The 72,089-nt window shown below is 35.9% G+C and overlaps 1 protein-coding gene and 1 pseudogene across 3 annotated transcripts; both read right to left on the bottom strand.

The window, feature by feature from the left end:
* Positions 1-12,224: 12,224 nt before the first annotated feature.
* Positions 12,225-40,108, bottom strand: PWWP3B (PWWP domain containing 3B). 3 transcript variants are annotated; one of them, XM_010346388.3, is made up of 4 exons: positions 40,023-40,108; positions 37,279-37,411; positions 16,964-17,149; positions 12,225-15,915 (listed from the first exon to the last, which is right to left on the bottom strand). In XM_010346388.3, exon 4 carries the CDS (start codon positions 15,704-15,706, stop codon positions 13,643-13,645), a length of 2,064 nt encoding a protein of 687 aa, XP_010344690.1. In that variant the 5' UTR covers positions 15,707-15,915; positions 16,964-17,149; positions 37,279-37,411; positions 40,023-40,108; the 3' UTR covers positions 12,225-13,642. The 3 variants fall into 3 exon arrangements, with proteins under 3 accessions (XP_010344690.1, XP_074247797.1, XP_010344692.1); XM_074391696.1 differs by having other exon boundaries at positions 39,964-40,069; XM_010346390.3 differs by lacking the exons at positions 37,279-37,411; positions 40,023-40,108 and adding an exon at positions 31,284-31,328.
* An 18,446-nt stretch (positions 40,109-58,554) lies between these two features.
* Positions 58,555-60,731, bottom strand: LOC101043890 (protein DBF4 homolog A-like; annotated as a pseudogene).
* Between the last annotated feature and the right edge of the window lie 11,358 nt (positions 60,732-72,089).

Raw genomic sequence — 72,089 nt, forward strand, 5'->3', positions numbered from 1 at the left:
CTGGAACTTTAAGATAGATTGCATTTTTAAAAATTGAAGGAAATCCAAAATCCAAATGATGGTGACAAAAGTTAAAAAGCAGAGCTTGACATGACTTGCTTTGGAGTAAATAGAAGATGGCTTGAGGAATAATAACCTTGATAATAACATCTTCAAGTTTCACAACATTTGCAAATGCCAGTTATAGTTCAGTTTTTCTCCTGTAAAATACAATGAAATATAAATACTGAAAATATCTTTAGATAGTTCATTATTTTAAAAATAAAAAAACAGCATTTTAGCTAGAAATGATCACTTCTCTGACCTCTTTACTTTTTGAAAATATCACTAGCAACAATTGCAGTTATTTGTCTTTTGTCTTGCCTGAGCCAGTCTACACAAAGTGAAAAAACAATTTATCAGGTCTTGGGAACTCCTATATAATTAACAAGAAACAGACTCTCTCTCTCTCTCTCTCTCTCTCTCTCTCTCTCTCTCTATATATATATATATATATATATATATATATATATTTAATAATTTATATTCTTCTGGGTATACACCCAGTAATAGAATTTCTTGGTCAAAAGGTAGTTCTGTGTTTAGCTCTTTAAAGAATTGCCATACTGCTTTGCATAATGGTTGAACAAATTTACACTCTCACCAACAATGTATATGTGTTCCCTTTCCTCCACAATCTCAACAGCATACTTTAATTTTTGGCTTTTTTATTTTTTATTTTTCCATAGATTATTGGGGTACAAGTGGTGTTTGGTTACATGAATAAGTTCCTTAGTGGTGACTTGTGAGATTTTGGTGTACCCATCAACTGTTAAGTATAGAATCCACCCTATTTGTAGTCTTTTATCCCTCACCCCCCTTCCACCCTTCCCACCAAGCCCCCAAAGTCCACTGTATCATTCTTATGCCTTTGCAATCTCATAGCTTAGCTCCCACATATCAGGAAGAAGATACGATGTTTGATTTTTTATTCCTGACTTGCTTTGCTTAGAGTAATAGTCTTCAACTTCATCCAGGTCACCACAAATGCCATTAATTCATTCCTTTTTATGGCTGAATAGCATTCCATCATATATATATATATATATATATATACACCACAGTTCCTTTATCCACTCATTCATCAGTGGGTATTTGTGTTGGTTCCACAATTTTGCAATTGTGAATTGTGCTGCTATAAACATGCATGTGCAAGTAATTTTTTTGTGTATAATCACTTCGTTTCCTCTGAGTAGATACCCAGTAGTGGAATTGCTGGATCAAATGGTAGTTCTACTTTTAGTTCTTTAAGCAATCTCCACAGTGTTTTCCATGGTAGTTGTACTAGTTTACATTCCCATCAGCAGTGCAGGAGGGTTCCCTGATTACCGCATCCATGACAACATCTATTGTTTTTGATTTACTGGTTATGGCCATTCTTGCAGGAGTAAGGTGGTATCACATTGTGGTTTTGACTTGCATTTCCCTGATCATTAGGAATGTTGAGCATTTTTTCCTAAGTTTGTTGGCCATTGGTATATCTTCTTTACAGAATTGTCTACCTATGTCCTTAGTACAGTTTTTGATAAGATTGTTTGTTTTGTTTTGCTGATTTGTTTGAGTTCACTGTAGATTCTGAATTTTAGTCCTGTCATACGTATAAATTGGAAAGATTTTGTTCCATTCTGTGGGTTGTCTGCTGACTGTTCCTTTTGCCATGCAAAAGCCCTTTAGTTTAATTAAGTCCCAGCTATTTACCTTTGTTTTTATTGTATTTGCTTTTGAGTTATTGATTATTAAATACTCGCCTAAGCCAATGTCTCGAAGGATTTTTCCAATGTTGTTGAGTTTTTAGATATTATTTTACACTAAATTTTTAATCTTCCTATTGAGTTCTGAGGTTTTTAAAATGTATTCTGGATACATGTCCTTTATCTGATATATGATTTGAAAGTATTTTCTCCCTGTACCTTACCATTACATATTCCTAACAATGTCTCTTGAGGAGGATAGCTTCAATTTTTATAATGTCCAGTTTATTTATTTGTTCTATTATGAATCTTGCTTTTGGTGTTACATCTAAGAAAACTTTGGCCTATCTTTTCTTCTATATGTTGTACAGTCTTAGGTTTTACATTTAATTTGATGATGCACTTTGACAAAATGTTTCATATATATGATGTGAGGTAAATATCAAAGAAGAAAAAGGGGGATTATCTGTGCTCTCTCAGAATGTTAGTCATTTGCAATTCCTCGAGCCAGAACTAGATGGCTTTCTCCGGAGTTCTCATTTTCTGTACCACAATACTCACTTCTGGGTTTTGGAGTACATTACATTTGAGTTGGAGGATGCCAAAACAAGAAAATATTAAACTTTCTGCCAGTTCAGGATACTTTGAATGTGGGTGTTCTTTCTAAAATTGCCTTCTCCTATTTACATTTCAGTGTCCTTACATAACTGCTCCATGCATTCTATTCAAGTTTTATAGTTGTATTCAGTAGCATAGTTGAATGAAGTGTCTTTATTTTATATTAACTGGAACCAGGACTGACATTCCAATTTCCAAACATTTCTACCACTACTTTTATCTCACAAACACACATACAACCAACAAACAAATACCTTCTTTCCAAAGAGAATGAAATATCAGTGGTGAGCATACCCAGAAGCCAATAACCAAGGCTGGCATTAGATGACAGAAACCCTGGCAAGTAAAGATATGTAAAATATTCTCCGCTGTTCAAGGAACAGTCCCAGTAATGCAATGGAAGAATTCTGTTTCTCACAAATGTGCCACATAAAACTCTCCCTTGCTTTAAAAACAAAACGCTCACATTTTATTATACTAAGTAGTTCAACCACATATTTATCAGCTGGACTGTCAATCCAGAAGCAAAATGTTTTATTTTATATCAGCCCATGCCAACAACTTATTACAAACTTTCCAGATTTAGAGAAAGGATTTTTAAACTTCTCATTTAATACTTCCTTGCATCTTAAAATCCCAAATAAAATCGAATGTTTCCTTTCAATGCAAAGGCAGATTTATATTAAATGATAAAATACATTTGAAGTTAATTGCTTTTGAAGTGCACTTTGGGATTAGAAGTATCTCAGACTACTTGTTTCATCTTGCTCATTAAAGAACAGAACTGACAAAAGCCTTTCAAGGGAAATCCCACAGAAAGAGGAATATCCTCACATATCCAGTAGAGTGATTTGTTTTTCCCTTAATTTGTTTTTATTTAAAATAACATTAAATAAAAAATAAAGCTACCATGAAAATCAAAGGAGAGAGCACAGGAAAAAAATAATGAATTTTATATGTACTATTGGCAGCACTTTTACTTGACATTAAAACTAAAAGCCCTGCATTTTCATTTTACAATGGACCCCAGAAATTATGTACCTGGTCTTGCTTGATGTCTCCTATTTTCTGACACTCTGGGACACAGACCACCAGCTAAAGGCCCACTGTTCCTCATTTTGCCCCAGCATTTCATTTTTCTACTCCAATGTGGTTTGCCCCTTTTAAAATTATTTTGTTTTTTATTGTACTTTAAGTTCTGGGGTACATGTGCAGATCATAGGTATACACATGCCATGGTGGTTTGTTACATAGGTATACACATGCCATGGTGGTTTGTTACATAGGTATACACATGCCATGGTGGTTTACTGCATCCATCACCCTGTCATCTACATTAGGTATTTCTTTTATATTTCAAACTTTGTCTGAAATATCCTCAAAAGTTTCCAAAACAGAATAATCCACAAAAATTATATTTATCACATTTATTTTCATGTTTATTATTTACATTCATATTAAGCCCTCCTGGAAAACTCATGAGATTTAAACTAGTTTTTTTTCTTTCTTTCTGAGATTAATACAACAGAGATATGTTAAGTACTTCTTTATGTTCCCTGGGTCAGTATCAACAAAAAAATAAGACATGAGTGACAGAGAGATAGACATCAGAATGTTAGCCTTATTGCTAATAATCTGTACTCAAAATGCTTGCAAATACTTGCTCTCTGAACTAAACAGATTTACTTATCCACTCTTGGGCATCGCTAGAAAATCACTGCTTTCACCACCTTTCAGCAGCATAGGACAGGTCTCTTTTAAATTACGGCACAGAGTAAACCGGTATGAACCCTCCATGCAGAGAGCCCCAAAAACAAAAGAAGGAACTGATCCAGTCATAGTTAATTTCTTCTTCCAAAGCTCACCAAGCTCTTCAATTATCCTACCTAAAGAAGGAAAGTTGAGAGAGAGATCAGGAGTGTTACTCTGAAATCAGTTTCTTTCAACAGTGAGGCAAGCAGTAAGGAAAACGGAGGATCTCCAACCCAGTCTCATTCCAATGTTTCACCAGGGTTTTGTTATTGTAACACACATCTTTTTTTTTTTTTTTTTTTTTTTTTTTTTTTTTTTTTTGAGACGGAGTTCCGCTCTTGTTACCCAGGCTGGAGTACAATGGCGCGATCTCGGCTCACCGCAGCCTCCGCCTCCTGGGTTCAGGCAATTCTCCTGCCTCAGCCTCCTGAGTAGCTGGGATTACAGGCACGAGCCACCATGCCCAGCTAATTTTTTGTATTTTTAGTAGAGACGGGGTTTCACCATGTTGACCAGGATGGTCTGGATCTCTTGACCTCGTGATCCACCCGCCTCGGCCTCCCAAAGTGCTGGGATTACAGGCGTGAGCCACTGCGCCCGGCTGTAACACACATCTTAACCGTTAATTAAGATTTTGGTAAACCAAGTATGTAGCTCCACCCTCCCATCACCAGATCTTATTAGAAGTACCTTTTCTTCCTATCCAGCATATTTAAACTTGCCTACTTGTCTATTAAGCCTTGTGTTTCTGGCACTACAATCCTGAATTGACTGTGAATTTCATCTACCCAATTGACCTCCACACTCTCAGAAGCAAGATTTCCCACATCTCTAGCAGCAGACTATCCATTTACAAGCATAGTCTTGCTGTCCCTGTAGTCTCAGTCTCTTACTGTAAGTTTACTCCCTGTTCTACTTCCTATTCTATGTCCAGCTATGCTTCTTAATGTGGTATATTATAGGTTCTAAGATTATAAGATCACATTTATATATACCAGTAATAAAATGGCAATAATATAGAGAGGCTCCAAATTTGAAAAGAAATACTCTTTTTCCTTATGAATTTCCAATAAATAAATTCCAAAAATTAATAATATTGTTCTGCTTTTGCATGAAAATAAATTAAAACTCAAAAATCTTCAAGTCTTGTACTGTCTTTTCTTCTATTTACTTTTGCCCAAAAGTGTTCCTGATACTTGGATGGTAGTGAGCTTGCTTCAGCAGCTACATTCTGAGATATGTTCTATTGGAATTGGATAGTACTTTTAATGTCTCAGAAATCACAGGAGTTTTACTTTTTTTCCACATATACAAGAAAGAGCAGGACTCAGGAGATTTAATTTCTATACTACACATTCATTCAATTTATTTAACAAATACTTACTGGGTACCTCTTATGCCAGGCAGTGTTCAAGGTACTATTGATGGAACAGAACAATAGTAAAAATCCCTATGGTCCTGAAGCTAGTATTCTAGGAAGTTCTTCATAAGTATGAGTAAAAAACAGAAGCAACTTCCAGAGTTTAAGATGATTATCCTACACCAAATTATGTTCCGAGAACATGGTACATGGTTGTTGCCAAAGACCATAGCAGCAATTGAATGATATTTAATTAAAGGAGAATATATGGACAAAATACTGGCTTCACTATTGCCAAGTTGTTTTGATGAAACCTAATCAATTCAGTGTGAGATTCAATTCTAGAGTTCCAAAAAAGGTTGATTCTGACAGTTTTTGATAGTATTTTTATTGCTCCCATGGGTTGACAGATCCTTAGAGTTATCTACTCCAAAATTTCAGTGACTCCTATATATATACTTTTTTTTTTTTTTTGAGATAGTTTTGCTCTGTTGCCCAGGCTGGAGTGCAGTGGCGTGATCTCGACTCACTGCAACCTCCCTGTCCTGGGTTCAAGTGATTCTCCTGCCTCAGTCTCCCAAGTAGCTGGGACTGCAGGCACGTACCACCACACCTGACTAATTTTTGTATTTTTAGTCAAGACAGGGTTTCACTGTATTTGTCAGGCTGGTCTTGAACTCCTGGTCTCCCGATCTGCCTGCCTTGGCCTCCTAAAGTGCTGGGATTACAAGGGTGAGCCACCGCAGTTGGCATCCAATAAACAAATTTTAAAGTTCTACATCACATTGAAATTAACATTGTAAATGTGTATAATGTACTATAATTTTTATTTGCAAATATCTTGAATGACTGTCTTTCTACTAAAACATTAACTTACAAAGTGAAAGGAAAGTGGGCAATCTCCCATCCAACAGGAAACGCAATATAGTTTTTATTAAGGGAGCTTCTGCAAAGTGCAAAGGAAGTTAGAAAAGAGATCTTATTCTCCCCATAAATTCAGGAGAATATGCCTTCAACTATCATAGTCATTACTGTGAAAAAAAAAATGTGTAAATGTCATCACAAATAAGGTGCAGCTGACTTATTTTACAAAGTAAAAATACAGGTAGGTCTGGGTTAAGACCTTAGCATTTGTTTTTGCATTCAGTTTTTAAAATAAATTAGACTTTCTGACATTTATTCTAGCAAAAATCATATTCCAAGTTAGAAAAAAATCATTGGCTTCACATTTTAACTTTTTAATTGTGTATATTTAACTACATTAAGGTAATTGTCATATTTCAACAAATGAAGGCTTTTTCTGTGAGCTGTTTTCAAAATTCTAGATTCTGGTCCATATACTCCTTTTAACAATTTGGAATGACTTGCTAGTCAGCATTTGTATTATTGGAACCAAATGAAACTATTCTACGAATAAGCAAGATTATAAACCTTGCTTGGTTTGTGACAAATGACTATTTGGAGCTAAAAGACTCAAAACAAAGTGCATGCTTTTTCTACAGAAAAAAAAATTATGTTAGACTATAGGAACTCTTAGGTCAGCCTGAAGTCATAGGTCAGGAGCAGCCAGTTCATGAAATACAATGATGCTAACTGCCTTCCACATGTGAGTAGATGACTATATTAAGGGAATTTCCCTCAGTGTCAGTGAGGAAGACAGCAAAAAAGGGCTCTCTGTTTTAACAAACAATTCAATTGTTAAAGAATGGACACTCCCCAAAATGGAATTTCAGGAAAATGTGGATGAACAATCTTGCTGAAAGCTGCCTAAATGATTTATGGCATCCTGAGATTTATTCACACATTTATAGACTGCATACAGATAATGTATCAACTTTATCTTTTAATTGCAGGCTGTTTTGTTGTGAAAACCATTGAAATTAGTGATAATATATAACAAAGTATCTATGCCACTGTTTTAATATTTTATCTTAAAAAGAAATCTAATAGCTTATATCGATGAGGCAAAAAATCCAATTAATATTTCTGAAAAATATGCATTGAATTTTAGAAATTATTGTTGCTTACTATCTGACACCAGTGCCTTCTCATGTAAAAAAAAAATGTGAATTCCATATTAAAATATCAAGAGTAGTTCAATTAAATGTCATAAAATAATATTTTCTTTAAAAATATTTGAGTACTTGGTCCATTTTATTTAAATTATTAAATTTGTGTGCATAATGGTGTTCGTAATATTTTATTATCCATAACATCCACAGGACTAGTAGTGATGTCTCCTTTTTTATTTCTGTTATTGGTAATTTGTGACTTTTCTTTCCCTTTATTTCTTAGTTACCCTGGCTAAGGTCTTATTAAATTTATTAATCTTTTCAAAGAAACACTTTTAGGTTTTACTGATTTATTCCATTTTTTCCTGTTTTCAGCTTTCTGGATTTCTTCTCTTATGTTTTTCTTTCTTCTGCTTATTTTAGATTTAATCTGCACTACTTTCTCTAGATTCCTAAAATTAAAAGTTAGGTTACTGATTTCAGTAGCAGGAATGGGGTGAAAATGTACACTTTGTCTTATCCAGAAACAGAAAACTTACTAATTTTCAATAGTTTTCATTTATGAATGTTAAAAATGTTTAATGCATTACTATACAGTGGTACTTAGTTATATTTTCTAAAATATATGCATCATTATTTTTGTTTTGTCTTTGCCTGAGTGTCCACAAAACAGAGCCTGATACAAGAGTTTGCATGTGAATAGTTTATTTGGCAAGTGGTTTTAGTGAGTCAGAGTGAGAAAAATAGTGGTGAAATAAGGAAAGAAGAAAATTCAAACAAGGTTGCGTTATTAAATTGGACATCACTACAGGCAGGTAATTCTCAATCTTATAGGAGAGAAGTTATTTTCCACTTTTGTTAGCATGAATAACTACTATGGGTGCAGTGCATTCAACATGGAACCAAGTAACTAGATGGTGTCTTTGATGGAAGGTATAGAATTGAGGGCAGAGCATCAGATGTTGCTCTTGCAAAGATATATATTCAGCTGCGACAGTAGTTTGATCACCTTTGACAAGAGCAAACCAATGCTGTTGAGCTCATGCTTAGGCTTAATCCCTGCCACCAAGATAATTCATGGATCTATGTGTCAGAAATAAGATAACTTAGGAAAGAAGTTGTTTCACATTCATGGCATGTGTCATTAGATCCACCTGGTTGTTGAATGCCTTCTCTACAGTCAGTTCTCTTGCATGGTCATTAATAATGAGGCACAGAGATACATATGATTTGTTTCCATTTCCAAAATTCCATCTATGTGTCTCTTATCTAGATTTATTTATTTTCTTCAATTTCTAAACCTTCTCATTCCAAGACTCAGACACACCAGCCAAGTTGTTCTCCACAGTTGAGGAAACAACTTCAGGCCACTACTCCCTTTGTAAAGGGAAGTAGCAGATGTACTGTTCACAGCTTTGCCAACTAAGAGTTTCTCCTTCAACACTAATCTTTAGGGCTACTCCAGCTGAGGCTAAAGTGTAGAAGCAGGACATTTACAGCTATCTGCAAGCTGACATCTGTGCATTCAGCTTAATATTTTTCTCTTCCATTAGTTGGTCATAGATAACCTCCTGCCCCATGGTCATAGAAGTGTTTTGAGAGGGGTCATTATTGCAACAATGGTCAATGTCATGACGGTTTTATGTAATCTGCTGATTTATAGGTGCCTTCTCACACTGGATCTCATATATGGCATTTCTATCATGGAGTGGATTGCTGTGTACACTGTCAGACCTTATCACTTTGTCAGTCTTAAAGTACAGCTTATTTATGACGGGCAGCTTATGTCATATTGTCACTTGCTATCTCTTGATTAGGCACTCCATTTCTTTTATGCCTTAATAGCATAGGAGGATATGTTTTTAAATGGCAAGTAGTTTACAGGAGATATGGGTTTTCTTCTGAACCTCAGAATTCTGTGTTATAGCACCCATATGATGCTTAGATACTCCATTCTTAAAATGAAATAGATAACTTAAGCATTATCAGTTATGTTGAGTCATATGGCTTGAGTAGCAGGGCAACTTGCACTGCAGATCTGCAAACTTGGTGGGGAACCATAATTTTCCACTACAGCTGCTAACATCAGACTTTGGTTTGCCAGGGCACATCTTTTATTTTTGTATAAAATAAATAATACATCAGCCAGCTGTCTGTACATTTAGCCCTAGAATACTACTATTTATAAGGCATTGTCACAGCTTCTGACATTTCTGTCAGCCAAGTTAGCCAGACTCCACTCTGACCTTGTTTTCCATTATAGTAATGATACCTACAATGCCCCTGATGTTTTATAGTGTCACCTGGGCCCTACCATTTTGGAATCTTATTATCTCTATTGCAACATAGTTTACATCCAACCATAGTTGGCAGAGGAGAGCCAAAATCAAGCTTCTAAAAAAGGTTAGCATTTCTTCTCATCAACACATTCCTTTTCGAAATGTCTTCTCTACCCTTTTGGGAAAATAGTTCAGAGATAGGTCGTCTTGTCTTACTCAATAATTCACTTCTAATACTGACACTTCATTTGACCTTCTCATCAATTCATCAGTACTCTGGCAAGAAAGTTCGAGTGGGCTGTCATGGTCCAAGCTTAAAGATGACACCCCAGCAGTATATTAGGCCAGCTCCAAGTCAGCAAAATCTGAATCACAGGTGTGTGATCCCATGCCAATAAGTTCTCCCCTATGATTGCATATTCTGCTCCCTTTCCTTGCTAGTTTTACAACCTCAAAATCCATTCCAACATATAATTATCCTAGTTGATACTAATGTATATTAGCCAGTTCCTGTATTTCCTTCCAAATATAAGATATTTTCCACCTGTTTAGAGATTGTACCTTGTTCCTTGTGCTGTGATAACATCTTACCTTTGGCATGGGTTGGAAGCAATTAAAAATGTCAATGCTGGATATTAAAACAAGCTATTTCTTTGGAGGTAGGTGTCTTAGATGAAGTTATTGTCCTGTCTCCAGGAACAGGGAGGCTGCTCTCCCACAGCATGGGGGCTGCTTCTGCTAGGCTGAGGGTGGAGGGTATTGATTCTTAACTCAGCTATTACCAGATTCATGGTTTTATTCTTTCCTTATCAAGATATCTCTATCTGTATGTATATATGTATGTATGTATGTATGTATGTATGTATGTATCTAAATCTGTAAACATTACGTTTGTGGTGTTGCAGCTTTATAGACCTGGGCCAGATTAGAATCTGGGCCTGATATTCAGCAGTCTGCCTTATCACTAGAAAAGATAAGGGTTTCCTTAATCCAGTGGGTTAGGGTGGATAACAAGTCAGGCTCTCCAATCAGACACACAAACCTACATTAGAGATCCAGGTTAGGGCAATCTTAGAGTTGCCTTAACAACTGCTCAGGCTGAAAGGGATCTGAGTCGACAGTGAGTTGGAAGGCAAATTCATCCACTTTCACATCTCAAATGTCATTCAATGATTCATTCAAAGAGGAGAAAAGATGCATGTTTGAGGGATTCCTCCCTCACTTCAATATGCCCCAAGATAAATGACATCTCAAGAGGTATCAGGTGTCCAGTCTTTACCACAAACCTAACGGACACTCAGAAACTCATAAAATGAGAAAACTTGGGCTCTGGTTTTCAAGTACAGGCAGTCAGTGCACATGTTTAATCAATATTTCTCACTATGATGATGTAGTACATCCTAGTCATCTTAGAAATTACATTCTCATCTGGATCACAGAAGTAACATCTCCTTTCTATGGCACCTGAAATCTACCCTCAGAGGAGAGCTTTAGCCACAGATGACTTGCTCTCCTGACTCAAAACACTGTGAATGAATCAATGAGGTAATAAAGAAAATCTTTGAACCAGGAGACAGCTCCACTGAGAGACCTAAAGGTGGGTATTATATTGGAATAAGAGACGCAATATTATTGATATGGTTTCCTGTGTCCTCATTCAAATCTCATTTTTAATTCCCATGTGTTGTGGGAGGGACCCAGTAGGAGATAATTAAATCATGGAGGGAAGTCCTTCTCATGATAGTGAATAAATCTAATGAGATCTGATCTTTTTATAAAGAGGAGCTCCCCTGCAGGAGTTCTCTCATGGCCTGCTGATATCCATATAGGAAAAAGTGGTTTCCTGTCCTCATGCTGTGGTGCAGTGCTGGTGCCCTGTGTCCCAGCCACTCCTCCTTGCTCCTCCTTGCCTTCTGCCATGATTATGAGGTTCCCCACAGCCATGTGGAACTGTAAGTCCATTAAACCTTTCTTTTGTAAATTGCCCAGTCCCTGGTATATCTTTATCAGCAGTGTGAAAATGGACTAATACAATTATAGAACAAATAAAGTGTGTTTTATCCAGGGTATAAAATCCACAAATAGTGTGATGATGGTTTGTTGTAAATTACATCTTAGGGCAATGTGGATTGATAGAGGCTGTATGTCCAAGAATTCTTGTTTTTGTTTTTGTTTTTGTTTTTTTGCCAGGGTCCCGAGGTTTTGTGGGACATGCAGCTTATAAAATTTGGTAGGCTCTCTATTAAAGTAATACAAAATCATCATGAAAGGGAATAATTATTTAGAATAATAACTTAGAGCAAGTGTTAAAACGATGGTAACTACAACAATAAAAATTCCAAACAAATCATATATATGCAGACATTGTGTGTGTGTGTGTGTGTGTGTGTGTGTGTGTGTGTGTGTAATAAATCTGGAGAAACACCACTTATGTAGCTGCACAATTTGAAGTAGGATGAACTAAAAATCCAAGGTGAGTAATATAATGCTTTTATTGAAAACCAAAACACCAAACTTCTGCAAACTTTACATAAACATGTAACCATGTGAATGTATAACAAATCCAAGAGTGACTATTGTCTAACAGGTAAAAATGCAGACAGCTTTACATTAAGCTCTTAGAATTTCATTTCACAGCAAGTTTCTAAAATAAACTAACATTTCTAATGTTTATTCTCACAAAAATATATTTCAAGTTAGAATAAACAACTGGCTTCAGACTTTTAATTTTGTATATTTAACCATACTAAGAAAATTATCATATTTAGCCAAACGGAGGCTTTTTCTGTGATCCATTTCCAAATTCTCAGATTCTGGTCCATCTATTCCTTCAAGCAGTTTGGAATGACTTGTCAGTTGGCATTTATATTGAAACTAATCCACAAATAAACCATTCTGATAAAGCTTGCTTGGTTTGAGACGACTATGTATTTGGAGATTAAAAACTCAGAACAAAGTGCTTGCTTTTTCTACAGTTTATATCAAATGAGATGGGCACTTAGGCAGTCAGCCTGGGTTCATAGGTCTAGAGTGTCCAGGCTGTAAATACAATAAGTCTAGCTGCCTTCCATATGTGGTCAGACAGCTATATTAAGAAGATCCACTCACTGTTAGTTATGAAGATAGCCAGGAGCCTGATTTAAGGAACTATTCAGCCATTGAAGGACAGACACTCCCAAAAATGGAATTTCAGGGAAGTGTAGACTGAACGATCTTGTTCAAGGCTGCCAAAATTATTGTCTGCATGCCAAGATGTTATTCACACACATTAAAACTATATGCAGATAATCTTCATTTTTGAATTTCAAGTTGTTTTATTGCAAAAGCAAGTATAATTATAATATATAACAAAGCAAATCTATCTTTGGTTCTATATATCAGTAACTTTTTGCAAAAATAAATAGGCCTGGCAAGAAAAATAATTCAACTATCTTAAGGGAAAACCCAGTATTTTATACAAAATAAGCAAAGAATATAGAAATGATGTTTTTTTTTAGAATTTTTCTAAGTATCTTGCTTAATATCTAACACTAGTGCAATTTTAACATTAAAATATTTCTGCACAATATATTTAACAATACAGCATAGATTCAAAAGTGTCATAAAACAAAGTAGTACTTTCCCTTCAAAATCATTTAGGAATTATGCTTTCTAAAAATGTACGAGAAAGTAGAACTGCTGAAATGTGTTGACAAAATTAACTTTGAAGAAGCGCAAGAAAAGGAAATAAAGATGTAGTTATAATCATGGATTCTAGAAATCTCAAAAAAAGTGAACACATTATCCATTCTCCCATTTGCAGAAAATATGTATTAGAGAGAACCGTTCAGAGATTTTTTTAAAACTAGTATCTATGAGAGCTTCCTGTCATGGTTTCAATTTTCAGCACATTTACTGAGCTTGATTTGCTGGTGGTTTTCGTCTCTTCCCATATATGATTTTTGCATCAAATAATTCTCTTTCCCTGTAGCCTAGACATGGTCCTTTTAGATACTTTGCTTCTGCTGCCTCGTAATCTAACCCATCAACAACAGAAATTGAACAAATAATTGCTTCTGGCAGAAGAACTTCTAGAATAAATTTAATTTTATCATCTTTTATCCAAGTCGGCATTTTTTGCTCTATCTGACTGTAGACTTCTTGTAAATATTTCACCACTGCATCCAACTGATCTTCATCCTCAAAGTATGTTTCAATACAGGGTGTGAACCTGTTTGCATTCAAAAATGATTTCAGCCATCTGGATCCTTTTGTGCCATTTACAATAGCCAGAAGATGGTCCTCTGTTCCCTTTTCAATCACAATGAAGTCCACTAGATTCTTATTGGCTCGGACCCGAGCAGCCTTCATCCGGTCAGGAAGAATTTTCCGGAAGGACATTTTCTTGGTCTGGGAAGTCACAGCCAACCGTTCCCTGGCATCTTCATTATGCAGCATAGGAAATTTGTTTCTGAAAGTATCTTGTTTGATTTCTTTCCTAACTGGGTAACTAATATCAGCAGCAAAATACTCAAGCAAAGAGCCTGTGAAAGAACCACAACCTATTCTAACTCTGTAGTCACAAATCAGTGAGATGCACCAGTTAATACTTTCACTATAATCCTCCCTGGCTTTATCCACTAGTGCTTGTTTCTCTTTACAATCAAATTTCTTCAATCTTCTAAAATTTACTCTAATGCCTTTCTTTTCAGAATTCATGTTTGCCTCAACAAAAAGCACACTTGCTTTCCTCTCTTTTCGTCTGATACTTTTTATCACTGCTGGCCAAAATGGATATTTCTGATATTTAAACCAGACTATCATTCCTGTTTCAAATGGACGTGTCTCATAATGTAAAATGAAGCGTGGAAGTTCTTCTTCTTCCTCATCATCATCTAATAGAGAAAGATTAATGCGACTTGAGGCTTGACCTTCTTCCTCAAGTTCTTCAAAATCCAGTCTCTGAAAATTTCTTTCATTATTCCTAAGAAGTGAATAATCCAAGACAGGGTTAGAGGCACTAAGTGAAACCTGGGATTCCCATGAAGAACTCTCAGGGCATGCTGCAGCCCCCATCTCTGATTCCACAGAAGGTTCATTCTGGCTGGTATCTAAGCATGGATTTGAGGGACCCTCTCCAGGATCCTCAATATTTTCTGAGAAGGTAGAGCATTCAGAGGGAACAGCCAGGGTCTCTGGGCAGATATCCTGTCTCTCTTCTTTCAAAGCTTTGGGCATAGTAAGGATATCTGATGGCAAAAGTGGTACGCACTTTTCATCTTTAACACACTCACTTTCCTCTTTGACTTCAGAATGCACAGACATAACTGCTGAAATATCAATCTTATCCTTGTCTTCTTTTTCATCATTATCTTCTGAAAGTGAAGAGAAAGTCTCACAGCAGCTAGAGTTTTCTAATGACTTTGTTTCCACTTCACTTGGAATAGTACTGACCATTGTGTGCTCTTGCGATTTAACATCATCCAGGGAATCATCACTTTCTGAAGATGCCAACAAGCATGCTGAGTTTTCACTTTCCTCAAGACACTCTTGTAAGTTGCCTTCATCCTTCCGATATTTTTTATGAGGGGGTGAATCGGACACTTTTTGTGATATATTTTGAGACAGCATAGTGGTCTCCTCTTCATCTGAAGTGCTTGCTTGACTCAAATTTGTTCCCTCATTTAGAATATCCAGGGCCACTTTTAGTGATCTTCCATAGGCAGTTTCCTCTGTAGGTGGAGCACTGGCCTCTGACTGTAGTGCTAATGAGGCAGCAATGGCTTCAATTTGAGATTTATTTAGGACTCTTGTTTCCATGCTGTCTACATTAATTTTTTCATTTAGTGAGAGTATTTGAACTTCTAGAGAAAGTGTCTTTTTTCTCTTACTGTTTGATGAAATTTCAGAACTGGACAAAACTTTTGCTGGCCATAATTGGTCTTTCCACATGCACAGGACATATTCAGACTCCATTATGATTTATATTTATGTGCCAAGGGTTATTACCAAAAGTTGAGGTGGCTATCTTTGTCACTGCTAACGCAAGTCCTACCCAAAACAATACTCTTAACAAAGTCTCTTTTGTCTTATGACTACAAAAGGTTTACTGATGGCCTTTTCTCCACCTCAATTTTCCAAGGATGCTTGAATACGTTGTTTGAATAGGACGATACTGGAAGATACTGAAATAGGGAAAAGGAAAAGAAAAAAAGTGTAAGCAAATACAATTATCTTGCCAAAACAGGAGGTGAGCAATTACAAATGGAGAAGAAATAAAAGAAGGAACATTGCCCAGTGAGGCATGAGACAGAAGAGGAAAATGCAGCATAATATAAGGTTTGGGGGATAAAAACTGGAAAAGTTGTTTTATAATACATCAAATTCAAGAACTTTCCCTCATTATTGAACATGCTTACTAAGGAGTGAATGTACACACATGGCAGCAGAGGTGAGAGAGTTTGTGATGGGATGTCAGAAACTCTATTATGTAATTACATACTTTGGTACTTTTGTGTCCCTAATGTGATACCTATAGCAATGGGTCTCCACACTTAACCTGTGTCAGAATCATCCAGAGGACTTACATTTCTAGGCGCCATACTAAGAGTTTTATTCAGAAGGTTTGATGTGAGCTCCAAAATTTGTATTTCTAAAATATTCTCAAGTGCATCTAAGGATACATGTTTATGAAGAACACTTTGAGGAGCAGTGTTCTAGTTGAAAACACACCATTATCATTTTTAAGCTGCAAGTGCTGCACTGTTCACCTGAAGCAGGCAGACAAAGACAATAGGGTCTATATCTCCTAGACCCAGACAAAAATACAATGACCCTTCTAAAACCATAAGCTTAGAAGGCAGAGATTCAGAATGGCTGCTATGACAACTTCTTGAATAGGATAGATAAAAAGGATTAACAGTTGCCATTGGCCTGAACCTCAGGGAGATACCTGAACAGCCTCTTTGGTGATTTCTTCATAATGGCTTAAAAAGGGAGATTCTTTCTGAAAACTAGAAGTTATGACTTTTAATTATAAAGTGTCATGGCTGCACAACAGGGAGCAAAATAAATTGTACCCCAAATTCTCAACTTAACATGATTCCAACATGAAATATGGCTTTTAATTTAAAATCCTATGATGGCTGTAGAGGAGGAGCCAAAATACATTATTGTCCAGGTTCTCAAGATGTTTTTACTGTGAAATGATTTGTGAAATAGGAAGAGTCTTACCCACTGTCACGTGGATCCTGATGGGTCTGGTCCTGTGGTCCAGCTGTCTTGATTCTCACTCCAATTTCTTGTCCAGCAGGGCCTTTACCCAGCTAGGCACTTCTGTGGTTGCACCGTCTTTCTGGGGCTCAGCTGGCATCACATGCAGATTGCCCAGGTCATGTGCATCTCTGATATTAACCCAGGCTGTCCAAAAGGAAGGCAGAGAATAAAACCAATGAAATGGGAAAGGTGTAAAGAATTTTCTCTACCTAAACTCTAACAAGTATGTCATTCTAAAACAGTAATGAGGCAAAAATCTCATTCTTGATGTAGATGCCATGTTTTTTTCCTTCTTCTTTTTATGATTTGAAATGCTCTCTGGCATAAATTTATGCTTTTTAGTTTATTTTAAAATCATCTTTCAAGAAAAGTATGGTGGAGTGGAAATAGACAAAAAAGAAGTAACTATTGTCTTATGTCTACTGCGAGTCAGACTGTAGATTTTGTTTGAATGCTCACATCAGTTACCATGTGGAAATCTTCTTCTTTATAGATAAAATCTTTTTCAATGGAATTGCAATTACATGCTGTCTCAAAGTTTACTAATACAAAATAGTTTTGTTGCTTTGTTTGTCTACTTCATAACAATGGTTAGCTGGAGAAAATTTAGAAAATCTGTCAGGTGCCCTCTTACGATGACAACCAGAACTGCTCATGAGTTGAAGGCAACTTCACTCACTATTAGATCTTCTTTCCATCCTAATGGGATAAGGATGGAAACTACATCCAGCCAGCCAGGAACCTTCTCAGGCATCTAGAATTTTCTGTGTTTAAATTTAAAGGTTTTGTTGTGTGGGATTCTAACCAGATCATAATGTCTTTAACTACAGTGTTAATGATTATAAAACATCCAGAAGCTTATTAAAAATTGTGAAGATGCAGAAAGACATATGCAAAAGAAAGTACAACTCTAGACAAATAATCACTATGAATATTTTCTCTCTCTCTCTATATATATATATCGCACATTTTTTACATATAAAGATAAATGTATCACATTTGAAACTAGCTTCAGTTCCCACTCAAGAGTGTAGCTTGATCATTCACATATTTTCCACGATTTGCTATAAATTAATTAAAATGAGGTTTTCTCCCAGATTTGTTGCATTTTATCTCAATATTTCCCTGAAGATGTAACAAAATCCAAATAAATATATATTAATAATTTCCAAAAGGAGAAAATGGTAAAGCCATCCCTGTATCTACAACTACGCAAGTCATCCTGTTAACACTTTCACAGTTACGTTTTTTTCTGATTCGGTTGTAGTAACACACACAGGTATACTAACATACATATTTCTTCTTAAGTGAGAACATAGAGCATGTGCTATTCTGTAATTCTTTTTCACCTTATACTGTTTCTCAGACATTTGCCAAATGCATAGTATTTCATTGTATAGATGTACCATGCCATGGAATATTTTGAAAACTGCATATAGAAATAAACCAAATCCTCTGTTTCTGACTCTTAAACTTAAATAATACAGAAAAATGGTTCTTCCTGCCCACACTGGTATCTGTGATGTGAATGAATAAACTGCAGGGAGGACACATGCAGGCCTGTAGTTGAGACAGCAACTATGTCACCCACTTGATCAGGTCCAGGAAAATTTCTATTATTGGCAAAAGACAAGGGGTATATGGGAATGTGTCTGTGTGTATCTATGTGTGTTTATATGTTTGAAACAAAATGAGTGTGCTGTTTCAGCTTCATTTTTCTTTCATGATTATAAAAATAATCACTGAGAAATCTATTCTAAAGATGCTGAAAAAGGTTAAAAATAATATTAAAATGGTGACCTGATCACACAGAAATGCTGTTAACTTGAGATATTATATTCTTCCAGATTTTAAAAATCACATATATACCTGCATATATTATGTGAAAGTATCTTCACTCAACTACATATTTGATCCCTTTTCCATGCTTATGTACATGTGACACATATAGTCTTTTAATGTATCAATCAACTTATAGGTGTATTCCCCCCATGCTGTTAAATACTTCTAAGTTATTTTTCTGTGCAAATTAATACATGTCTAAACATCCAAACTATAACAGACTGTCTAGCAATATAAACAGGGAATGCCAAGTCAATAAATTAGCATGAACGGCCATGCTGCACTGAAGCCTTAATTTAGAGGCAGTAATCTGATCACCTCTTCTCCCACCGTGGACTTGTAAAGCATTGGAAGACACAAAAATTCCAGAGGATTAACTCCTTCAAAATGCCAGCAATTCTCAAAACCACACACCTTTCCCACCACTCTAAGACTGCCATCTCTAGTTTTCTAAACTTTAGGATCCCAAAAAGTCACTAGAAAATAACTAGCTTTAAGACAGCCATTACCTTGAAGCTTCTTGTCAGCTGCAGCCTGGTGAAATGCAGCTCCTCCCCTAAGACTGGCCAGGCATAGCTCCCTTCCTAGCAGCCTAGAGGAGGGTCCGCCCCCGGGGTGCATGAAGACCTAAAAGCCCCTCCCTGGATCAGAGGGGGAAAAATTGCCAAGAGAAACTGCTGAAGTGCTGAACTGCAGGTATGTTCCTTTTTTAAAAAAACTTTTAAGTGAAATGCCAACAAGTGTGCTTAATTTCTATTCAAACCCTTAGGGTGTGTGATTTCTTGAAGAAAAGAGGTAGCGAATCACTTTATCATGTAATAAAAACCCAGTTACTAATATTCCTTACGTTATTTTTTTTCTTGCCATCTCTGGCATCTTACCCTTGCAGGCGAATTTTTAAACCCAGCTGGTCAAGCTCCATTAAAATAGACCACTAAGGATATCAATTTGGATTACACAAAAACTGTACATTATTTGAGGGAGACTTTAATTCTTTATAATTCTTTTTTTTTCTGTTTTCAGGACATGATATGTCTCTACTTGTATTCATTCTTCTCTTATAACTTTCAGGAAAGTTGCAGAGATTTCTTCACATACATGATTATTTCTGGCTAGATGTTAAAATCATTGGCTTAACAGGAAAGCACCCATTTCACATGCCCTCATCATTAATTGATAATTCTGTTTCTTATGTTTTGTTGTTTTTACTTGCGTGATTCAATGAGGGGAATTAATTTCTGAAAATTTATGTCTTTATTTACGTGTCTGAAATAGATTTTGCATATTCTATTCAACAAAATTCTATGTTAAATTTAAATATAGCTTTCTGATTTAACTCGGAAAGTAAATTTTAATTATCACTAGTGATAACTGGGGAATAAAGTATTTTTTTAGCATCTGTATCATATATTACTCATATATAATAATTACAATTTTAACATTCACCTTTATGTAAGCATTAATATTAAAATAAAATACCAATAAATCACTGAGAGTCATCTTTAAGCTGCTGTATTGCTGGGGACTCTAATAATTAGAGTATATAATGCTTTGTGCTACAAACTACCCCTAAATCTCAGAGACTCAATACCCTAAAAGTTTATTTTGTTGATGTCAAGGTTCAATATAAGGCATCAGTGGCCAAAAAGGGGCAAGGTTCTCTGTTTCAAACAGTCAGTAAGAGACCCAACGTTCTTCTATCCTGTGGCTCTACCATGTCCTTCGGTCTTGCATTCCTTCATTAAATTATTTGCATCTAGCTAACAGCCTAAACAAGAGGGAAGATAGAGAGTTATATGGAAGGTTTTAGTGGTCATGTCTGGCAAACATCACTTCTAGTTAACAGTCCAGTAGCCAGAACTTAGGCATGGAGCCCCAACTACCATACTGGCTGGGGAATGTAATCTCCCTGTGACCCCAGGAGAAAAATGAGACAGAGGTTGACAAACATGTAGCGTTCTCTCTGCCACAAGAAATTTTGCCTTCCAATCTTTTGTAGATTTCTGTTACTGGTTTAATGGGTTTTTTTAGTTGTATATCACATTTATAATGAATGAGACAGAAACTTCTAGTTGCTCACCCAAGATCCACTCTTTGCATTCTTCCTCATTAGCAGAACCCCAGTTGAATTGAAGGTGGCAGTTTAATCTCCTAAAATATTGCCTTTCCCAGACTCCCTCCCTGCAAGCCATGGTCATGTGATGAAATTTCTTGCCAAAGAATGCAAGTAGAAATTGCTGTGAAGATTCTAGAGATGGCATCTCTAGAGGGGGATAAGCAGCCAGGTTAGGCATTTTTTTTTTTTTTTTTTTTTTTTTTACACTTTCCCCCTTTCTCTTGCTTCCCAGAATTTGATCATGATAGATAGAGTTCAGGAAGGCTTTCTGGACCACAAAGTGACTTAGGAAAAGGATGCAACTCACTAGGAATGTGTGACCCTAAACCACTCAATAATGGGATCACCTTATTCCAATCTCTTTAAGGTAATGGAACATTAGAGTTCTATTTTACCAAAGGCTCTGTGTTTTCCAGTCTTTCTTTCTAGTTGTAGAACAAAATAATTGATCCTATAAAAATTACAGTGAAAATAACATAATTATTATTATAGAATTAATCCTTTCAATGCCTTCAAAATATTACTATATAATCTAAACAGGATTATCGGGCCAGTGTATATATGGCTTTTTTAAATGATGAGATTTATTTCATTATATATTTTATAATGTAATATTTTTTATTCTGTCTTCATCTCACAAGTTTGGAAAAAACAAATGTACACAGTATGATAATTATGTTAAAATGATTTTTTTGCTTTATTTTGGATGTTTTTCATATTGCATATAAATCAGGAAATGCTGTACTATGGCATCATTTTCAAACTGAAATGCAAAAGAAAAGATTAATTCCATGTATAATTTTTTCTATTTCACCAATTTGTAGAAGGAGGTGGAGAAGCATGATAACCAATAATAGTAAATGCTAATACTGCACTATTAATATTTTTATGATAAAGATAGATAACATTACAGATATAATAATATCTAATACCTATAAAAGTTTCCTATATGGCAGGCAATGTTCTCAGCACTTGATATATGGTCTTATTTAATAATTAGATGGTTATTTCCTGGAAGAGAGGGCTATAACCAACTCACTTTGCATAACAGCATTGATATTATTATTAATAATGACAATAATGACAGAAGCCGAAAGTGCTTTCTTACCATGGGGATTACATAAGGGAGTGGGTTACCTGGGATGTGTTTATCACAATACTTAGGATTTCTTCTATATGACATTTTCAAAAGGACAAAAGTATAGCTATGGTGAAAAGATAAGTGTTGCCAGTGTTACGAGTTGGGAAGAGTGTGGCTATAAAGGGACAGCTCAAAGATGTTGTGAGGGTGATGAAACTTTTCTAATAGTGGTGGTAGTTATATGAATCTATTTATATGTTAAAATCCAGAGAACTGTATACAAAAAAATGGTCAAGTATAGTGTATGATGCTTTAAAGTATGATTTTAATGTATAGCAATTTAAATAAAAATTTAAATGAAAACTGTTATAATAGCCATTATATAAAAAGCAAGTCTTTGCAAGTATGCTTAGAAAGCATCTGCTTCTTCCTAAAGCATACTTAGTAACAAACCACCCCCAAATAACACCCATACATATATTTTTTCAAAAGCACTAGTTTTATTCCACCTAGGTTATAAAAAGCCATAAGAGAATGTGACTCACAACTTCATAATGCTAAATCTCGAGATAACGTACAAAATCATAACGTTCCTTGAGCTTAGCAGGGAACCGAGTTAAAGTGAATTCCAAAGGGTGACCAGCTCCTTTAAAGACAGACAAAACATATGAACCTTTGTCCAAGCATGGAGACAGGAGTGGCTGTCATACAAGCTGAAGTTTTAATGAACTTTTAAAAGAAAAGTATGAGTTAGCTATGTCAGTTTGGAATATCTGGAACCCCAAAGACTTATACACTCACTATCAAGTTCTTTTTCACAGTCTTTAACCAGAAGCTCAGAAAGATGTCTCAGGACAAATCAGGAGACCTAAAAGAGGCTACGTCACTGGTTCTGGTATGCAGAAGGTAATGAGCAGTTGCTGGGGGACAGACATACAACCCACAAAACCCTTCTGTCATGAGAAGCAAAAGCTTTCAAATGCTAGAGGAGAAGCAGCAAACCCTCTCCTGAACCCAGGTAAATATCCCTTGCTTTTGGTGGAGGGGTAGAAGCAAACCTTACTTGCCTAGGGAAGGAGCGATAGGAAACCCCCTGATTTCCAGGACAAAGGCAGAGATCCATTGCTGCTCAGGGAGAAGTAGAAGGAAAAAAAACCTGTTGCTGAGGAAACCTTCTCTGGCCTAGGTCCTACATGAAAGAAAAGTAGTGTTTGCCTATTGTTGAGAACGAGGCAAGAAAATATCTCTCACCAAAGACCAACCACATATACAAATCTGAGCTTAGCTGCCATGGGAGAGGAAAGAATGCTGAGAAAGCCTTACCCTAAGGTCCGGGGAGATTCATAGAGCCCCACTAAGGCTGTGGCTACACAGGACAACAGACAATACTACCTGCCTCACTATGAGCCTAGCACTTGATAATAACAACAGCCAACTGCTGTCAAGTGAACAAGAGTAGGAAGAGAGATCCTCTGCTTGTGGTACAAGTATGCAGGGACTACTAAAAATTTGGAGTAGGCAATCATTGAAAAAAATCCTGTAGGACTGACTCCCGGCTCCAATTGAAGCCAGCCAGACGACAATTAAGTGAGGAAAGGAGGAAAAAGTATCCAACATATTTTATAATACCAGTTTTAACCTGATACCCAAACTACAAAATAAAGTAACAAATGAATACTTCAGATCAATATCTCTAATAAACATAGACACAGAAATCCTTAACAAAATGCTGTTAATCAAAGCTGATGATAAAGAAAAAGAATAATAAATTATGACCAAATGGAGTTTATCCTGGGAATGTATAGATGGTTCAACATTTGCAAATCAATCAATCGATCAATGTTATTCACCATATCAACAAACCAAAAAGGAGAAAAAAAAATCATCTCAATTTTTACCGAGAAAGAACTGATAACATTCTACAAATAATGATAAAAGACATTCAGCATAGTAAGAGTTTAATGGATCTTCCTCTACCTAAACAAAGGCATCTACAAAAACACCAAAAACCAAAAAACCTACGATTAACATCACGTGGTAAAACACAGAGTGCTTTTCCCCTAAAATCCGAAACAAGGCAAAGATGTTTGCTTTCACCACTTCTATTTAACATTACATTAGAGATTCTAGCCAATACAATAAGGACTAAAAAATAAATTGCTTATGAGTTGGAAGGAAAGAAGTAAAATTCCATTTACAGACAACAAGATGATCTATGTAGAAAATCCCAGTGGATCTACCAAAAAACAACTATGAAGCTTTGAGACCTAATAAGTAAGTTTAATAGTAATGCCAGACATAAGGTCAATATAAAATAATTGATTTTATTTCTATACAATAAATTCTGGAATTTTAAGTTCTTAAAAGTATCATTTGTAATAGCATCAAAAGCTGGGAAATAATAAGTAACGGAGGATAACTATGTGTAAGATTTGTATGCTGAAGACTTCAACACACTGATGTGATAAATTAAGTAAGACATAAATAAATAAATAAATACACCATGTTCTTTGACTGAATAACTGAAATACCAATTTTAGGATGTATCTCCCCAACATTTATGTAGAATTATTGTAATCTCAATCAAAATCCCAGTAGGTTTTTCATAGAAATTGAGAAGCTAACTCCAAAATGAATATGGCAAAAGCAAAGAAACCAGAACAGCTAGATAAATTTTGAGAAGAAAATACAAAAGTTAGAAGACTCATACTACCTGATTTCAAGACTATGGTAATTAAGACAGTTTTTTATTGACATAGGATTGGCCTATAGATCAACAGAATGTAAGCAGACCAGCAAATATGGCCAACAGATTTTGAACAAAGGTAATTAAATAACAAAATGGTGGAATGGTGGTCTTTTCAACAAATGATACTGGAAAAACTAGACATCATATGCCAAAATATTCTTCTTGACCCATCAGCTAAGAGCATATACAAAATTAACTCAAAATGGATTACTGACCTAAATATAAAACCAAAAATTATAACTTGTAGAAAAAAAGTACAAAATCTTTGAGATTGTGGTCTAGGCAAAGATTTATTAGGATTTAAAAAGCATGAACTATAAAAAATCAATAAATTTGACTTGAAAACTTCTGCTTTTCAAAAAATAAAATGAAAAGAAAACCCAAAGTGAGAGCCAATACTTACAAAACACCTATGTGTTGAAGGACTTTTATCTAAAATATATAAAGAACTCTCAAAATTCAATAAGATTATTATTGAATAACCCAATAAAAATAGGCAAAAAAGTAAATAGACACTTTATCAGAGAAGACGTATGAAAGGCAAGTGAACACAAGAAAAGGTACACAACACCATTAGTAACTGAGGATATGCAAGCAAAACCACAATAAGATACCACTAACACCTTTATAAGAATAACTAGTATTAAAAAGAAAATGAAATTCTGACAGTATTGACTTCTAGCAATGATGTAGAGCAACTGGAACTCTCATACATTGCTGGTGGAAATGCAAAACATCACAGCTACTTTAGAAAACAGTTTGGCAATTTCTAATGTAATTAAACACATACCTACCATAAAACCAAGAAATTCCACTCCAATGTACTTTCTCAAGAGAAATCAAAAGTTAGGTACATACAAAGACCTATTCTAGAATATTTAACAAGTTTAATCATAATTGCCAAAAACTACAAATTTACTGGTGAGTGGATACTCAAATTGCAGAACATTCATATGACAGAATACCTCTCGACTATATTAAGGAATAAACTACTGGTATATGCAACAACATTGGTGAATATTTTTAAAATATGCTAAGTGAAAGAAGCCAGATGTAAAGGCTATATACTTTATGATTACATTTGTATGACATCCTGGAAAATGAAAAACTATAGGGACAGAAATCAGATCAGTGGTTGTCAGGAACTGACATAGAGATACAGACTGACTATAATGGGGCAGGAAGGAACATTTTGGAGTTATGGAAAGGTTTGACAGCTTGCCTGTACTGGTAGTTACATGATGGTTTATGTTTCTCAAAGCTCATTGAAGTGTACAGCTAAAAGAGTGAATTTAACTCTATGTAAATTATACCTCTTTAAACCTGAGTCTTAAAAAGGGATCCCATCAGAATATGACCAATATAAGACATTTGTATTTTACTGTGAGAGTAATGGAGATACATATAGGGATTTTGGTTTGTATTTTGAATCAATGATTGCGAAAGAGGCTGTGGGTTTCACAAGATATGTGTAAAAATATCCTCTGTAGTGCAGAAATAATATGTTAAAATGTAAATTACTTTGATTTCTTTTATTAATTTTTATTAACTTCTCCTTCTGAATTTGCTTTAAAGCGGGGGAGGGGGCAGCATCTAAGATACTTGACTTTGATGCAGTTATATAACTTTCTTTAAATACATGTCTTCACTAAGTAACTCTTTCATTGAGAGTTAGTTAGCACGGGACGTATGTCAAGAAACCAGATGACATCAGCATTGTACAGTACATGAAATTTATCCCCATTGGCAGAGCCTTTAACCACACTGAAGTTATCACATGCCACTAAACCATATGAATGGAAATAGAGGAAGAAAGTAAGGAAATAGGGAGGAAGAAAGAAGTAGAAGGTAAAATGCTGCAATCTGGAAATAATGATCTAGTTAAGAATATGTTCCCAGTTAAAAGCAGAAACTGAGTAACATATGACAGGAAAAAGGAGTGGTCATAAAACAAATAAATATCAATATTTTAGTGCATAAGGTTCATATAACAAGTATAGATAGTCCAGTTGGAACACTCCCAAAGACCATGAGGGGGCCACAGACATTGGTAAACAAGGAATCTTAGACATTTCATAGATATTCAAAATATTCAATGACCCCCAAGGCAGAAGCACAGACAAGTAACAACTGAATCTCTCACTAAACAAAGAGTTCAATCTTATTAATGTCAACTGGCTGAATATCAGCCACCTGAAGAAGAATAACATCAGGAAAACCCTACTAACAGCAAGCATCCCAGGTACAGAGAAAGGTAAGTCAGAGATAGTTATTCACTGCCAGGATCAAAGAGTCCCCATAATCCCTGGTAAAATGTATATGAATAAAAAAAGAAGAATTACCAAGCAGTGACTTAGAGGTCACAGAGGGATAACGCTGCTACATTGGAGATTTTGTACTTCCAAGGCAATGTGTAGGTTTTCCCAGGCAAAACTTACACATGCCAATGAATAAAACTACTAGAAGGGAAGACACAGGATGATGGAATGAGAAATATTTTAAAAAGGAATAAAATGGAAGCAAGTTTGACGAGGACCTCACAACCCCATCATTACAGTGCATAGACAAACAAAGCTCTACTGCACTGTGCATATTCCAGTAGACAGACTAAACTGCAGTGTTCTTTCTGGCACAAACAAGCAAGAAGAAAGACTTATCTGGAGTTTGCCCTTGGGAGTTTTAAGAAAAAAGGAGCCCTCCCTTAGCCCCACTATTCTCTGAGAAATCCACAGAAAAAGAACCAGACAGGACAAAAATTATTCCTCCCACCATTCTAAACAAAGTTATTATCAGTTCTTTAGTAAGGAGATGTGAGAGACTGTTAAAGATCCAATGTCTAAACCTCGGAGTTCCTCAGGCAAGTATTATGGCAAGGCTGTTATGTATTCCAAATTCACAAACAGATACAGAGACAGGGGTTTAGGATCCAGTTCTAACCTCAATAGCGGACTAGACGGACAACTACTGGTGCCACTAGATATCAAAACATATTACAAGTTTTGAATAATTTTTTAAAGTTCACTGACAGTTTAAGTGTGAAGCAAGAGGTAGACATGGACATAGAAAAGAAGGCAATAAGAAAAAAAAGGCTTCAAATAAACCATAGATCTGAATTATTACCTGGATACAGGTTAGAAATCAGTGAACTTTCAGTCATTTAACAAAATTCCTTAGGTTGCTGGTCTGTGTTTTTCTGGTTTAACAAGAAAAGCAGTGGTTTTAGAGGCCTCTGTTGCCTTAGGGCTACGAAACAGTTTTCTTCTTCTCTGGCTTTTTCATGCCTCCCTGAAAACTCACAAGGAAGCTTGAATAAGTAATTTCAAACAGACAATACTGGAGTGTATACATTTAAAGGAAAGGCAAAGAAAAAAGTCAATAAGCAAAGGGATTTCTTCTTTCAAAGGAGTAGGAAGATAGATGATGAAAATGAAGAAGACAAAAGATGAATAAATATTGGGCATAAGACAAATAAACATTGTGGTTGGGGGAAAATATTTAAAAATCGAAGAAAAGAGGAGTAGTTCTATAATAACCCAGTTTGTAGTCCTTCTTATAGTTATTACATCTAAGGAATGAATCTATGTGTGTATGAGTGGGTGGTGGGAGATGTCCCGGGAAACTAGGGAATATGTTGGGGACATATGTTATTGAATATTTTTGTACTTTGGAGCCTCTCAAGGTTTATTATAGTGGAATTCTCTTTAGACTCTACTAAGCTAACAGCGCTTCCCTGTTTACCCAAGGTAGCCAGACACAAATACTGGAAGTCTGCATCCCCTAGACTAATCCAGACAGCGACCTTGTTAAGAGAATAAGCTTAGATGTCAGGGATTTACAATGGGTGTCCTGGCTACCCACTGGAAAGGATTGTTTTTAAGGATTTCTTGAGAGTCAGGCAGATGGCTGGGACATCCAAATCTTCCATAATTAGACATCATTATGACTGTTTGTATACTTTTCCTACAGGAGTTTAGCATATATTTCTTTCCCAACATTAAAATTTGTGGCTTTTAATTTAAAATGTTAAAATGTTATGGCTACTGAGCCAGAATGAAATCACTTGTATTCCATATTCTCAACTTAGAATGTCCTTACCATGAAATGTTTTGTGAAATGGAAAAAGCCTTACCCACTGTCATATTGATACTAGTGGGTCTGGTGCTGAGATCCAGCTGTCTTAATTCTTCCTCCAACTGCTTGTCCGGCAGGGCCCTATCCTCCTTTGCATGTCTGTGGTTACACTGTTATTCTGAGGCTCACTCGGCATCACATGCAGATTTCCCATGTCGAGTGCATCTCTGATAGAGGCAGAGAATCAAACCAACGAAATGGAAGAGGCATAAATAAATTTCCCTACCTAAATTCTAACAGGCGTGTTATTCTAAAACACAGGAATGAGGGGAAATTTCACATGCGGTGCAGATGCCATCTATTTGTGCTTCATGTTCTTACAATATGAAATGCTCTCTTTGTCAGTTACATTATTTGGCTCATGCTAAAATAATATCGTTCAGGAAAATTATAAGGTGGAGAAAGGAGAGAACGGAATGGACAATTGACTGGTGTCTACTCTGGGCCAGACTCTATGCAGTAGCATTTTTTATAATTTCTGTTTGAGTCCTCACATCAGTTCTTGGGTGGGGCTTTTTATTTCATACACATACAATTTTTTTGAGTGGAATTTGAATCACACTCTACGTGCTGTCTCATAGTCTGCTAATAAAATACATTTCACTGCTTTGTTTGCTCAATTCATAAAAATAGTTGTCTGGAGAAAATTTAGGATATCTTGGAAGCGCCATCTTGTGACAAGAAACAGAACTGTTACTACAACATCCTTGGGGGAGAATGGTGGGAACTACATCCTGCCAACACGCAGCTTTCTCAGGCTTCTAGAATATACCATGCTCAAATTTAGTTTTGTTATGCATTATATTAAAAATGGAATCTGAATGTCTTCATCTCCAATGGTCGGATCGTGGTTACTGAAAGTTGAAAATATGAGAAAGATATATAAAAAGAAAGTATAATTCTGGAAAGAGATTATTATTTCCTGTATATCTTTCCATAGTTTTTCTTTACATAAACATATGAATGCACATGATTTAAAATCAGCTTTTTGTCCTGCTTAAGCTCATGGTTTAAACATTTTTCCATACTAATAAGTATTTCCAATGTGATTTTTTAGTGAATCACGTCAAATGAAATTTTCCACCAACTTTGCAACATTTGACCACAATCTTTTTTCTGATTTTGTTAAAAACGGGCTAAATATTCATTAATAATTTTAAAAAAATACTGATAGTGAAGCCTGCCCTAGCTCTTCAAGTACACAAATAATTCAATTAGCATGCTGGTTTATATTTTTTCTGATTTGGTTACATGTGAATTAATGTAGTCTTTTATTTTTAAATGACTTTTATGTAGACATGTATTAATGTAGTCTTTTATGTTTAAATAATATGGTGCTTACCATTCTGCAGTTTGGTCTTTTTACTTCTTAGACATCTTTTCAAATCGCTACAAGTTCATACTTTAATTTGTCAGCTATATAACATGCATCATACTACACAATACTTTTAAAACTGTTTATAGAAATAAACCAAATCCTCTCCGTTTCTCACTCTTAAACTTAGATGATATAGAAAAGTGGTTCTGAAAGGATGGGTTACAGGGAGGACACATGCGGGGCTGTAGTTGAAACAGCAACCGGGCAACCCACTTGATCAGGTCTAGGAAAAATTCCACTATTGGCAAAAGACAAGTGGGTATGGGAGCGTGTCTGTGGTGTCTATGTGTGTTTATGTATCTGAAACAAAATGGGTATACTGTTTTGGCTTTAGTTTGATCTTCTAATTACAAAAATGAGCACGAATAAAAACAATTCTAAAAATGCTGAAGCCAGTGAAAAATAGATTTTAAAAAATCCTCCGTAATCTGAACACTCACTAATGAACACTCAGAGATGCTGACTGTTAACTCGGGAGTCTAGTTCTCTTCCTAAGGAAAACGAATATACATCTTTACAAGTGTTACCACTCGACGGCATATCTGAATCCCTTTCTACGTTCATGTACATTTATATTCGTGTCCCTGTATTTCATTCCCTTTATATGTTTACATTTTTCTATCATTTTTGTGTAGAATAATACGTGTTTAAGTCAAAATATAACAAAATCTGTAACAAAGATAGAAATATGGAATGCCACGTAAAAAAATTAACATGAACAGCACGTCTCACCGAAGTCTTACTTTAGAAGCTGTAATCTGATAGCCCACTCCCACACGGAGGACTTTAAAAATATCGGACGAAACAAAAATTCCAGAAGATTAATTCCGTTCCAATAACAGCAATTCAAACAAAACCATATTCTATTCCCACCTCTCTCAGTCAATAATCTATATTTCTTTTTTTTTTTTTTTTTTTTTACTTTAACACCAACGCCCGAAGAAATTCCCAGAAAATAACTGGCTTTAAGACAGCCATTACCTTGAAGCGTCTCGTCAGCTGCAGCCTCGTGAAATGCTACCCCTCCCCCAAGACTGGCCGAGTACAGCTCCCTTCGAAGAGGCTAGGACGAGGCTCCGCCTCTTCCCAGTGACGGGGCTAGCAGGGGGCCTTTCCCTCAAAGGGAAGAGATTGACCAAGTTAAACTGAAATTCCCTTAAAGCTCAAAGATTATCATTTTTAAAGCAATTGAAAGTGGAATGGCAACACGTGTCTGTTTAATTTACATTCAAACCACAAGAGTGGGTGATTTTCTGCAAAAAAAATAAGCAGAAATGCCTTTATCATAAAATAAAGACTCAGTAAAGAACATCTTTTACATATTTTTCTTGCCTGTTTCCACACCTCATTTCTAAAAACAATTTCAAGATCCAACTGAACAAGCTCTATTAAAAACCCCCCAACATTCTTATTTGTACTGAAATGAATTAATACATTATTTTGTGGAAAAATAATTCCCCCAAATTTTAATTCTTCTGGCTCTGGCACATGATGTATCTCTCTCTTTTTATTCAGGTCTTCTCATTCATCTTTCAGAAAGTTTCATCGTTTCTTTCAATTAAAATTATTTCTAAATATAAAACATCAAAATATTTAAAGAGATATGTATGTATCGGAATATCCTGAAATTGACAACAAAAATATTTTTCTTGGTAAAAACACAATAAACCAAATTTGAAGATATAGAACAAACTTGACAAAACTGTTTTTAATGCAAACAGATCGCTAACGTAGCTCTTACATATTAATAAGAAATAAATGGTAGGGTAAAAATGGACAAAAGACATAAATAGACAATTCACAATGTTCTGGGACAATAATTTTTCCACACTCCTAATCTTTACTTCCTTGAGACCAAGATTATATGGTGCTGCCATGGGAATCTTTGTCTTTCCCTGTACAACTACAAACCTCTAGGCTATTTGGGTGGGTTTCCTTAAATTTAGAGTTCTGTTATCATGCTTGTAATCCCAGCAGTTTGGCAGGCCGAGGTGGGCGGATCACTTGAGGTCAGTAGTTCGAGACCAGACTGGCCAACATGGTGAAACCCTGTCTCTACTAAAAATACAAAAATTAGCCGGGGGTGGTGGTGGGTGCCTGTAATCCCAGCTAGTTGGGGGCCTGAGGTGGGACAATTGCTTGAACCCAAAAGGCAGAGGTTACAATGAGCCAACACTGTGCCACTGTATCCTTAAAGCAGGCGTCCCCAAACTTTTTACACAGGGGGCCAGTTCACTGTCCCTCAGACCGTTGGAGGGCAGCCACATACTGTGCTCCTCTCACTGACCACCAATGAAAGACATGCCCCTTCCTGAAGTGCAGCGGGGGTGGATAAATGGCCTCAGGGGGCCGCATGCAGTGGGCCGTAGTTTGGGGATGCCTGCCTTAAAGAGATATGTATGTATCTGAATATCCTGAAATTGGAAACAAAATACATTTTTGTTGTTGTTCAGAAGGCCTTACATTTATATTTGTGTCCATATCTGTCATTCCCTTTATGTTTACATTTTTCTATTATTTTTGTGTAGAATAATACTGCACTCTAGCCTGGGTGACAGAGTAAGGCTCCATCTCAAAATAAAATAAAATAAAATAAAATAAAATAAGAAATAAATAAAAGGGCCTATTTGATTCTCACAATAATCAAAACCCTGCAACTTCCTCTTCCCCTTGTACTAATGTTGATATTTTGGCTTCCATTTGCAACTCCATTTGTTTTCCATCAATTTATCTAATTTGTTCACTGAAGAAAGGGAGGTGCTATTTATCGGGGCTCCTCAAAATCCAAACATTCAAAATAGCAATTAAAACTGACTAGTACATAAAAGATATTCACCTTCCCTAATAATCAAAGAGATGCAAATATAAAACAACAATAATATGTCATTTTTCTACCTAAATTGACTGACGAAGAGGCAAATAAATGATACAATTGGTGGACATGCAGGAAACAAAGAAATGAGCACTCTTGCTAATGCCCATGGTCACAAAGTTAGGAAGAGGGTGAGACGAAGTCAGAGTCAAAGTCTGACCCCAAAACACGAGGTATGCCGTCTATCGTCTATCCACGACTATTCACTGCCTCCAGGGCTTGGAATCTTGTCTCTTTGGTAGAAACAAAGATGATATTGTTCACTTTCGAACTGTGAGGAAATTGGTGAGTGAGTGTTGCTTAGTCTCCTGTCTCTGTTGGTGAACATATTGGTGAACTACAACCATCTTTAGCAACAACCATACTTACTATCCTGACCTCTTTCCATTTCTAACATCCATCTACATTCCCACACAAATTAAAAAATATTTTCACTATGCTTTGCTTTTTTTTTTTAGACAGAATCATGCTCTGTCGCTCAGGCTGGAGTGCAGTGGCAGGATCTCGGCTCACTGCAACCTCTGCCTCCTGGGTTCAAGTGATTCTCCTGGCTCAGCCTCCTGAGTAGCTGGGATTACAAGAATGTGCCACAACACCAAACTCATTTTTGTTTCTTTAATAAAGATGGAGTTTTGCCATGTTGGCCAGGCTGGTCTCAAACTCCTGACTTCAGGTGATCTGTCTGCCTTGGCTTCCTAAAATGCCAGGATTACAAGGCGTGAGCCATGGCTTCCAGCCTGCACTATGCTTTTGCACTGACCATTCTGCATGACAGCATTCATTTGGCCTTAGAGCAGTTATGAGAAGCCCCTTTTGCATTGTAGGGGCCTGGAAGCAACTTCCCTTTCAGATATGGCGATTCCTGGACAGGGGCTGATAATCATTCATTATACAGAGAAATGTCATTTTCATTTTCCCCTCATTAACAGTTGGCAATTCCTTGCTCCTGTGCTTTGCGGTTTGGAACTGCCAATTTAGTACAGGAAAGTTGTATTTTTATACTCTTTTGCTGAGCTTTTTTATTCACAAAATATTCATGAAATTAAGTTTTAAATTAGATTTTTATTGCCTTTAACGTTCAGGTGTTATTTCCCGGGAAGCATTAAAACTTACACATTGCCAGTGGATAATGATTCTGAGGTTTAGGTGTCTTACGATAATGTTATGCTATGTATAAAAACAAAAACTGTAAAATTTGGTAAAGTTGGTGAGGCCCTCACAACCCCATTATCACAGTGAGCAGGTAAACAGATCTCCTGCTACATTCTTGCTATTCAGGTTAGAGACACAGAGCTGCATATGACACAGCTCTTGCTGTAATGATCAAATGGAAAGGAAGAAAACTGTCTGCACTGGGGACCCTCAAGAAAGAAGCCATCATTCTTCCAGATAGTCATAACAGAAGGGTCAGTCTGGGTCAAAATTTTCCTGGTAACCACATTTAAAATGACAGAAAGAGTTCTTTGATGAGATACAGATTTCTGTTGGCAAGAACCTATGTTTAACCTTTACTAGTTTGTCACTGAGGCATTATGACAGAGTTATGTTTCTGAAGTTTTCAGACAGACAGCCAAAAATTCAGACAATGTGGGTCTGAAACCTTTATTAGCTCAGTGGAGAGAAAACTTTCCAGTACTTGACAACAATGCTAGGTTGTCATCTCTCATATCCTAGATAGCATAGTCAACAAGGATGCATGGGTCACCTGTATCTCTATATTAATCTAGATTGTCCAAATATTAAATATTAATATATTTAACAATACAATAATAATAAGAGTTTTAGCTACCTAATTATCTGGAAAAGTCATATTTTTTGTTTGTTTTTGTTTTTTAAGACGCCTCATTCCATTGTTTGTCTGTTTTTTAAGAAGTCTGATTCTATTGCCCTAGGGATAGTAAATGGTTGTGGCCTGTTGTAGCCTCTTTTATCCCTCTGAACTTTCACAAAGTAGCTTAAATAAAGTATTTTCAATGGGTGATAATAAGATTACGTTAAAAAACATGGCAAAGAAGAAAAGGGATCTCAGATAAAAAATTAATTTCCTAAGTAGGAAGAAGGTAAATGATGAGAATATAGACAAGACACAAGTCAGAAAAATGAGAAGTGGGTATCAGAAAGATGGGGTTAGAGATGTGGAATATATTTGTGGGAGTACAGAAAAGAGAAGTATTATAACACAAACCCAATATTCCAGCTTTATTTTCTCTGTTGTACAATAAAAAAGGAATTGTGTGGGAGGAGCTTTGGCAGTATCGGGAACATTGTTTTTGTTCTTGGATAATTTGGGTTTTTGCAACCCTCTGAGTTATCGTAAGTGAATGCTGGGTTCTAATCTTTTCTAAGCTGCCACTCAAGGCAATCAAAGGAGAGCTCATGGACACAATGAGATTGTTGAGGCTCAGCATCAACAATCTCACTGAGAGCCCAAGGTTATGAGTCACAGATTTGTGATAGTTGCTGGGAAAGAATTAAGTTTGTTAAACCACTACAAAATGTTATTTAAGAGAATACAGTCATGTGGTGCATAATGACATTTCAATCAATGACAAACTGCATATATGACGGTGTTCCCGTAAGATTATAATAAAGCTGCAGAATTCCTGTTGCCTAGTGATGTTTGTGACAGCCATCGTAACACTGAAGCACAACTCATCACTCATGTGTTTGTGGTGATGTGGGCATAAACAACTTACTACACCGATAGTGGCATAAAAGTATAGCATATACAATTATGTACAATACCTAATAATTGATAATAAATGACAGTAGATTATATACTTCCTATACCATACTTTTTAATCTTATTTTAGTGTATTTCTTCTACTTATTAAAAGAATTTAACTGTAAAACAGCCACAGAGCAGGTCTTTCAGGAGGTATTCTAGAAAAGGGCATTGTTATTTTAGGAGACAACAGCACCATGAGTAGTACTGCCCCTGAAGATCTTCCAGTGGGACGAGATGTGTAAATGGAAGACAGTGATATTGACGATCCCGACCCTGTGTAGGCTAATGTATGTGTTGGTGATTAACAAAAAACGTTTGAAAAGAAAAAAGATAAAAATTTAAAAAAAAAATAGAAAAAAAGCTTATAGAACAAGAATATAAAGAAAGAAGTTATTTTTGTACTGCTGTACAATGTGTTTGTGTTTTACGGTATTATTACAAATGTGTTAAAAGATGTAAAAAATTAAACATTTATGAAGTAAAAAATTACCAGAAGTTAAGGTTAATTTATCATTAAGGAAAGAAAAAAAATTTAATAAATTTAATGTCACCTAAGTATTCAAGTCTACAGTAGTGTACATAATGTTCTAGGCCTTCACATTTACTCACCACTCACTCACTGACTCACCCAAAGTAACTTACAGTCCTGCGAGCTCCATTCATAGTAACGGCCCTATGCAGGTTTACCATTTTTTGTCTTTTATGTCATGTTTTTACCATAACTTTTCTATGTTTAGATATGTTTGGATATATGAATACTTACTATTGGGTTGCAACTGCCTACAGTATCAGTACAGTAACATGGTATATAGGTTTGTGGTATAGGAGCAATAGGCTATACCATATAGCCCAAGTGTGTAGTAGGCTATGCCACCTAAGTTTGTGCAAGTACACTCTATGAGGTTCTCAGATAAATCGCCTAATGAAGCATTTCTCAGAATATGCCCCCGTTGTTAAGCCATGTATGACTATACAGGTGATTCAAGAAGGTCATAAGACCTTAAGCAGGTCCTAAGAAACCTTTGTAACTATGTTGTCTAGTATATAGTATGACAACCAAACATAGTTGTCAAGGACTAGAGAGTCAGGTAGACACCTGAATAGCCTCTTGCATGATTTCTTCATAGTGATATAATATATAAGATTCTTTCCCAAAACTAGGAGTTATGACTTTTAATTACAAACATTATAGCTGTAGAACAGGAAGTAAAATGAATTATACCCCAAATTCTCAACCTAACATGATCCTTACATAAAACATGGCTTTTAATTTAAAATGCTATGAGGGCTAAAGAGTAGGAAGCAAAATACATTATTCTCCAAGTTCTCAATATGTTTTTGCCGTGAAATGTTTTGTGAAATGGGAAAAGTCTTACCCACTGTCAGGTGGATCCTGGTGGGTCTGGTCCTGTGGTCCAGCTGTCTTGATTCTCACTCCAACTGCTTGTCCAGCAGGGTCTCTATCCTGCTCTTCACTTCTGTGGTTTCATTGTCTTTCCTGGGGCTTGGCTGGCATGAAATCAAACCAATGAAATGGAAAAGGTGTAAATAAATTTCCCTACCCAAACTCTAACAGGCATGTCATTCCAAAACACAGGAAAAAAGCGAAATCTCATCCATGATATAGATGCCATCTATTTTCCTGCATGTTCTTATAACATGAAATGTTCTCTGTGCCAGTTATGTTGTTTCGTTCATGCTAAAATCATCCTTCAGGAAGATTATGAAATGGAGAAAAGAGAGAAGGGAAAGGACAATTGACTTGTGTCTGCTATGGACCAGACTCTATGTAGCAGCGCTTTTTATGATTTCTGTTTGAGTCCTCATATCAGTTATTGGTGGGGATTTTTCTTCTAGATATTCACAATATTTTAAATGGAATTTCAATCACACTCTGCATGCTGTCTCATAGTCAGCTAATACAAAACATATTTCATTGCTTTGTCCACTTCATAAAAAATGTTTGCCTGGATGAAGCTTAGGCAACCTGACAAGCACCATCTTGTGACCAGAACCAGAAATGCAGAAATTCAGGCTTCTAGAAATTTTCATTCTCAATTTAAGAGTTCTATGCATGTGTTATGCAAAAACGGGATCATAAGGTTCTCATTTAAGTTATTTTCATTATAATATCTCTCATGAATGTTGTATATCTTTTTTTATCTTTTGAAGAAAGCAAATCCACACAACAATGGTCAAAATGTAATGGTTTGCTCTATATATTTCTATATATTTTTCTATACTTATCAAAGTGGATGATTTTTGAAACTACACCCTTTATTTTTCCAGTAATATATTTGAACATATTTCCATGTTAGTAATTATTTTCCATATCATCTTTTTGTGAATTGCTTTACAAAATTTTTCCCACATTTTAAAAATGTTATGTTTTTCTTATGATGAATATAATTCACGCTTGCTCTTTTCAAAATGAAATTTTTAAAATGGGGAAATGTAATAAATAGAAGGTTAAAATATTATCTTTATTAATTGAAGATATGTGTGGAAATATAAGAACACTTATATCTCGAATTAATAAAGTAGCATGCATATTTCCAGATTTCCCCAACTAATAAAGTAGCATCTATGTTTCCAGAATTTTATTGCCTACACCGTACTAATGCATGCACATTCTTTTTGGTAAACAAGTAGGATTACATGATACAGGCCATCAATTTGCTTATTTTTAGAATCTACATTGGACATTTTTTGTAACCGTTGCATTTAGCGTTAGCTCATTCCTTTTATAGCTGCGTAGTACTCAACACTATGGATGTACTACCCTATACAACTATTTCATAATATGTTTAAACCATTTTATAAAGTATTCCTCATGAGTATAAAGATAAATATGTTCTGCTTGAACCAGAGTCTGGACTATAGCCTCAATAGTTGAACTGCAAGAAAAGCACAAGCAATCAGGTAATGAGCCTTCTTAGACCCGCAAAAAAATCCTACCGCAGCAAAAGACAATGGAATGTGTGTGTGGCTATTTGCTCAAGTGTCTGTAACATAATTGATTATTTCCTTTTCAACTCCATTTTCATTTCCAAAAGAATCAAAAATACATAAAATCTAAAGATGAAAATACACGTCATCAGTACTCAAACCGAGTTGTTCACGGCTTACATTTGAGTCTAATCTTTTTGATGTTTTCCTCATCACATATATTTGAATATGCTATTTCAAATTACATTTATTTAGCAACATATTTGAGCACCTTTCCATGTTTATATAAGTTTTCACTATTTTGGGGAAAGTAGCTTTCCCCCCATGATTTTCAGTTCTCATCTCAGTTTTTATGCTCACATAGGAACTACATGCTAAGTAAAATGTGGAAGAAAGAAATGGGAAGTTTCCTCCTTTTTCTCCTGACATCCTTTTTTATCAGGCATCCTTCATTACTAGGCATATTGTTTGTTGTGTTTTATTATATTAAGATATGCCTGTTATTGTTATCATCTTTAGATTTTTTTCTATTGAAGTACAAATAGAAATATACAATTCTCTTGACAGAAATACAAAGATCATATTTTGCACATTATTTAAAAAGCTATTATATTAAGTCATTATGTACCCCTTGACAAATAACCAGACTGCTAATTCTCAGAGATACTAGAATTTGCAGTTATGCATTACTTTAGATTACTAACACACTCCACCAAAACAGGAAGATTTGTTAGAAACACAATCAACACATTCAAAGTAATATTAAAAAAACCCAACATCCCCAACTAACAACTTAATTTTTCATTTAAGATTATCGTAACCTTTTTCAAAATAAGGAAGATTAATCTCCCAACTTCTGTTTCATCATTTATGTCAGCCACCACTGCCTTTTGCTGGAAACACAAAATGGTCTGTTAAAAAGTTAGCTTTTGCTACCAATTGAAGAATATTTTTTCGCAGGTGTAATGTTCATTACCACCTCCCCGACTGTGGACTTTTAAAACAATCTAACAGAACACAAAACCCAGCTATTAATTCCCTCACAGAAACGACTCTCACAAAACAACACTCCTTTCCCGTAATTCCTAAGCAGCACTCTCTTCTTTTCTAACCTTTATTCCAAATCTTCGAGAACTCCTCGAAAATAACTAGCATTTACGACAGCCATTACCTCCAAGCTTCTCCGCGGAAACCTTGGAAGCCTGTGTGTAGTTCAGCTCCTCCCCGAAGACTGGCTGGGCGCAGCTTGCTTCCAGGCTCCTAAAAGATGCTCCGCCCCCTCTCCGTGACGGGGAAAGCACCAGGCTCTTCATTTAGCAGAAGAATGACCAAGTTAAACCGAAATACAGCTAAAGAGAAGAAATGTTCCTCTTAGAGAACTTTCATGGTAACGTGTGTCTGTTCAATTTCCATTCAACCCTCTAGGATAGGTGATTTCGTGGAAGAAAAGCAGCAGCAGCAAATCCCTTTTTCACGTAATAAAAGATGTGGTTAAGATGTTCCTTACATATATTTCTTCTGACCCTCTTTTGTACTTTATTTCTGGCAGATTTAAGACCTACTGCCTAAGTTTCACAAGAAAAATATACGCTAAGTATTTTGATTTGGATTACACTGAATTAATACTTTATTTAAGGTAGAATTAATAATTTACAATTTTGAGTCTGAAACTGGGACATAATATATCTCTCATTTTATTCAAATTTCTTATACATCTTTCCTTAGGTCATTTCCAAAGAAAAATCCTCAAACAAAATCTGATTATACCGAAATCGGAAAAAAAATGTGTTAATAGTAAAGTCACCATAGACAAAAGATCAGCCACAAACTTAAGAGTGCTCTTTAAGTGTTTTTATTTATTCATATGATTCTATAAACAAAAATATACCTAAGCTGGTTCTTATATTTCAATAAGAAAGAAATGAACAACAAAATAGAGAAAGGGGCAAAAAACACAAGCAGAGAATTCACAACATTCTTCCCTACTTCTGATATTCCCCTGTGAAGAAAGCTTAAAGCAGTCTAACTTCAGGGCTCTCTATGTCTTCTAGACTAGAGAAATATGCTTTTAGGCTGATGGATAGTTTTCCTTAAGTCTGGAGTTCTGTTAGTTTCATTTCACTCTCAAAAGTCCTGCAATGTATTTTCCCCTCCTAATAAAGCCGACAATTTTGGTTTCATCGGCTATTCAATTTCTTTTTACCATAATTTCTTCATTTTTTTTAAGATAGGACAATTGTAAACTTTTTGTACCCTTGAAATTACCTCAAAATGTATAATAATGCAAAAATGGGTAGAAATATATTATTGGGCAAGTAAGAAAAACTTGATTAGCTCTTACAGAAGTAATGATTTAATATATGTGCATTCTGTGAAATGATTACCACAATCAAATCAATTAACATATCCATCACCTCACATAGTTTGTGTGAGATGAAAATGCTTTGGATCTATTTCTTGGCAAATTTCAAATATACACTACATATTATTAACTACCATCAACTTTTCATGTACCTTTCCACCATTTGTATGTTTTCTTTGGAAAAATAACTCCCCAGGTCCTTTGCTCATTTTTAAAAGCAGGTTACTTGTTAGTTTTTTTCTTGACATTGAATTTTGAAAGTTTCTTATATATTTTGGGTATTAACTCCTTATTGGATGCATGGTTTGCAAATATTTTCTCCCATTCCATGGGTTTCCTTTTCATTCTGTTGAGTATTTCCTTTGTTGTGCAGAAACTTTTTAGTTTAATGTAGTTCCACTTGTTTATTCATATGATTTCTAATAGTTATCTCAAGAGCACTGATATAATTTCAAAGCTCAAGGCTTCTCAGTATTGCAACTCTATAAAAACTGCTTCTGTTCATGAAAAATTCTCCAAAATTGTGAGACAAGTTCTGTTAATATGTAACAAGGACATAATACCAAGAATAATTGTTCATTGAAATATAACAAATCAAGAACAGAGAACTGATCAACTGTGTTCTTTAAAGTCACAAGACCTTGAGAAACATTGCTATTCTGAATGAAAACGCTCTACTCTAAAGGATTGGTTTTTTATTATTGTTGACATTAGTTTTATTTTCTTTAGTATTAAAAGGTACTCTTAAAAATCAGTGGTTGTAGAACGTAAACATACCAAAATATAAAATATTGAAAATACCAGATATTGGTGAGGATAAGGAGCAAGTGGAAGTTTCGTAAACTCTTTACAGAAATGATAATTAGAACTCACATTTTGTGAACTGTTTTGGCACTATTTGCCTAAAGCTGAACATTATAGAGGTTGAGAGAGAACTATTTAGTGTTTTAAGTAGCAGACTGGAATGTCTAAATTGGTAATATAGAAACGGTCTCCACAGAAACCTATGCATAACCAGAAGATCCAGTGGGACATAGAAAGTCAATGCTTAAAATTCAATTTCTTCCATTTTGATTGATTTTATAAGCTTCTACTTGTAAATATGTTAAATTCACATAATAAATACCATAATGTATTATGTATTTTATAAGAATATCGAATAATTGGGACTTGTCAATTTTTTTTTTTTACAGTGGTGATAAAACTATATGTGGAACTTTCTGCTTTATTTCACTCTCACCCCACATAGCCCTCCCACTTGTCCTTTCCGAAGTCATTCACATGGTTTGGGATTACTTTCTCATAAAAAGACTCATTAATCTGAACTTGCTAAATTTCCTATATACTGATTTCACCGGTCATGTAAGCTAACGTTACTCTCATTAAATGTTTAAGATAATAATGAGAAACTGGATTATAATAAGTCATGTTTTTGCAAAATGATTGCTTCTTGCAAACTTCAAATAATACCACAAAATATGTGGGTATACAGTAATTCTATTTGGACTATGTAAGTGTTTTCACTGTAATATTATAAAGGCACAATTCTTTGTTTTATTTTAAGTTCAGGGTTACATGTGCAGGATATGCTGGTTTGTTAGATAAGTAAACGTATACCATGCTTGTTTGCTGCACCTAGCAGCCATCATCTAGATATTAAGCCCGGCTTGCATAAAACCAAAATTCTAATACCAACAGTGATTGTATTTTTCTTTAATGTCAACCTAAATTTAATTTCTAAGCTCTCTAGTTGATTTTGAGACCTTGAAAATAATGAGCGATTTTTTTTTTTTGGTATCTGGACAATTCCTAAGAAAATCAGAATTCATAAACACAAGCATCAAACATACCAAATTCCAATGCAACAATTTTTAGTTAGATTATTACTTATATATGAAAGTATTTTTATAAAGCCTTTTTTATAAAGCTCAAAATAAAATAGTAAAATCAATATTGTATCTGTATCATCTACTAATATGTTGAGAGGTTAATTATATTTTAAAGCTCAATTCGTACCTTTCTATGATATGTATTTATGTGTGCACATTTGGGTCTGTGTTTAGATATACACATATAATTGTACACTAATTTAAATAAGAGTAGTTTTGGAACAATAGAGAGGATTAAATAACTACGATGAAAAAATGATCTTAGAATATGTAATTTGACCTCATAATGGGATTATGTGAACTTATTATTTAATTAATTTATTTATTGAGACAGAATTTCCCTCTGCCACCCAGGATGGAGTGCAATGGAGCCATCTCAGCAAACTGCAACCTCTGCTTCCATGGCTCAAGTGATTCTTGTGCCTCAGCCTCCTGAGTAGCTGGGATAACAGGCATGCACCATCATGCCCAGCTAATGTTTGTATTTTCAGTAGAGACGGGGTTTTGCCATGTTGTCCCAGCTGGTCTATAAGTCCTGACCTCTAGTCATCCACCTGCCTTGGCCTCCCGAAGTGCAGGAATGACAGACTTGAGCCACCACACCCAGCCTAAACTTATTATTTATATTTCATATATCCTATCATGACAGCAAAAGATTTAATATCCCTCACTTTCATCTACATTTTCAATCCACACAAGGTTATTTGTATCCTTTTGTGCTACCTCTTGTGCTCACAGACTGTTCATTTCAGGAAGAGCTAAATTTATATTTATTGTTATGCTTCTTTCTGTTATGTTTATTTTGCTCTTAGGTTTGCTCTTATGTTTATTTTGCTCTTAGGTGTCTATTTTCTAAATTTACTAAGCAGCTGATTTCCTCTAGTAGCCTCTTTTGTTATTATCTTCCTCCAAATTTGACCCTAAAATAATTAACTAATTAATTATAAACATATTTTTTGTAAAGATGGTGTCCCATTGTCAGCCAGGCTGGTCTCAGACTCCTGGCCTCAGGCAATCCTCCTTCCTCAGCCTCCCAAAGAGCTGGAATTAGAGGTATGAGCCACTATGCCTGAGCTAACCCTAAATTCAGAATAATAAAAGTGTCCCATTGTGTTATACATGCAAGTCATCTTTGACAGTTTTCAGATGGCTAGATAATAATACAAAAGGCATACTCCCTCACCTAATAAAAGAAAGGATGAAAATATACTTAGGTATACTTGGCATGCTATTTTATAAGTAGATTCAGTGTTAGAAGAACTACTCTTTTTCTAGACACATATTTTGGAAAAACTGCCAAATCAGAAAAAGAAAATCAGCCTCTGCTAGATTAATTTTGTATAGGTAAAGGGCTATTGCTATAAAAGTTTCACTGACTGTATCTTTTTCAGACAGATATAAGCATGCTTTTATTCATATGTACATGCTTACACAATAACATTTTACAAATTGATGTACGTTACAGGATTTCATTCCTGGGTTCTTATTCCTTCCTGTTTAGTGATAATTGTGGTCCACACTTTATAGGAAGGTTTACAAAGCCCTAGAGTTTGCCAATTGCAGTACCTAAAACATAGACTGACCGACTTACACTTACTTATGGTAATTATCACCTAAGTTCTTAAGAAAAGGTCATGGTTTGGTCCATATATGTATTATACCCAATAGGGAAATCCATGCTTCTCCATCTGATATATTCAGTCACTCTAACAAATTAGCCCAAATCTGTCAGTCTTGCATCTCCTCCACTGTCACAAGGGCATGTATCACGAACTATAGGTCAAAGATCAGGTATTATAAAAGACAGGTCCAGGAAAGTTAGGCTTAGAGTCATAAGAAAATGTATTGTAGAAAGGACTCAAGATTCAAAATTTCCCAGACTATGTTAGCCCAGAAGCAGGGGACTTCAGGAGGTAGACAGTGATTCCAAAACAAATGAAACAAGGATTTGCTACATGAGACTAAGAGAGGGCTGAATGTAAGGAGGAAAAAAAAAATCTAATTATGATTATTTGCATGGGGATGTTTTAGACATTGTGTTTATAGGTATTCTCTATTCTGACAGTCTTATGCCGTAGTGTTTTTCTCTTTCTTCCTCTCCTTCTCCTTCTCTTTCTCTTTCTCCTCCTCTTCTTTTTATATTTTAAATCTCCAAATCACAGCATACCAGAAATATCTCACTCTTTAAGGTAAATTTCCTGGTCTATACTCCCTAACTTTGGAGGAAGTAAGTTCATAAAATTGCTAAAGAACATTCCTGGAGTAAAAGGGACTTTTTAAAATAGAGGTTTGGATTTTTTCACAGTCTTCAGACAAACGGTTATCAGGACATGGTAGTTTCTCACCATGAAAGGGTTGGCAACAATATAATAAGGAAGTGTGGGTGTGTTCAGTAACACTCAATGCACTTATGTAAATATATCAAGATATGTAAACCAAATACTCTAAAAGGCCAGATGAATGGACAAAATTAATTTGTTACCATTAAGATTGATTTGCTTGGTTATTTTATTTAGAAATTGCTCCTAGATGTTGGAAACCGAGTTAAATGATGCATATAAATAAGTACATTCCTTGCTGATAATCATGGTTCTAATAACAGTGTATAAAGTAAGCCTGTGTCTAAGTTTCACTATATTAAAAATTATAGCAAATAATTAATCAAACAATATGTTAAAATGTGAATGATTATTACCTTTTGGGAGAGGAGACCAAAAAAAAAAAAATAGATAGTTAAAAGGAAAAAAATATTGCCAAACTCAGAAATGGGCAAACTATATGTTCTACATATTTATTTTCAGATTGAAAGAAAATCACTAGCAATAATTTGCTTTTTGGTGCTCTGCTTCCTATCTCTATTGATCTGATTTTATGCCTCCTTGTTAGATGTCCCTGTTCCACTCTGTTGCTGCAGGATGAAAGCTTTTAATCTCAAGCAGATACATTCTGAACATTTGCTTCTTAAATACAAGATTTTTTTAGTTTTGTTTTCTGACCGATAGCATGTACTGAAGGCGCTCTTTATTTTCTGACTGATGGTCAGCATGTACTGTACTGCCACAAGCTTCCTTTGTAACAACTGGAAAGGACATTATATCTTAAGACTTTATGAAAGGACACTTTCTTCATTATTATGAAAACCTACTTGTTTATGTAGGCATTCTTCGTTCCCAAATTTTTAATCATTTCATTTCAACACCTATTCTCACCTGGCACACTCTCTTTTAAATGTTTCTGTTGTTTGCTGGTTGCCTTGCTGGTAAGTTAACAAAATTTGATACATGGTAGAGATAAATTTGTCTAAAGCAAAATTTTATCAGTATGATATCCAAAGTATGTAACAACTCCGAAGGCTTAAACCTTGACCAGTATCTAACACTGGCTATGGACAAACAATATTTAAAAATGCCTACTGGCTGAATGTTAGGCCACTTTAAGCATAAGAGCAAGAAAATTTACTGGAGTTGAGCTGCTGGATACTGAGAACGGCAAACGAGTCAATCATTGCTAGGGCCAAAGGAGCCTGAGAAATCTCTGGGCAAACGTGTGGGAACAGGGTGGAGAGGGAAAAAGTGCTTCCTAGAGAGATGAGCTCCCACAAAGAATCTGCTGACACATGGCCCACAGGAATATAAATTTGAGTTTGCCATATTTGGGAATTTTTGTGTTTGAGTCAATATGTAAAACCTGCGCATTGCTGATGGCTAGTAATGATACGGGTTAGACAACTTAGGTTAATGTTATACTAAGATTTTAAAATAAAATGCTAAGGTTTCTGAAGATCTGACAACTGCGTTATCATAGTGTACACATAATAACAAACAAACCAACAAACAAAAAATTCTAACTCTTGCCACATTCTGAAATCACATGTTAGAGAGGCAGAGCTTCAGTGAGACACAACTCTTCTTGGGATTGACAAGCAAAGAGCAGGACTTTCTGTGATCAATCTTGGGGATTCTAAAGCAAGGAAGAGTCATCTTATTACCTAGGGGATCTATAAAAGAAGGACCAGCCTGGACCAGAATTATTTCTGTATCTACTCTGCATGAAGATCATTATCATTTTCTAGTGAGGATATTTGGAGACTATTCACAAGGTGAGCTGTTTAGCCTTAATAAATTGTCATGGATGCATATACATGGTTACATTTTTTTTTTTTTTGGATACGGAGTTTCGCTCTCGTTACCCAGGCTGGAGTGCAATGGCGCGATCTCGGCTCACCGCAACCTCCGCCTCCTGGGTTCAGGCAATTCTCCCGCCTCAGCCTCCTGAGTAGCTGGGATTACAGGCACGCGCCACCACGCCCAGCTAATTTTTTTTTTTTTTTTTTTTTTGAGACGGAGTTTCGCTCTTGTTACCCAGGCTGGAGTGCAATGGCGCGATCTCGGCTCATCGCAACCTCCGCCTCCTGAGTTCAGGCAATTCTCCCGCCTCAGCCTCCTGAGTAGCTGGGATTACAGGCAGGCGCCACCACGCCCAGCTAATTTTTTGTATTTTTAGTAGAGACGGGGTTTCACCATGTTGACCAGGATGGTCTCGATCTCTCGACCTCGTGATCCACCCTCCTCGGCCTCCCAAAGTGCTGGGATTACAGGCTTGAGCCACTGCGCCCGGCATGGTTACATTTTTTATTTTTCAGTATTACAGGCAGTCTGATAGATACAAATTTATTTCCAGCTCTACCACTCACTATGTCATCTTAAGTAAGTTTCTTAATTTCTATGAACCTCAGTTTCCTCATCTATAAAATGTGAGTAATTTTAGTATCTAACTCTAGAGTTGACAGAAGTAATCAAAACAATACTGTAGTTTACCTGAAATGAAAACATGGGAATTTCCAGGAAACTTTTGAGAATAAGTATTAAGTAGGGAAAACTAACACTGCCATACATAAAGTCATATAAGTGAAATTACAATAATTAAAAGTGTTTAGTACCACTAAATTACCTACGCATGGAGCAAGCAGCTAATGAAGACATAGTGAGAATGGGAGAAAGGGAAAAAGAAATCCAAGTGAATCATGGATCATCTGAAGATACACATGGTCTCTTGATGTATAGTCATGCATTGCTCAATGACAAGAATGCATCCTGAGAAATGCATCTTTAGGCAATTTCTTAGTTGTGTGAATATCATAAAGTGTACTTACACAAACAGATAGTATGGCCTACTAAAATCCTATGCTATAAACCTGTACAACATGTTACCATATAATATAGGCAGTTGTAACACAATGGTAGGTATTTGTGTATGTAAACATATCTAAACATATAAAAGGTACTTTTAAATACAGTATAAAAGATAAAATATGGTACACCTATATAGGGCATGTACAGTGAATGGAGCTTTCAAGACTGGAAGTTGTTCTGGGTGAGTCAGTAAGTGAGTGGTAAAGGACTGTGAAGACCTAGGACATTATTGTACACTACTGTAGATTTTATAAACACTGGACACCTAAACTACACTAAATTAATTAAAATTATTTTTCCTCAGTAACAAATTAACCTTAGCTTACTATGACTGTTCTACTTTACGAACTTTAATTTTTAAATTTTGATTATTTTATGATAACATTTAGCTTAAAACACACATTGTATAGTTGTACAAAAATATTTTCTTCTTTTATATTCTCATTCTATAAGTTCTTCCCCATTTTAAAAACTTTTAACTTTTATTTTTTACTTTTAAAACTTAAAAACAAAACTAAAACACACACACATTATCCTAGGCCCTGTGCAGGGTCAAGATCATCAATATTACTGTCTTCCACCTCCACATCTTGTTTCATTTGGAAGGTCTTCAGGGGCGATAACAGGCATGGAGCTGTCATCTCCTATGATAACAAGCCTTATTCTGGAATACCTCCTGAAGGAACTGCCTGAGGATGTTTTACAGTTAACTTTTAAAAAATAAGTAGAAGAAATACTCCAAAATAACAAGATAATGTATAGTACAGTAAATCCATAAATGAGTAACAGTCATTAATTATTGTTATCAAATATGAACTGCACATAATTGTGTGCGTTAAATTGTGCTTTTATACAACTGGCAGTGCAGTAGGTTTGTTTGCACAAGTGGATGAATAATGTCCTGCTCTAGATGTTGCAACAGTTATGATGGACTTCACTAGGTCATGGGAACTTTTTAGCTCCATTATAATCTATGAGACCACTGTTGCATATGCTGTTTGTTGTCGACCAAACCACCATTATTCAGTGCATGACTTTACGTAAATACAGACTAGAATTCTAACATAAATTATTTACATTCTGGAAAAATCCTTGGGACATTGGCATGTTTTAAATTCCTGGTTCTCTGCTAATGTGAGGCTTTTAATACGGCTCTTTTGTTTTAGGACTACTAATTGATATCACCTTTGGTTCCCTCATCTTTTCCTCCTAAAACTCCAAAGGGGTTTACACACTTGTTTTGAGTAGGTGATACTTGAAGATACTGGATTAAGTACAAGAAGAAAAGGAGAATCAGAAAAGAAAAAAAGTCCCATATCAGGAAAATAATATTGTCAATGAAGATGCAGTAGAGATATGAGAACAAAAAGAGTGGGGATCGTACAGAGGAGATCTCATACATGGAATATATGTTTAAAAAAGAACTATAAGAGTGCTATCATAACACCCTAAGACCAATATATTCTCATTACTGTTCACTTATTTTAAGTTGTGAGTATATTTGTACTCGTGTATGACAGCAACACTGATGTTACAGAAGCCCACATGCTCAAAGTCACCTGCCACTTTTGTCTTCTGAGCCAAAGCCCATGAATGCCCTGAAGCTATAAAGATCTGTGTTTCCAAGCCTGCTAGAACTCCCACTGCCTCTGTCAGAGCCAGAGCCAGAAGGACACTGCTGCCTAGGCTGCCACAGCATCTGTGATACCACAGCCAGGACCATTCTGCCTGAGCAGGAACCCAGGAGACTACATTTCTACTGGGAAACCCACTCTCCTGCTGAGGAGTCTACCACCCCACTCCTACTGCTACAGTTATTGGAAACTTATATTGCCAAAAAGGGTGGGAGGGAGGAGAGAGAGAGACAGAGAGACAGAGAGAAACAATCGCTTCTCTCTTAATCCCACCTTCCAATCTTCTACCAGTTTCTCCCATTGACATAATCTAATAGATATCAAGGTGGCAAGGGAGTCTGGGCAAAGTAGTCTATGGGCTTCCATTACTTATACAGGAGAATAGAAAAAGAACTGAGAGAATCAGATACAATAGGATTATAATGTCTTTATTGTCAATATTTCTCTGTAAAATAATTATAAATGCTTGTAGAAAATGCAAAAATACAAGATATATAAGGAAGATAGTGTAACACACCAGAGATGCTTACAGTTAATATTTGTGATTTTCATCCTTCATAAATTTTCACACACATATATCTCAATATTACTGGATATTATGGTTTTTAAATTCAACACCATATTTAAGTATTTTTAAATCAAAAGTATTTTTTCATCATTTGAAAGATTATTTTGAACAAGACATTCTTTATGTTTCTAAAATATCTCATTTTTCTGGCAGCAAACTAATGTAAATTTTTAAAGAAAAATTGAACCAGGAGAATGTTATAATATAGATGTGGATATAATCCTATATCTCCATCACCCCCAGTCCCTGCCTGCCTATCCAGATATGCTCTATTAATTATTGGCAAATATTTTCTATATTTTTTTACATATTCAAATGTATGTATTCTGCTTCAAAAATGGGGCCATATGATACATTCCATTCTGCATTTTGCTTTTTAAAAAACATAACATGACGTTTCCGTATCACTACATATATAGCAACTTCATTGTTTTTAGAAGCAAGATATTGTAAAATCTTATAGATAGGCTGTCTACTATGGTTTGAAAGTATGTTCCTCCAGAATTCATATGTTGGAAGCTAAACCCTAAGGTGATGGTAAGAGGTCGGGCTTTCAGGGAAGTGATTAAGTCAGAAGTGCTCTGCCCTTGAGAATGAGATTGATGCCCTTAAACAAGAGGCTTTGGGGAACTGCCTGGCCCTTCCATATCTTCTGCCATGTGAAGAGGCAGCAAGAAGGTGCAAGCCCTCTTCAGACACTGAGTCTGCTGGCATCTTGATCTTGGACTTCCTAGCCTCTAGAACTGCGAGAAATATTTATATTATTTATAAATTATCCAGTCTAAGGAGTTTCTGCTATAGCAGCAGGAAAGGGCGAAGACACCTTACTTACTGTTTAATAACCTGCTTTTTCTTTAAACTGCTTTATTGAGGTATAATTGACCTAAAATAAACCACATGTATTTAAAGTACATAATATGTTTTGATATATGTATAAACTGTTAAACTATCACCACAATCATCATAGCAGCTTTTCCTTGCACCGCATTTTAATCACCCCCCACTCAGTCCTTATCCCTAGTCAATCACTTATCTGCTTTCTGTCGCTATAGATTTGTTTTTCTAGAATTTTATATGCATACACTTGTACAGTGAGCCACCTTCTTTATCAGCTTCTTTTAGAAGAATTATTTTGAGATTCATTCTTCTTGTTATATGTATCAATAGTTTATTCCTTTTTATTGCTGATTAGTAGTCCATTGAATTTACATACAACAGATTGCTTAGCCACTCACCTATTAATGGGCATTTTTATTGCTTCCAGTTTGGGGCTGTTACAAATAAAGTTGCTACAAAATTTATGTAAAATCTTTGTGTAGTCATATTTTTTTCTTTTGCATAAATACCTAATGGTGGAATGACTGGATCATATAGATGTATGCTTAACATTTTAAGAAACTGCCAAACTTTTCCAAAGCATCATTTTACATTCCCATCCAAAATATATGAGAGTTCAGTTCTCCACATTTTCACCAACGCTTGGTGTACACAATTTTTAACTGCTATATTAAGTGTGCAGTTGCTTCCTTATTATGATGTTGAACATCCTTCATGTGATTATTTGCCATTCATATATCTTCCTAGTGAAATGTTGATTCAAATAATTTCCCTATTTTTATTGGGCCATTTTTTTCTTTTTATTTAATTTTAAGAATTCTGTATACATTCTGTATAGAAGGCCTTCATCAGATTATTCTTTTAAAATTTTTCTTGCAGTTTATGAAGATTTTTCATCCTCATAACTCTTCAAACAGCGCAATTTTTACATTTTGATGAAGTCTGACTTATTATTTCATTCCCTTAAGGATTATGATATGCCATCGTATACAAGAAATTTGTGCCTAAACTGAAAGCCATAAAGGTTTTCTTCTATATGTTTTCGATGTTTTATGGTTTTAGATTTCACATTTAGTTCTATGATGTATTTTTAATTTTTTGAACAAAATTTGAATTTTTACATGTATACTCAATTGTTCCTGGGTCATTTGTTGAAAAGAATGTGTTTTTTCCTCTGAATTGCCTTTGCATCTTTGTAAAATATCAAATGTCCATATATGTGTAATGTATTTCTGACATCTCTCTTCTATTTCATTGCTCTATTTGTTTATTTCTACAATAGCACTACATTATCTTGATTAACGTACCTTCGAAAGAAGTCAGGAAGCATGTCCTCCAACTTTGTTCTTTATCAAAGTTGTCTTGGCTGTTCAACCTTCTTTGCATTTTCATTTGAATTTTAGAATCTCCTAGTTAATTTCTACAAAAAGACTTCTAGGATATCGATTGGAATTGTAGTGACTCTATTGATCAATTTAAGTGGAATTGAGACCCTAACAATTGAGTGCCCAATCCATGAATATTATGTCTCTAAAATCTATATTGTTGTATATCGATATAGTCATTTGAGCTTCCTTTTGATTAGTGTTGTCATGGTATATTGTTTCCATCCTTTCACTTTACTTTTTGGTGTGTATTAATAACTACAGTGGGTTTCCTGCTAGCAGCCTATAGTTTAGTCTTGCTTTTTAACCCAACCTTACTAAAGTCCCTTGTTTTGGGTTGTTTAGACCATTTACATTAAATATGATTGTTGATATGTTTAGGTTTAAACCTACCATCTTGCTAATTTTTTAAAAAAATGTACTTTAAGTTCTGGGATACATGTGCAGAACTTGAAGATTTGTTACATAGATATACATGTGCCGTGGTGGTTTGGTGCGTCTATAAGCCTGTCATCTAGGTTTTAAGCCACACATGCATTAGGTATTGGTCCTAATGTTCTCCCTCTCCTTGGCCCCCACCCCCTGACAGGCCCCAGTGTATGATGTTCCTCTCCCTGCATTCATGTGTTCTCGTTGTTCAACTCCCACTTATGAGTGAGAAAGTGGTGTTGGCTTTTCTGTTTCTATGTTAGCTTGCTGAGAATGGTGGCATCCAGCTTTATCCATGTCCCTGTGAAGGACATAAACTCATTCTTTTTTATGGCTGCATGGTATTCTATGGTGTAAATGTGCCACATATTTTTACCCAGTCTATTATTGATGGACATTTGGGTTGGTTCCAAGTCTTTGCTATTGTAAATAGTGCTGTAATAAACATATGTGTGCATGTGTCTTTGTAGTAGAAAGATTTATAATCCTTTGAATATATACCCAGTAATGGGATTGCTGGGCCAAACGATATTTCTGGTTCTAGATCCTTGAGGAATCACCAAACTGTCTTCCACAATAGTTGAACTAATTTATACTCCTGCCAACAGTGTAAAAGTGTTCATAGTTCTCCACAGCCTTGTCAGCATCTGTTGTTTCCTGACTTTTTAATAATTGCCATTCTGACTGGCATGAAGTAGTATATCATTGTGGTTTTATTTGCATTTCTCTAATGACCAGTGATGATGAGCTTTTTTACATATGTTTGTTGGCCACGTAAATGTCTTCTTTGAGAAGTGTCTGCTCATATCCTTTGCCCGCTTTTAAATGGGGTTGGATTTTTTTCTTGTAAATTTGTTTAAATTCCTTGTAGTTTCTGGATATTAGACCTTTGTCAGATGGGTAGCTTGCAAAAATTTTCTCCCATTTTGTAGGTTGCCTGTTCACCCTGATGATAATTTCTTTTGCTGTGCAGAAGCTCTTTAATTTTATTAGACCCCATTTGTCAATTTTGGCCTTTGTTGCAATTGATTTTCGTGTTTTAGTCATGAAATCTTTGTCCATACCTATGTCCTGAATGGTATTGCTTAGGTTTTCTCTAGGGTTGTTATGATTTTGTGTTTTACATTTAAGTCTTTAATCCATCTTGAATTAATTTTTGCATAAGGTGTAAGGAACAGGTCCAGTTTCTGTTTTCTTCTTATGACTAGCCAGTTTTCCCAGCACCATTTATTAAATAGGGAATCTTTTCCGCATTGCTTGTTTTTGTCTGGTTTGTTGAATATCAGATGGTTGTAAATGTGTGGTGCTATTTCTGTGGTCTCTGTTCTGTTCAATTGGTCTATATATATGTTTGGTACCAATATCATGCTATTTTGGTTACTGTAACCTTGGAGTATAGTTTGAAGTCAGGTAGCATCGTGCCTCCACCTTTGTTCTTTTTTGCTTAGAATTGTCTCAGCTACATGGGCTCCTTTTTGATTACATGAAATTTAATGTAGTTTTTTTCTAATTCTGTGAAGAAAGTCACTAGTAGCTTGATGGGAATAACAGTGAATCTGTAAATTACTTTGGGCATTGTAGCCATTTTCATGATATTGAGTCCTCCTATCCACAAGCATAGAATGTTTTTCCATTTGTTTGTGTCCTTATTTCCTTAAGCAGTGGTTTGTAGTTCTTGAAGAGGTCCTTCACATCCTTCCTAAGTTGTAGTCCTAGGTATTTAATTCTCTTTGAATTCTCTTTGTAGCAATTGTGAATAAGAGTCCACTCATGATTTGACTCTCTGCTTGTTTATTGATAGTGTATAGGAATGCTTGCGATTTTTGCACATTGACTTTGTATCCTGAGACTTTGCTGAAGTTGTTTATTAGCTTAAGAAATTTTGGGGCTAAGACTAAAGGATGCCTTCCCTTGCCACTCCTATTCAAAACAGTATTGTAAGTTCTGGCCAGGGTAATCAGGTAAAAGAAAGAAATAAAGGGTATTCAAATAGTAAGAGAGGAATTCAAATTGTCTCTGTTTGCAGACGACATGATTCTATATTTTGCTAATTGTTTTCTATTTGTCTCATCTTCTCTTTATTCCTCTTTTCCTCTTGTTCTGCCTTCTTTTGAATTAATTAGGTATGTTTCATGATTCCATTTTAAATGTCTTTAACTTATGACAGTGTATCTTCAAGTTATATTATACAATTTCATGCCTTGATTTGTATTAACTACTGAATAATGCTACCAGGATGCTAAAGATGATGATGTTAACCCATTCCAGTACAGTATTGTTTTAAAATGCAAAAGTACTGAAAACCAAGAACTCTGCATTTATGATGCTAAGCTGATATTATTTTTTGTCTTATCTCTCTTTTAAGCCCATCGTTCTCCATTTCACCTTGTTGCTATCACCTTCCATTCTCTTCTCATTGCCTCCCAGGCAAGTAGCTGGTCAGTCATTGTTCAGTGCCCAGATTTCAAAGCCTAGACAACCTTTCTGTAGCCTAAAACTAATTGTCTTTGCTCCAGATAACTCTCTTTACTTGAGCTGTTGTGAGCTTTGAGGCAGATGGCTCAAGCTAGAGATAAAACAGAACCTTCTGGGCAGTCCCTTGTTAATTATCTTCAGCCCAGGCTTTTGCTAGATGGAATGGAAGAGTAACTTCATTTGACACAAAGCTTTTAAATCAGGTAAATTGTCAGGGGAGAGAGTTAGCATGTATGGATGTAAGGATGAGGGAAATTAAGCAAGAGTAAGCTCTTGCCATGATCAGACATGCAGCTGCCTACCTAATGAGGACTTCAAGCCCTACCACACAGCACGCTTTCTTTCTCTCCTGGCTTGGGGTAAGAAGTGGCTGTGGAGTTTGGCAATGCTAATCTCAATGTCATAATGTACAGTTTAGGCTGAGGATAAAGAAGAAAGATTTTAAGTTCGTAGTAAAAGTGGTCTCTGCTGGAGAAGGGATTTTTTTTTCCTTAGTAACTAGGAGATTTCTTAGTTCGTGTATCAAGAAGCCTTGAAATTGGGTGTTTTCAGAATTGATAAATACAGCAACTCATAGAATTTTGAGGATTCCATGAGCTGCTCATCAAAATTATTTCCTCTTTCTGCTCTGCCATCTTCAGGATATTATTGATTGCTCCCCTCATAGTAGTAAGATGTCTGTGGCATTTCCAAACATCCAAAAAAAGAGAAAGAATTTTAGGAGGTGGAGTAGGGTCAAACATAAAATATATATACATACATGCATTGTTTAGAACATTAAACTATTTCACTCGGAGTACTTCCCTCCCAAAGAGGGATGTTTGAAAGAACTCTGAAGGAGAGAAGGAATTAGTTGGGTTGCCAATTTCCTCTCCGTTGCTGGACATGAGATGGAGAGGCTGAGGGACAGGATCTGTAGGCAGCTTCTAAGAGCGAACTTCACATAGGAAGGGATCTGAGAACACATTGCCAGGGGCTTGAGAAGGTTACTGAATGAGTTATTGGGAGTCTTAATAAAATAAGTTAGATGTTAGGTCCATTCATTAATTAGTTACAGTTTCTCCTTGAAATGAGTAAAAACTAGGCGGCTTCTCCCCACGTTGTTGTGCCCCTTCATTCATTTTTTTTTTTTTTTTTTTTTTTTTTTTTGGCTCTGTTAACATCTATGCTCATCTAAATCACAGGAAAATATCTGTTTGATTTATTGATGTGGTTACCATCTCCAGTACACTTACATTACTTTGTATAGCCAAATTTTATCTGAAATCATATTCCATTTCCCTGAAGGACTTCCTGTGGCATATCTTGTAGTAGAATTGTACTGGTGACAACCACTTTCAGCTTTGTATGTCTGAAAACCTATGTATTTCTCATTTCATTTTGAAAGCTATTTTCACTGAGTTAGATATTCAGGTTAATTTTTTCTTAATTAATTTAAAGATGTAGTTACACTGTCATCTAACTTGCATTGTTTCCAATGCGAAATTGAAGATCATCATTTCCTTGGTACTCTACACACAATGTGCTTTTTCTCTTGCTTTTAAAATTTACTCCATCACTAGTTTTGAGCAATTCGATTATGACATAACTTGCTAAATTATCCCTCAATCCCTTAGCTGTCCTTTTCCTCTTTTTTTTTTTTTGATAGCTCTATTGCTCTGTTGTCAAGCTCACTAATCATTTCATCTTTACTGTGTAATCTGCTATTAATCCCATCCAATGTATTTTCAATCCCATAAACTGTAGTTTTCATATATTGAAGTTGGATTTGGACCTTTTTATATCATTCGTGGGTCTCCTTGACAGATCCAATTGTTTCTCTAGTTATTGGCACATCTCAATCCATGTTCCAGCACTTAGAATACTTGAAATTTATAATTTATAAAGAAAAGGAATTTATTTCTTGCAGTTCTAGAGGCTGAGAAGTACAACATTGAGGGGCTGCATCTGGCAAAAGCTTTCTTGCTGGTAGGATCTCTTCACAGTCCCAAGGTGGTACAGAGCATCACATACTAAGCATGCTATCAGGGTAGCTAGGTCTTTCTCTCCTGAAATTGACCTTTTTAGGTGCTCGGTATTTGAAATGCTATACATATTCTTGTGGCTTGTTCTGACATGTTACAGTTTTTGAAAAGAGTTTCATCCTCTCAGGTCCTTTTTTAAAACTCTTCTTTAAAAATGGAATCAAAGCAGCCTTTAGTCTAGAACCAACTTGCCCTACACAGGTAAAACTTTCTGGGTATTCTTACTTGATGCCTGTAAATTATGAAGTTTCTCACTCTAATTCATGGGAACAGAAAACATTCCTTGTCCTGTTTGAGCTGTGGGAACAGATCTTTTCTTTCCTTCCTTCCTTCCTTCCTTCCTTCCTTCCTTCCTTCCTTCCTTCCTTCCTTCCTCCCTCCCTCCCTCCCTCCCTCCCTCTCTCCTTTCCAACCCTCCCTCTCTCCCTCCCTCCCTTCTTTCCTTCTATTTTTGTCTCACTCTGTTTTCCAGGCTGGAGTGCAGTCATGAGATCATGGCTCACTGTAGCCTCAACTTCCCAGGCTCAAGCGAGCCTCTCACCTCAGCCTCCAGAATAGCTGGAACTGTAGGCACACACCACCAAAGCTGGCTAATCGTTTTGTACTTTTTTTTTTTTTTTTTTGTAGAAGCAGAGTTTCACCCAGGTTGGTCTCAAGCAATCTGCCCACCTCAGCCTCCCAAAGTGCTGGGATTATAGGCATGAGCCACTGTGCCTGGCCCCCTGCAGTCATTTCATTCTCTTTTTTTTTTTGTAGAAAACTGCAAATGTTACATTTATTTTTAATATTTACATTTTGTTCTGTAAACAAAGTTGGTAAAAAATATTCCCAAGAATTTCCATACATACTTATAAAAATTTCAAGAATATGATCCTTATCACTTCTGAAAAGTATCCATTTTTTAAAGTCTAAAAGCCAGTAAATGTAGAAGTTGAAGGGGAAGAGAAAAGCATTCTCAACAGATTATTTGAATTTCCCTCTTCCCAAATATCTAAAACATTGCCTATACCACTGTTTTCAGTGTAGCTTGTGAAACTCAATTCTGATTTCTCTTCACTAGTCTGAAACAAGTCTAGTAAAGACTGTACCAGTGAACTACAAATTCTGTTTTCTTCTTGTGTAATAAAATCAGTTGTTTTATCAAATTCACATTTAGTTCCAGATTTTCTTTTCTATTTCATCAAAGCAATATTTTAGCTTTTCAATGTATTTTACCAGAAGGTAAACTATTCATATGCTTGATGTCACATTCATTGGGTTCCTCAGAAGTATGGAATGGAGCCTTTGCCTGAACAGTTAGGTGCTCTTGTGAACTGTTTATTGTTATCAGACCAGAATCATGAGCAAATATTGAATGAAGGTCCTTTTCCTTGAGATCCTTTACTGGAAAACGCACAGTATCTGACTTTTGTTTTGGTTGAGATGCACTATTATCTGTATTGAAATCGGAAACATGTACAGATGCCTGTATGCTACAACAATGGTAATCTACCCTTAGTAATTCTAAGTCATTTTCATTTAATGTGTGTTCAGAAATGTCAAGAATGCATTTGTTTGTTTTTACATAGAGGTAACTGTATAAAATTCTGTCTTATGTCATTTTCAGCCGTATTGAACATGGAACATTTATTAGTTGTTTTCTTACTAAGTCCTCTCGATTTATTTGAAGGATGGGTTTGGGCTCTGAAATAAACACAAGCTTTTTTCAGTTCCCTGGGTGTCTTTATACAAGAAATTCTGCTCCATTGCCTGTATATCATCTTTCCAGCAATCTTTCTGAGAAATATATTGCAATTCCACTTTTTCTTCTGTTCTGTCTTTTTCAGGGCATTTGCAGAAACAGGAGAAAGGGATTCAACCTTGTATTTTATTCTTTTCTTTTTAGGTGTGTCCTTTTCATATTCCACAAAGTCAAAAACTAACTTAGATACAATATCATCAACAACTTGATCCTGTTTCTGTGTTGCTCACTTAGAAGGTGCTCAAATCTCAACATCTGCTTTCACTAATTTTCCTTCTTTATGGCAACCAATGAACATATGTTCCATTTTTCAGCCTTGAAATTTTCTCAGCACCAAATTAAGCATCTATTCCAGATTATTTTGTTGCTATACCAGCAAAGTAAAACTTCAGGACCAACAGTTTCTATATCTTCATATTTCTGCAAGCAACATTCACAATATCCTTTTTTCTTCTCTTTCAGCTCGAGTTGAATTAAGGTTCCACCATATTTATCACCATCCATTTGGATTCTTAGTTTAACCTGTGTTTGCTTTTGCATACTAGATGGCTTTTCTACATCAAATGGACTGCAGGGCTTCTGTATAGAATAATTTATAAAAGGCATATTGGTCAGCTAAAGATAAAATGGCCTACAAAGTTGGCTCATATCTTCTACCTTTATGAAAGGCTTTTTGAGTCTTCCTGTTCTTGATTTTTTTGTGCACCAGTACCAACTCTTTTCCCTGCATCCCTTACTTACTGAAGTACTTAATTTCTTGAGTAAATACAACTTTTGTTTTCTTTTGTTCAATGTAGCATCCAATGTAATCAACATGAAGAATTTTTTAATCCCTGTGATACGGCATTTGTTAATACACTATTTGAAGGAATAAAATCATGGTCCTTGAAAGCCCATTCAATTAGTAATTTTCCTCTGCTTAAACACACATATAAAAAGACTGTGTCTGGTGACTTAAATGAACCTCCAACATGGCTGGGATGAGGTGATGTGGTTTCTGCAGTATATGCACATTCTGGACTTTGTACAGGAGAAATTTGACCCAAGGTTTGTGCAAATTTAGCTTCCTTCTTATTTGAAATAAAATAACTGATATCTTTGCTGAGAAATTCTTCAACTCTCTCTCCCAGATCCTTAATGTCCTTTTGCAGTTTTTCAGATTTGGTGACAGAAGGTAAGTCAAGGCACAATACTTTTCCCCGAAGTGGTTTATATTTTGATTTTTTCTGATCTGTTATCAGTTTTCAGAGATTTCAAAGATAGTCTGCTTTTATCATTTTTTATTTGCATTCCACCTGCCTGGAAAGATCCTTTACTGTGGATCCTCTTGGCTCCGGAGTTCATGGCGGCCGCCCGGCAGCTACATGCTAGGTTAGGAGAAAGTGTGGCGCCAGGTGGCTAGAAAGCACGGAAGGAGGAAAGCGCAAAGCACAAACCCCCTCCAGTCATTTCATGTGAGTCTTTCCTCTGCCAGGCGGAACATGCTCACAGACACTTGCTGATCATTACTCAGCTGAAGACTACAGTAAGACTATGGCAGATATGTGGAGCTGACGCTTTGCAATTAGTTCTTCTCCAAAACTCTGCTCTCCCAACTCTAGCCTTTCACTTCTGATTCTGTATTCTTAACTCGGGGAGATTACTAAGATCTACTTGGGTACCTGCCCGCCATACAGGCCTGAAAACTTTCCAAACAGTAAGTTGGAGTAATCTTACTGCTCACATAATTTATTTCCTGTATCTTAAGGATTGATGTCTTTTTTCATCCAATAGCCAATGTCTTAAAAAGCATTTATTTGTATTTTTTTTCTGGTTCTATAGGTGTTTCAGGAGGTACCAGTTTTCCAAATCTTGCAAAAATATAGTATAATTTACAATTATAATATTGACGTTTGATACCACCAAAATAGAAAACAATTCCATCAGTACAAAGATCCCTCGTGAGGTCCCTTTTATAACCATGCCCAACTCGCTCTTCCACCCCATTCCTGACTCCCTGACCATAGGCAATCAATAAATTGTTCTCAAATTTTTCCAATTTGTCATTTCAAGAATGTTACATAAAGGAATTATACAGTTTATAATATTTTAGGATTGGCTTTTTTTTTTTTCAGTCAGTACAATTCCCTGGAGATTTCATCCAACATTTTGTGTATATCAGTAGTTACTTCTTTTTTATTGAAGAGTAATATTTCATGGTGGGGTATGCTACATTTGTTAATTATTTGCCCATTGATGGGTATCTGGGTTATTTTCAATTTTTGGTACGCTATATATTTGGTATGTTAATTTGTTAAATAAAGATGCTGTAAAAGATATACAGATGATTTTGTTAATATGTTTTCTCTGGGACAAATTCCCAAGAGTATAATTGATGGGTTATGATAGTTGAATATTTAGTGTTATAAAAACTGCCAAACTTTTCCATAGTGGCTATACCATTTTACATTCCTGGTAGCAATGTATCTAGTTTCTCTGCTGTATCCTCAACAGCATTTGGTATTATCACTTAAAAAATTAGCCATTCTGATATACAGATAATGATATCACATTGTGGTTTTAATTTGCATGTCTCCAGTGATCAGTCTTTTCATGTGCTTATTTGCCATATCAAATCCTACTTAGTGAAATACCTGCTTATTTTCTAATTGGATTGCTTGTTTGTTCCTATTAAGTTTTGAGAGTCCTTCATGTATTCTAAATATTAGTCCATTATCCTATGGGTGTGTGCAAATATATTCTTGTGCAAGTATATTCATGTAGTGTATATTTTATTCTTTCATCCTCTTAACATGTCTTTGTCAGAACCAAAGTGGTTAATTTTGACAAGTTTGAATTTTTTAACTTTGTTTTTATGGATAGTGGCATTTGTTTCAAGTCTAACAACTGCTTAGCCCTAAATATTGAAGGTTTTCTTGAAAAATTGTGTAGATTTACATGTCATGACCCATTTGGAGTTAATTTTTATATAAGATGTGAAGTTTAGGGTGGATTTTGCTTCTTTGCCTATGGATGTCCAATAGCTCCAGGACTCTTTGTTGAAAAAGATTATCCTTCTCCACTTAAATTGCTTTTGCTTGTCAAAACTTGATGGAGCATATTGTTTGAGTTTATTTCGGGGTTCTCCATTCTGTCCCATTGATCTTTGTGTCTATCTCATTGCAAATACCCTATTTTTTTTTTTCTTTTTTTTTTGAGACGGAGTTTCGCTCTTGCTACCCAGGCTGGAGTGCAATGGCGTGATCTCGGCTCACCACAACCTCCACCTCCTGGGTTCAGGCGATTCTCCTGCCTCAGCCTCCTGAGTAGCTGGGATTACAGCCATGCACCACCATGCCCAGCTAATTTTTTGTATTTTTGGTAGAGACGGGGTTTCACTATATTGACCAGGATGGTCTCGATCTCTTGACCTCGTGATCCACCCGCCTCGGCCTCCCAAAGTGCTGGGATTACAGGCATGAGCCACTGCACCCGGCGCAAATACCCTATTTTTATTGTTTTGATTACTGTGCTGTCTATTAAGTACTAATGTCAGTAGAGTGATTCAACTATTTTAGTTCCCTTGCCTTTCTGTACAAATTTGAAAATAAGCTCGTCTATTCCTGCAAAAACATGATGGGATTGTGAAATCAATTAAACCTAAAGATCCATTTGGGGATAACGGATATCTTTATTGAGACTTTCAATCCATGAACACAGTTTCCAATACTTTCCAAGCATTCAGGTCTTCTTTTATTTCTTTAAGCAGCATTTTGTAATCCTCAGCATACAGAATCTACACATGTTCTGTTAAATATATACCTATATATTTCATTTACTTTGAAGGGATTGCAAATGATACTGCCTTTTTAATTTTTGGTCTCTGCATGTTTGTTGTTAGCATGTAGAAATGATTACTTTTTTAATGTTGATCTTTCATCTTGAAACATTGCCAAACTCACTGATTAGTTCTAGGAGTTTTAGTCGACTCATTGGAAATTACTACTTAGATAATTATGTCATTTGCAAACAAGGACAGTTTTATTTCTTCCTTTACAATATTTATGTCTTTTGTATCTTTCCTTGCATCATTGCAGTAGCTAGAATTTCCAGTACTATATTGAATAAGAATGGTGAGAGCAGAAATTCTTGCTTTGTTCCTAATCTTAGAGCAAAAGCATTGTCTTTCACCACAAGATATGATGTTAGTTATAAGTTTTTAAATAGATATCTTTATCAAGTTAGAGTAACTTCCTTGTATTCCAATTAGCTAAATGTTTTTATTATGATTGGATGATGGGTTTTATCAAATGCATTCTGCATCAATTGGTATGATCGTATGATTTTTCTTTTGTTTATTAATATGGTAAATTATACTAATTAATTTACAAATGTTGAATGAGCCCTATATAATTTGAATAAAATCCACTTGATCATTTTTTTTATTGTACTTTGGACTCTGGGGTACATGTGCACATCCTGCATCCTGCAGGATTGTTGCATAGGTACATACATGCCATGGTGGTTTGCTGTCTCCATCCCCACCCCCTCCGTCACCTGCATCAGTCATTCATTACTCCTGGTGTTATCCCTCCCCATCCTCCCCGCCCCAGGCTGTCCTTTTCCCCACCCTTCCTTCCACGCCCGCACCTAGCCCAGTGTGTGATACTTCCCTCCCTGTGCCCAAGTGTTCTCATTGTTCATCACCCGCCTATGAGTGAGAGCATGCGGTGTTTGGTTTTCTGTTCTTGTGTCAGTTTGCTGAGAATGATAGTTTCTAGATTCATCCACGTATCTACAAAGGACACGAACTCATTGACTTTTATGGCTGCATAGTATTCCATGGTGTATATGTGCCACATTTTCTTTGTCCAGTCTATCATTGATGGGCATTTGGGTTGGTTCCAGGTCTTTGCTATTGTAAACAGTGCTGCAGCGAACATACGTGTGCATGTGTCTTTATAATAGAATGCTTTATAGTCCTTTGGGTATATACCCAGTAATGGGATTGCTGGGTCAAATGGAATTTCCATTTCTAGATCCTTGAGGAATCAACACACTGTCTTCCATAATGGTTGAACTAATGTACACTCCCACCAACAGTGTAAAAGTGTTTCTTTTTCTCCACATCCTCTCCAGCATCTGTTGTCACAGATTTTTTAATGATCTGCCATTCTAACTGGCATGAGATCATGTCTAAATGTGGTTTTGATTTGCATTTCTCTAATGACCAATGATGATGAACATTTTTTCATATGTTTGTTGGCCACATGAATGTCTTCTTTTGAGAAGTGTCTGTTCATATCCTTTGCCCACTTTTTGAATGGGTTTGTTTGCTTTTTTTCTTGTAAATCTGCTTTAGTTCTTTGTAGGTTCTGGATATTAGTCCTTTGACAGATGGGTATATTGCAAACAATTTTTCCCATTCTGTTGGTTGTTGGTTTACTCTAATGATTGTTTCTTTTGCTGTACAGAATCTCTTAAGTTTAATTAGATCCCATTTGTCTATTTTGGCTTTTGTTGCCATTGTTTTTGGTGTTTTAGTCATGAAGTCCTTACCTGTGCCCATGACCTGAATGGTGTTGCCTAGGTTTTCTTCTAGGGTTTTTATGAAGCTTTTTACACCTTGTTGGATTCCGTTTTCTAATATTGTGCTGAGAATTTTTGCACCTAAGTTCATGAGCAATATTGGTTTGTGTTGTCTGTCTCTACTGTGTTTGGCTTTTATAGTAGAGTAATACTAGTTATATCAAACCAACTAGAACACATTTTCCTCTTTTTCTTTTTTGGGAAAATATCGTGTAATATTGGTTTTATTTCTTCATTACATGTTTGATTAAATTATCCAGCTTGGCTTGGATATTTCTTTTTCTTGTATCGTTTAAATTTATTTTCTTGAAATGTAAAATACTTTCTATTTTACTTATTTTTTTAACTTGTAAGTTTAGGGATACATGTGTAGGTTTGTTATATAGGTAAACCTGTGTCATAGGGGTTTGTTGTACAGATTATTTCATCACCCAGGTATTAAGCCTAGTATCCAACAGTTATTTTTCTTGATTTTCTCCCTCCCTCTACCTCCACCTTCTGGTAGGTTCCAGTGTGTTGTTTCCCTCTATGTGTCCATGGGATTTCATCATTTAACTCCCACTTAGAGGTGACAACATGTGGTATTTGATTTTCTGTTCCTGCATTAATTTACTAAGGATAATAACATCCATTATCCTTAGTAATTGTCCTCCAGCTCGATCCATGTTCCTGTAAAGGATATGATCTCAATCTTTTTGATGTCTACATAGTATTTCATGGTGCATATGTACCACATTTTCTTTACCCAGTCTACCATTAATGGGCATTTAGATTGATTTTATGTCTTTGCTAGTATGAATAGTGCTGTAGTGAACATACACGTGCATGTGTCTTTATGACAGAATGATTTATATTCCTTTGGTTACATACCTAAGAATGAGATCACTGGGTTGAATGGCAATTCTGCTTTTAGCTCCTTGAGGAATCATTATACTGCTTTCCACAATGATTGAACTAATTTACACTCCCATCAGAAGTGTATAATTCTTTTTCTCCACACTGTGCCAGCATCTGTTATTTTTTGACTTTTTAATAATAGCCATTCTGGCTGGTGTGAGATGGTATCTTATGATTTTGATTTGCATTTCTTTAGTGATCAGTGATGTTGAGCTTTTCTTCATATGCTTGTTGGCTGCATGTATGTCTCCATTTGAAAGTCTTCGGGTCTTTTACCCCCTTTTTAATGGGGTTGTTTGGTTTATGCTTGCAGATTTGTTTAGGTTTTTTTGCTGGTCTCATTTTATTTACCAACTAAATATTTCATAAATAAAAAATTAATGTTATGTTTTCATATACAATCAAGATTATAAAACGTAAATGATCTTTAGGTAGCAGAGTCCTGTGGGGAAAGCCATGACTATGAAGTTGGTCCCACCTGAGTTTGAATGCAAGTGCTAACATTTATTCATTTATAAACTTGGAAGAGTTCCTAAAACTCTCAGCCTTCAATTTTCTCCTCTGCAAAATGAATGTGATAATAAACTTCCAATGTTATGTTTAGGTTCAAATAAAATAATGGATGTAAAATTTTTGGTATTTACAGGGTCCTCAATAAATGTTAGTCTATTTCCATTTGCTGATGAATTTGTTTTTTTTAATTATTATTTTAATTTTTATTTTAAGTTCAGGGATATATGTGCTGGTTTGTTATATAGGTAAACTTGTGTCATAGTGGTTTGTTGTACAGATTATTTCATCACCCAGGTAATGTTGTAGTCTCAGCAATGAAGCAGGATATAGCAGTCTCTTGTCTGAGATAATGCCTGGAGTTCTTTGTCCTACCTCCAAGAAAATTAAGGAGTGTGGAAACAGAGGTGAGGTTGGAGTAAAAGTTTAATACATGAAAGAAGAAAACTTCTGCTAGCAGAGAGGGGGGCCTGAATGTGGTCCCTCCTATGAAGCTGGGGTCCAGAATTTTTATGGACTGGGAAGGGAAAGGAATGTCCTTAGGCTGCAGGCTGTCTTGGAGAACATGTGACTCAGCTTGGCACACAGCCTTGGCCCAGAACCAATCAGGAGCTGAAATGATGATTCATAGATGCTGCTTAGCTTGGCCCAGGACCTATCAGAAGCTGAAGTGAAAGCCTGACCTGGGACCTTGGCCCAGGATTAATCAGGGGCCGAAGTGATGATTCATAGAAGCTGGAACACACTGGAACCCACCATGACCATGCCCACAAAAAAAGAAACATTTTTCCTGGAAACCCACTGATTATACAAAGGACAAAGACATTTTTATGTCAGACCTTGTTCCCTTATCTGAGTGAGCTGGAGGTTTATGCAAGTTTTTATACAAATGGGCCAGAGGTTTTTCTATCTGTGCAGCTATGGGCATGTCTCCAGGCACAACACCCTCTGCTAGTTCCATTATCAGTGCCTGCAGCTTGAATTTTTTTCCCAGGCTGCTTTTTATGTTTTGTGAGGATGAATCACTGACCCATGGGCTGGGGGCTCTCTAGGGACCCTTTCCTTGTTATCTACCTAAGGCAAGCTCACTAATTCTTTTCAATAAGCCTAGTATCCATTAGTTATTTTTCTTGAATCTCTCCTTCCTCCCATCCTCCCTCTTCCAACAGGCCCCAGTGTCTGTTGTTCCCCTCTATGTGTCCATGTGTTCTCATCATTTAGCTCACACTTATAAGTGAGAACATGTGGTATTTGGTTTTCTGTTCCTATGTTAGTTTCCTAACAATAATAGCTCCCAGTTCCATCAGTATTCTTGCAGAGGGTATGATCTCAATCTTTTTAATATCTGCATAGTATTCCATTGTGTGTTTGTATCTCATTTTCTGGACATTTAGATGGATTCTATGTCTCTACTACTATGAATAATGCTGCAATGGGCATACATGTGTATATGTCTTTATGATAGAATGATTTATATTCCTTTGGTTATATACCCATGTATTAGTTTGTTTTCATGCTGCTAATAAAGGTATACCCAAGACTGGGTAATTTATAGAGAAAAAGAGGTTTAATGGACTCACAGTTCCACATGGCTGGGGAAGCCTCACAACCATTGCAGAAGGCAAAAGGCACATCTTACATGGTGTAGGCAACAGAGAACGAGAAACAAGTGAAAGCAGTTTCCCCTTATAAAACCATCAGATCTCATGAGACTTATTCACTACCATGAGAACAGTATGGGAGAAATGGCCCCTGTGATTCAATTATCTCCCACTGGTCCTTCCCACAACACTTGGGAATTATGAGAGCTACAATTCAAGATGAGATTTGGGTGTAGACACAGCCAAACCATATCAATACAGTAATGAGATTACTGGGTCGAATGGCAGTTCTGTTTTTAGCTCTTTGAGGAATTGCCACACTGTTTTCCACAATGGTTGAAATAAATTACATTTCCATCAACAATGTATAAGTATTCATTTCTCTCTAACCACAGCAGCATCTGTTATATTTTGACTTTTTAGTAATAGCCATTCTGACTGATGTCAGATGGTATCTCATTGTGGTTTCGATTTGAATTGCTCTAATGATCAGTGATGTTGAGCTTTTTTAAATACGCTTGTTTGTTGGCCACCTGTATGTTTTCTTTTGAAAACTGTCTATTCGTGCCCTTTGTCTATTTTTTAATGGGGTTGTTTTTTCTTGTAAATTTGTTTAAGTTCCTTATAGATATTGAATATTAGACCTTTGTCAGATGCATAGTTTCAAAAATGTTCTCCCATTTCATAGGTTGTCTGTTCACTTTATTGATAGTTTGCTTTGCTGTGCAGAAGCTCTTTAGTTTAATTAGGTGTCATTCGTCAATTTTTGCTTATGTTGCAATTGATTTTTGTGTCTTCTTCATGTAATATTTACCTGTTCCTATGTCCAGGATGGCATTGACTAAGTCATCTTCCAGGGTTTTTATAGTTTTGGGTTTTACATTTAAGGCTTTGATTTATCTTGAGTTGATTTTTGTATATGGTGAAAGGAAAGGGTTCAGTTTCTATCTTCTGCATATGGCCAGCCAGTTATCACAGTACCATTTATTGTACGAAGAGTCTATTTCCCATTGCTTGCTTTTGTCAGCTTTGTCAAAGATCAGCTGGTTGTAGGTGTGAGGCCTTATTTCTGGGCTCTCTATTTTGTTTCATTGGTCTATATGTCTGTTTTTGTACCAGTATCATGCTGTTTCAGTTACTGTAGCCCTGTAATATTGTTGGAAATTGAGTAATGTGATGCCTCCAAATTTGTTCTTTCTGCTTAGGATTGCCTTGGCTATGCAGACTTATTTTTTGCTTCTGTATGAATTTTAAAATAGTTTTCTGTAGTTCTGTGAAGAATGTCATTAGTAGTATGATAGGAATAGCATTGAATCTATAAACTGCTTTGGGCAGTATGGCCATTTTAACACTATTGATCATTCCTGTCCATAAGAATAGAATGTTTTTTCATTTATTTGTGTCATCTCTGATTTCCTTGAGCAGTATTTTGTAGTTCTCATTTTAGAGATGTTTCACCTCCCTTGTTAGCTGTGTTTCTGGGGATTTTATTCTTTTGTGGCAATTGTGAACGGGATTGCATTCCTTATTTGGCTCTTGGCTTGACTTTTGTTGATTTGTAGGAATGCTAGTGATTTTTGTACGCTGATTTTGAATCCTGAGACGTTTCTGAAGTTGTTTATCAGCTAATGAGCTTTTGGGCCAAGATACAGAATCATGTTGTTGAAAACAGGGATAGTTCAATTTCTTCTCTTCCTATTTGTTTTTTTTTTTTTTTTTAATTGCATTTTAGGTTTTGGGGTACATGTGATGAACATGCAAGATTGTTGCATAGGTACACACATGGCAGTGTGGTTTGCTGCCTTCCGTCACCTCACCTGTATCTGTCATTTCTCCCCATGCTATCTCTTCCCACTTCCCCACCCCCCGCCCCTCCCCCATTTCCCCCCAACGGACCCCAGTGTGTAGTGCTCCCCACCCTGTGTCCATGTGTTCTCATTGTTCAACACCCGCCTATGAGTGAGAATATACGGTGTTTGATTTTCTGCTCTTGTGTCAGTTTGCCGAGAATGATGGTTTCCAGGTTCATCCATGTCCCTACAAAGGACGTGAACTCATCGTTTTTGATGGCTGCCTAATATTCCATGGTGTATATGTACCACATTTTCCCTATCCAGTCTATCATCATTGGGCATTTGGGTTGGTTCCAGGTCTTTGCTATTGTAAACAGTGCTGCAATGAACATTCGTGTGCACGTGTCCTTGTAGTAGAATGATTTATAATCCTTTGGACATATACCCAGTAATGGGATTGCTGGATCAAATGGGATTTCTATTTTTAGGTCCTTGAGGAATCGCCACACTGTCCTCCACAATGGTTGAATTAATTTACATTCCCACCAACAGTGTAAAAGTGCTCCTATTTCTCCACATCCTCTCCAGCATCTGTTGTTTCCAGATTTTTTAATGATCGCCATTCTAACTGGTGTGAGATGGTATCTCAGTGTGGTTTTGATTTGCATTTCTCTGATGACCAGTGATGATGAGCATTTTTTCATATGTTTGTTGGCCTCCTGTATGTCTTCTTTTGTAAAGTATCTGTTCATATCCTTCACCCATTTTTGAATGGGCTTGTTTTTTTTTTTCTTGTAGATCTGCTTTAGTTCTTTGTAAATTCTGGATATCAGCCCCTTGTCAGATAGGTAGGCTGCAAAAATTTTTTCCCATTCTGTTGGTTGCCGATTCACTCTACTGACTATTTCTTTTGCCGTGCAGAAGCTGTGGAGTTTGATTAGGTCCCATTTGTCTATTTTGGCTTTTGTTGCCATTGCTTTTGGCGTTTTGGTCATGAAGTCCTTGCCTACACCTATGTCCTGAATGGTTTTGCCTAGATTTTCTTCTAAGGTTTTTATGGTATTAGGTCTGATGTTTAAGTCTTTAATCCATCTGGAGTTAATTTTGGTGTAAGATGTCAGGAATGGGTCCTGTTTCTGCTTTCTGCACATGGCTAGCCAGTTTTTCCAACATCATTTATTAAACAGGGAATCCTTTCCCCATTGCTTGTTTTTGTCAGGTTTGTCAAAGATCAGATGGTTGTGGGTATGTTGTATTTCCTCTGAGGCCTCTGTTCTGTTCCATTGGTATATATCTCTTTTTTGGTACCAGTACCATGCTGTTTTGATTACTGTAGCCTTGTAGTATAGTTTGAAGTCCGGTAGTGTGATGCCTCCTGCTTTGTTCTTTTTGCTTAGAATTGACTTGGCTATGTGGGCTCTCTTTTGGTTCCATATGAAGTTTAAGGTGTTTTTTTCCAGTTCTGTGAAGAGGGTCATTGGTAGCTTGATGGGAATAGTGTTGAATCTGTAAATTACTTTGGGCAGCATGGCCATTTTCACAATGTTGATTCTTCCTAACCATGAACATGGAATGTTTCTCCATCTGTTTGTATCCTCTCTTATTTCGTTGAGCAGTGGCTTGTAGTTCTCCTTGAAGAGGTCCTTTACGTTCCTTGTTAGTTGTATTCCTAGGTACTTTATTCTCTTTGTAGCAATTGTGAATGGCAGTTCGTTCTTGATTTGGCTCTCTTGAAGTCTATTACTGGTGTATAGGAATGCTTGTGATTTTTGCACGTTGATTTTGTATCCTGGGACTTAGCTGAAGTTGTTTATCAGTTTCAGGAGATTTTGGGCTGAGATGATGGGGTTTTCCAGGTATACAATCATGTCATCTGCAAATAGAGACAATTTGATTTCCTCCTTTCCAATTTGGATACCCTTTATTTCTTTTTCTTGCCTGATTGCTCTGGCTAGAACGTCCAGTACTGTATTGAATAGGAGTGGTGAGAGAGGGCATCCTTGTCTAGTGACAGATTTCAAAGGGAATGCTTCCAGTTTTTGCCCATTCAGTATGATATTGGCTGTTGGTTTGTTGTAAATAGCTTTTATTGTTTTGAGATATGTTCCGTCAATACCTAGTTTATTGAGGGTTTTTAGCATAAAGGGTTGTTGAATTTTGTCAAAAGCCTTCTCTGCATCAATTGAGATAATCATGTGGTTTTTGTCTTTGGTTCTGTTTATGTGGTGAATTATGTTTATGGACTTGCGTATGTTGAACCAGCCTTGCATCCCCGGGATGAATCCTACTTGATCATGGTGGATGAGCTTTTTGATATGCTGTTGCAATCGGTT

The sequence above is a fragment of the Saimiri boliviensis genome, chromosome X (assembly GCF_048565385.1).
Source record: "Saimiri boliviensis isolate mSaiBol1 chromosome X, mSaiBol1.pri, whole genome shotgun sequence".
NCBI classification, from domain to species: Eukaryota; Metazoa; Chordata; class Mammalia; order Primates; family Cebidae; genus Saimiri; species Saimiri boliviensis.

Coding starts and splice junctions, on each gene's coding strand:
- PWWP3B (XM_010346388.3), bottom strand. CDS start 15,706: ATGGAGTCTGAATATGTCCTGTGCATGTGGAAAGACCAATTATGGCCA.